Source organism: Quercus robur, chromosome 1 (assembly GCF_932294415.1).
Source record: "Quercus robur chromosome 1, dhQueRobu3.1, whole genome shotgun sequence".
Lineage (NCBI taxonomy): Eukaryota > Viridiplantae > Streptophyta > Magnoliopsida > Fagales > Fagaceae > Quercus > Quercus robur.
Genome location: NC_065534.1, coordinates 17,506,832 through 17,578,920, shown reverse-complemented (window position 1 = coordinate 17,578,920; position 72,089 = coordinate 17,506,832). Strand labels below are relative to the sequence as shown.

General features: G+C 32.3%; 3 protein-coding genes across 3 annotated transcripts; 2 read left to right on the top strand and 1 right to left on the bottom strand.

The window, feature by feature from the left end:
* Window positions 1-19,098: 19,098 nt before the first annotated feature.
* LOC126723779 (E3 ubiquitin-protein ligase KEG-like) lies at window positions 19,099-33,748 on the bottom strand. Its single transcript, XM_050427575.1, has 16 exons — window positions 32,941-33,748; window positions 31,094-31,462; window positions 30,791-31,018; window positions 30,113-30,238; window positions 29,670-30,006; window positions 29,421-29,578; window positions 27,146-27,303; window positions 26,349-26,470; window positions 24,919-25,053; window positions 23,659-23,783; window positions 23,321-23,425; window positions 22,967-23,200; window positions 21,695-22,031; window positions 21,383-21,571; window positions 20,983-21,288; window positions 19,099-20,864 (listed from the first exon to the last, which is right to left on the bottom strand). The coding sequence occupies exons 1-16, from the start codon at window positions 33,630-33,632 to the stop codon at window positions 19,626-19,628; spliced, it is 4,860 nt and encodes a 1,619-aa protein (XP_050283532.1). The 5' UTR covers window positions 33,633-33,748; the 3' UTR covers window positions 19,099-19,625.
* Window positions 33,749-39,023: 5,275 nt separating this feature from the next.
* LOC126723770 (rhodanese-like/PpiC domain-containing protein 12, chloroplastic) lies at window positions 39,024-46,207 on the top strand. The gene is made up of 8 exons (XM_050427566.1): window positions 39,024-39,341; window positions 40,321-40,437; window positions 40,754-40,845; window positions 41,644-41,744; window positions 41,846-41,956; window positions 42,519-42,627; window positions 45,654-45,704; window positions 45,971-46,207. Exons 1-8 carry the CDS (start codon window positions 39,113-39,115, stop codon window positions 46,049-46,051), a joined length of 891 nt encoding a protein of 296 aa, XP_050283523.1. The 5' UTR covers window positions 39,024-39,112; the 3' UTR covers window positions 46,052-46,207.
* Window positions 46,208-49,731: 3,524 nt separating this feature from the next.
* Window positions 49,732-53,818, top strand: LOC126723762 (calcium-dependent protein kinase 34-like). Its single transcript, XM_050427556.1, has 8 exons — window positions 49,732-50,777; window positions 51,533-51,676; window positions 51,786-51,938; window positions 52,051-52,166; window positions 52,411-52,578; window positions 52,752-52,879; window positions 53,139-53,238; window positions 53,341-53,818. Exons 1-8 carry the CDS (start codon window positions 50,078-50,080, stop codon window positions 53,434-53,436), a joined length of 1,605 nt encoding a protein of 534 aa, XP_050283513.1. The 5' UTR covers window positions 49,732-50,077; the 3' UTR covers window positions 53,437-53,818.
* The last annotated feature ends 18,271 nt before the right edge of the window (window positions 53,819-72,089 follow it).

Genomic DNA, 72,089 nt, shown 5'->3' with positions numbered 1-72,089 from the left:
GGTGTCTTGTGATGTTCTAGGGTAAGGAGAAGGGGTAGAGATGGAGACAAGGATGATAGGAGGAAGTTTCCTGGAAGGAATACTTCCCTCCTTCGCATTGAATGTCCTGTACCAACCTTATCAACTGCATTAATGAGGAAATGACCCTTGAACAATAACTTCACAACTAGCAGCCCCTTCCACCACCTTCAGCAAAGTTTTGATGGGACAAGTATCCTTAAGAAAGCCTAGAGGCATATAGGTGGAGGGTTAAGATGCAAGAAATGAGGATATAAAAGGAGGGGAATCTCCCAGAAAAAAAGGGGGGGGGGGCATTTTCTCTAAGAAATAGAAAAGTAAGAAAGTGAACAGTGCATTATTTGGTGTAGAACTTAAACAAAATATATATAAGAACCTAATCCTCGAACCTGCCCTAGGAGAGCCTTTTTTTTTAATTCTCTACTTGTGTTATACCTCTCTGTTACTCTGGGCTCTTTGGCCTTAGATTTGAACCTGGCTTAGAATTGCACTTGAAGTATTTTCCTACTCTTTAAAGAAATTCTATTCTTTGGGCTTGATTTGAAAGACAAGATACCATTGTTCTTAGTGGGCTTGGGCCTTTATTTTCTGAGTAACTACAGTTTGTATTTTAGAAGTATTAGGTTTTTAAGATTTGATTAAAAAGATAAACTAGAATTTATTTTTGAATTTGAAAGTAATCCAAAATGTTTGGAGCCAACAAAATCTGTATTTTAGAAGTATTAGGTTTTTTAAGATTTGATTAAAAAGAAAAGATAGAATTTGTTTTTGAATTTAAAAGTAATTCAAAATGTATGGAGCCAATAGTTTTTGTATTGTGGTAGTAGTGGGTTTTTCTTTTTTTTTTGAGAACCAGTAAGGGTATTTTGGTAACTGTCTTTTCCCTTTATTTTCTGTTTTCAAAAACAATTTTCTATTTTTGAAACTAAAAAACTTGTTTGGCAACCCAAAATGAATAGAAAACAAAAACTGTTCTCAAAACTCAATTTGTGAAGGAAACTAAAAACATGCAAAATGCTGTTTTCAGTTTCTCATTTTCAAAAATTAATGAAAACACGCATTTAATTTAAAGAATCTAACTCATTTAATGAGTTAGCATTAAAGTTCAAATCTTAATAACAACATATTTTAGTATTTTCTATTTTTTTCTTCAAAAAACTATCTTTTTAATTTCAATTAACCAAACATGTTTTTAATTTAAAAAATACAAGAAAATTGTTTTTTATTTATATTCTCAAAAACAAGTTTTTGAAAATAGAAAACAAAAACCGTTACCAAACATAACCTAAGTTTTTCAAATTTGATTGAGAGGATGTGTTACAAATTTGTATTTGACTTATCAAAGAATTCCAAAAATGCTAGGAGTCAGTTTTGGTAAAGAGCCTTTTTTTTGTACGTGTAATTGTAGATTTAGTATTCCTATATATATATATGAGGATTTTTTATTTGGGTTTCATCATTTTGCATACTAAAATTTATTCATACAAATTCTTAAACTCTCTAAAATACCCCTATCTTTCAGTTCGATAATTTTAAATTTAAAAACACAAACTAACAACCACACACTCTTGGTGCAATGGTTACACCAAGTATAAGTGTTTGTTGGGTGTAAGGGGTAAGGGTCGGGATTCAAGTTTTTAGGAGGAAGTTTTACATATATATACACTTAGATTAAGTTAGAGTATAATTTCTATCTTGTAAAAAAAAAATGGTTAAAAAAGTAATTTATTATTTTAAAAAAAGTTCCTAAGTTTTAGGCCTTCAAACTTTTATCAACTCTCACATAGAGAAAAATCCTAAAAATTATGACACTATCTCTATCTTACTTTTGAACATTATTTTACTTAACCAAAAAATAAAAAATAAAAAAAGCCTTATCATGCATTAAGTGACATTCAATTAAAAAGTTAAGTTTATACCTTTTATACCTTTTTATAAGGGAGACTAGACATTAAATGACATTCAATTAAAAAGTTAAGTTTTTGAAACAAAAATAGTTAAAAAAAAAAAAAAAAAGTCTAATCATGCATTAACTTAATAAAGAAAAAATGCTAATGGTGGAGATCCTTTTGATATATGGAAGTTTGAAAATAATAATAAAAGAATAACATATTTTAAAGGGAAAGTTTGAAAGCAAAGATCTGAACGTATTTAAATTTAAAAAAAAAAAAAAAAAAAAGAGACTCAGAGAGAAGAGACCCAATCACCTGACCTTATACCCAAATATTCAAGTGGGTCGGTTTCCTTCCTACCAAACTTGATTTTTATCGGGTTATAGTTCGGGTGGGCATAAACCTGACCCAAACCAACCCGATCTCAGCCCAAACACAAATGCATTAGTCTTCTGAAACTCAAATTAGTGAAAACTATTTCACGAGGCATGATCCTAACCGATTATTTTAGGCCTCAGTTTTTTCATACATATTTATAAAGATCTTGTTGAAGTTGTTGTTTCACAAGACCATACATTCATAATACCCCAAATATTATTATTTTAATCTTCTAAAACCCAGAAGGAGAACACTATTGTAGATCGATGAATCTTCTTTATTACAATACACCATGGAAAACATAGTTAATTGTATTTATAACACGTTGAACCACCTTCATAATAAAAACATAGACCAGAAGGTCTAAGAATATAAAGACAAGGATTGCATGTGTAAGAAGCAGGATCGAACATCGTGGTATAGTTGAGTCTTCCCCCTTTCCATTCGAAATCGCAGGCGATTTTTATATCAGTAAGGATGTCCAATTTGTCACCATAGGCAATTACACGTGTAGGCAAAAAACCCCAGTTGGTGTTACAATAGACAGCAACTTTCAAGTCCTCACGAGTCACGTAATTATAGATATTAACTGTTGCAGCTTCTGTATTCATAGAGAAAGTAGTAACAATTATAAACAGTGCAAGCAACAACAATGGAAATTTTTTTTTATTGAAAGGACTCATTTTGTTTTTCTGTAAAAACAGAGTTGTTAACATGTTCTTTATTTCTAGTGTGGCTGTAGTGTAGATATGTAGTTCTATTTTGATTTTAGAAAGAGGATAAAATGCAGTTAACACCCAAAGTTTGATTGGCATTAGCCTAGATTTCGAGGTTGGTTGGTGTTAGCCCAAATTTAGAGGGTGTTTACTATATTTGACTTAATTAAGAAAACATGGCAATGACATGTTCTTTATTTATAGTGTGGCTGTAGTGTAGATATGTAGCTCTATTTTGATTTTAGAAAAAGGATAAAATGCAGTTAACACCCAAAGTTTGATTGGCATTAACCTAGATTTCGAGGTTGGTTGGTGTTAGCCCAAATTTAGAGGGTGTTTACTGTATTTGACTTAATTAAGAAAACATGGCAACGATTTTAATGTTTATTAAGGAAAAACAATTTATAATATCTGTTTACAAGTTAGGTAATGTTACACCCAAAAACTATTTTACAACATTTTTACAAACTGTTGTCGTAACTAATTCTTACTGGTTCTCATTCGTGTCCACCACTAATATCACATTTTCACTTACTAATAACCACTAAGTCAATACTCATTTTTCACTAAAATTTCAATTAAGAATGGTACTTTTGGAAATGTGTACTTTTTTTTGGAATGGAACATTAAATGATATTCCCTCAAAAATTGGATTTTCTAAAATGCCTAACAAATTGGGACAAATTGAGTAGAATAAGTATAATTTTATACTCCCTCAATTCCACTTTTTTGTCCTCTATTCCATTTTGAGATGTCCTAAAATATTGTGCTGTTTCTAAAAATAAAAGTCATTAATTTATTAATATTCCTATTATACCCCTATTAATTTACTAATTCAATTTTTTGATAAATTTTTTTCAGGATAGTCTTAGAAACTTATACATTTTTAAAAGGTAGACAAGACAATAAATGATGTTCTCTTAAAAAGTTTGACTTTTCAAACATAACAAAAAAAGTGGAACGGAGGGAGTATACAAATAGTCCATAATAATTACCTATTAGTGATTATTATAATTATATATTTAATAATTCAGTAGAAAAGCATAATCATAATAAATACCTATTAATTATTACCATAATTATTATTTAAGAGTTCAATATTAAAAAAAAATCGTAATTAATACATATTAATGACTGTTGTAATTAAGAAATGCTACAACTACAAACTATTTTACAACATTTTTACAAATTGTTAATTTGGCCAACTTCTTACCGGTTGTCATCTAAGCCCATGACTAACATCATTTTTTTCATTTACCAATATTCATTTACTACATCAGCAGTTTGTAAAAAAAATTGTAAAAAAGTTCGAATTTCTTGCATTACTCATTGTAATTATCATAATTAATATTTCATACACGAACAAAATTATACTCCCTCCGTTTCACTTTTTTTTTTCTGTTTGAAAAGTCAAACTTTTTTAGAGAACATCATTTATTATTTTGTCTACTTTTTAAAAATGTATAAGTTTCCAAAACTACTCTTAAAAAAATTTATCAAAAAATTGAATTAGTAAATTAATAAGGGTATAATAGGAACAATAGTAAATTAATGACTTTTATTTTTAGAAATAGGACAATATTTTGGGACATCTCAAAATGGAATAGAGGACAAAAAAAGTGAGACAGAGGGAGTAATAAATGTACATTAATAATTATCATAATTATAAAAGAGAAAGTTTTTATTAAACTTTCTGATGCATTGCCTAAATTAAGGTCTCACAAATTCACCTGTCATTATTCTAATATATAAATATATATTAATTAGCGGGTTATAATTAGTTTAACCAGTAAATCTTATTGTTGAATAAAAGATCTCTATCAAGAAATATATTTTAATTAAGTTTAAATTCTATTCTATATTTAAACTCTCTATTAGATAATTGTTATGGTTTCAACTTATGGCGTCCGCTTCTGAAGATTGCACTCTTTATTACTAGACCAAAACCCCAATCGATTTTTTTTTTTTTTTTTTTAAACGGGAATTGAATCTCAGATTTTTTATTAAACCATCAGAGACTTTACCAGTTGAACTAATTGGAATCCATATAAGTAATTAAACTTAAATCAACTTGACTATGTTAGATCTAAAATTTCAAGTGTCATATTTTTAGTCATTTTAATTCAAGACTTTATTTAATTCTGTTTGGTTAAAGTTTTTGAACAATAATATTTATCAATTTAAATCTTAAGTATATAATAGGATTTTAATTTATAGCATTCACTTCATGACATTTTTTTTTATTTTTTTATTTTTTATAATAGGATAGAATTTCAAGAGTTTGAATCCTAAATCTCTTATTTGACCACAATAAACTTTACTAGTTGAATTCAATTAATTGGAACCCACAAGTAGAGGTTCATGATGTTTACTCTTTATCAAGACAGAAATTGATTTTTTATGTAAGCTTAATTCGAAACTGAGTCCCTTATTGAATATCAAATGATTTTATCATTTAAGCTAATTAGAACTAATTTATGTGAAAACTAAAACCTACTAATTTAAGTTTGTTTCGGCATTAATAATTTTTTAAAATGACAAATTGTTTACTACATAGCAAAAAAAGAAGAATGAAAAATATTTTTTTATAAAAGTATTATAAAAAAATGTTTTATAATTTATTTTATTTTATAATTATTTGAATAAAGGTCATGTGGCATTCTATGTGATATGCAATCAACATCAAAATCATTATTTTTATTTTATCATTAGCCACATTAGTTTTCCATCCACTACTTAACAACACAGACTATTTTAACACAATATTAAAAGATTAAGAACTAAACTAACACATTTAAAATGTTATGGACCATTCTGACATATTGGACAAAAATTAGGGACCAATATGGTAATTTACGCTATATTTCATTGCAACAACTAACAAGAATTTGATTTCTCATGATCCATAACGATATAAATTATCAATGTGTATAATGCAAGATATTCAAAGGCCCTTTTTTTTTTTTTTTTTTTTTTGACAATACTAAATATTTTTAACACACACACATGGGGAGAGGGGAGAAGGCCTTGTAACTTAATTGACACCTCCCCTACACTTTATTTATGTTAAGTTGTACATATTTTACTTGGAAACAATATAACTGCTCCTCACATTTATGATAAGAAATTTAAGTTGTGATTATCCTTTCTTTATCTGCATGCCAAAATTTGCACATGGCATGTTGCTATGTTATATACATAGATGTCAAAGCAATGACTCCTTAGCCATTTTGATTATAAATATACCATCTTTGACATTTCCTTTCACTAAATTTTTTTTAATTGATATAACCTTATGAGAGTCTCCAAGAGAGAGTTTCACGCACGTACACATAGATTAGGCTAAAATATAATTCTATCTCAAAGTTTAAAAAAAAAAAAAATGTTGTAGCGAAAATTTTTGCTGGACATTTGCACACATTCTATCCCAAATATTTTTCAATAAGGAACACTATCATGAGTGTTCTTTATTACACACCATGGAAAAGCAAGTGTGATCAGCTCTAAAGGATAGCAACCTTCTTAGCTCCAATGAGGGTATGTCGCAAACATGGACCACTATGTCGTTGAACCATCCAAACACGAAAAAATTTGTTAAATAGCACCTGACCAAACTTATTTAGTTATGTAGCACTTTTTTGAAACTCGAGTTTATCAAACTTGAGTTTCAAGTGAAACTCGAGTTTCACGCATCATGTTTGATCAAATTGCCATAATGCTTGGAACTTGAGTTTAACTTGGAACTCGAGTTCCAAAAAACATACTACATAACTAAATAAGTTTGACTCCGTGCTCTTTTCCTAAATATTTTTAAAAAATTATGCTATTTGGCCAAATATGCCATCCAAACACAATTTTGGCATTTGTCCCTCTCAAATTTGTAAATATCACTAGTTTGGGTTGCACGTGCAAGATATGTGCTGCCCTTTTAGTAAGAAAATTAAGATGTAATTTTCATGGGATGTACAAAGTCATGTACTTAAATTTAAAATAGCCATTTAACATATTAATATCTATTTACTATGACAATTTCTTAGAACCTAATTGCTAAATGTAATATCTACTCACTAAAAACTTCTACTAAGAATGATAGTGAACGTCATTATCTTTCAACAATAAACAACTAAATTTTGATAATACATTGTCACAATATAAAAAATTTTGCAATGAATGATAATATATGCTACAATTGAAGCTCTTAATCAAATGAAATACTTGCAATCATCTACAATGAAGATTTTGTTATCCATGCATACTTCTCTCTTTATTTTCTTATTTTATGAGTATAACTATGATATTTAACTTACTTAATTTTTAATATGATAAACCCTTTTAAGCAAGAAAATAAATTAAAAAAGAATAAGATAACAAAAGACATATGCCATCAAAGTTTCCATTAGATAAAATAACAAGTATAGAAGATTTAAACTTAATAAATTAGTGTTTTCTAGGTAACAAATAGAACATCATATATCATCATTCTCACTTTCTAGGCATGACTACCACATAAAATCCAAAATACATGAAGAAAATTTTTGAGACATTAAAATTTAGTGGGGGTGTAATTTAGACATTGCACGATAGAATATTCTAGAAATCATTAGATTTCGTTAGGGTTTATCTAAGAGTGTAACAGTTGGGGTATATACTACTTTACAAAACATAAAGGAGGAAAATTTTCAACTATAGTTTAGGGAAGGAATGAAACTACCCCAAACATATCGGGTGAAGTGCTTTAAGCCTCTTTTTTTTTTTTTTTTTTTAAATTTTCTTTTATTTCTTCATCATCATCATTATTATCATCATTATTGTAAGAACTAGAATTAGACCTTCAGCCCACCAATAATGGATGATGGCCCAACAAGCCCAAAACAATATATTTGTTAGAGAATAGACTTTACAGGGAAAACGTCTCAGTAAATTAAGTATGGGCCTTAACTGACTAGATTCATACCAAGAAGACAAGAAGACACAATGTAATAGAAATAACACTCCTTGGTCAGGTCCGAGGATGAAGTGTTCTTATATTTACTCAAGTTTATCTAAGTACAAGATGTTCTTTTTTCTTTTTTTCTTCCTTCTCAGGTTACATGCCCCTTTTTTTATCGGAGTCTTTTCCTTATATAGTCCTTCCATTCTTCATCCCCACCTTCCACTTGTTGACCTTTTAGATGATCTCTTGGATGTTTATCCCATTCAAAACCCCTTGGAAGCTTTATGAATAGTTGTGAACTGAGATATCACTGTTCAAGTGTAATTTTTACATAAATGCGGCCAATTGGTTAGGTGCAAAGCATTTAATATGGTGGTAGTAGGCTTCTTCCCAAATATTTCTTCCTTTGTTGTTGGTTACCTTCCTTGAAACTTATCCACAAAAGGAATGATTACCTTTTGTACAGCATTCCCAAGGTGGCTGGGTTCCAACCTTCCACAATGCTTTCCCAAGGAAGCTCAGCTCCTTGGGAATTATCACCAGTTTGTTGTTATACTTCCTTGTCCCCAGCTCGTTGATCCCAAAACTTGATAAACCTTACGACCATCCTCGGGTTTCTAGGTGTCCTCGGGCACGGCCCACGGCCCAACTCATTTACTCGGCCTACTTACCCTCACAATTATTATTATTATTATTATATGAGTGTGTATGTAAAACTCTGTGTGTGTGTGTGTGTTTTTTTTTTAACATTAAACAATGAGTTAAAAAAAAGTCAGCCCAGTAAAAATGTGCATAAAACAATGAATTTTGACTCAACAAATTGACTAATCCAAAAAAAAAAAGTTTAGTAACACAACAAAATTTCACTATATTTTTACAATACCTTTATTTTTAGCTATGATGGGTCCTAGTCTATTATTTTATTATTTTATTTTAGAGTAATACTATGTCCACAACATTTTCACAAAAAAATCTTAGATGGTAAATTGTTATTGGTTTAAACTGTGCATTTAAAATACAAACAAAAAGCCAATTGAAGAAAATTGTGCTTGAAACAATGAATTTTGGCTCCCCAAATTTTACTAAACCAAAAAAGAAGTCTAGAAACATAACAAAATATCACAACATTTTCACAATATCTTTTATTTCCGGTTGTGGTAGGTCTTGGTCTAATATTTTATTTTTTATGTCCACAATAATTTCATGACAAATCTTAAGTGGCAAATTGCTATTAAGTTAGAGTATAATTTCTATCTTGTAAAAAAAAAAAATGGTTAAAAGAGTAATTTATTATTTTTAAAAAAGTTCCTAAGTTTCAGGCCTTCAAACTTTTATCAACTCTCACATAGAGAAAAATCCTAAAAATTATGACACTATCTCTATCTTACTTTTGAACATTATTTTACTTAACCAAAAAATAAAAAATAAAAAAAGCCTCATCATGCATTAAGTGACATTCAATTAAAAAGTTAAGTTTATACCTTTTATACCTTTTTATAAGGAAGACCAGACATCAAATGACATTCAATTAAAAAGTTAAGTTTTTGAAACAAAAATAGTTTAAAAAAGAGAGTCTAATCATGCATTAACTTAATAAAGAAAAAATGCTAATGGTGGAGATCCTTCTGATATATGGAAGTTTGAAAATAATAATAAAAGAATAACAGATTTTAAAGGGCAAGTTTGAAAGCAAAGATCCGAACGTATTTAAATTTAAATTAAAAAAAAAAAGACTCAGAGAGAAGAGACCCAATCACCTGACCTTATACCCAAATATTTAGGTTGGGTCGGTTTCCTTCCTACCAAACTTGATTTTTATCGGGTTATAGTTCGGGTGGGCATAAACCTGACCTGAACCAACCCGATCTCAGCCCAGACACAAATGCATTATTCTTCTCAAACTCAAATTAGTGACAACTATTTCACGAGGCATGATCCTAACCAATTATTTTACGCCTCAGTTTTTTCATACATATTTATAAAGATCTTGTTGAAGTTGTTGTTTCACAGGACCATACATTCATAATACCCCAAATATTATTATTTTAATCTTCTAAAACCCAGAAGGAGAACACTATTGTAGATCGATGAATCTTCTTTATTACAATACACCATATTCATCGAAACTCAAACATACATATTTATAAAGATCTTGTTGAAGTTGTTGTTTCACAAGACCATACATTCATAATACCCCAAATATTATTATTTTAATCTTCTAAAACCCAGAAGGAGAACACTATTGTAGATCGATGGATCTTCTTTATTACAATACACCATGGAAAACATAGTTAATTGTATTTATAACACTTTGAACCACCTACATAATAAAAACATAGCTCAGAAGGTCTAAGCATATAAAGACAAGGATCGCATGTGTCAGAAGCAGGATCGAACAACGTGGTATAGTTGAGTCTTCCCCCATACCATTCGAAATCGCAGGCGATTTTTATATCAGTAATGATGTCCACGTTGTCACCATAGGCAATTGCATATGTAGGCAAAAAACCCCCATCGGTGTTACAATAGACAGCAACTTTCAAGTCCTCCTGAGTCACGTAATTATAGATATAAACATTTGCAGCTTCTGTGTTCATAGAGAAAGTAGTAACAATTATAAACAGTGCAAGCAACAACAATGGAAATTTTTTTTTATTGAAAGGACTCATTTTGTTTTTCTGTAAAAACAGAGTTGTTAACATGTTCTTTATTTATAGTGTGACTGTAGTGTAGATATGTAGTTCTATTTTGATTTTAGAAAGAGGATAAAATGCAGTTAACACCCAAAGTTTGATTGGCATTAGCCTAGATTTCGAGGTTGGTTGGTGTTAGCCCAAATTTAGAGGGTGTTTACTATATTTGACTTAATTAAGAAAACATGGCAATGACATGTTCTTTATTTATAGTGTGGCTGTAGTGTAGATATGTAGCTCTATTTTGATTTTAGAAAAAGGATAAAATGCAGTTAACACCCAAAGTTTGATTGGCATTAGCCTAGATTTCGAGGTTGGTTGGTGTTAGCCCAAATTTAGAGGGTGTTTACTGTATTTGACTTAATTAAGAAAACATGGCAATGACATGTTCTTTATTTATAGTGTGGCTGTAGTGTAGATATGTAGTTCTATTTTGATTTTAGAAAAAGGATAAAATGCAGTTAACACCCAAAGTTTGATTGGCATTAGCCTAGATTTCGAGGTTGGTTGGTGTTAGCCCAAATTTAGAGGGTGTTTACTGTATTTGACTTAATTAAGAAAACATGGCAATGACATGTTCTTTATTTATAGTGTGGTAGTAGTGTAGATATGTAGTTCTATTTTGATTTTAGAAAAAGGATAAAATGCAGTTAACACGCAAAGTTTGATTGGCATTAGCCTAGATTTCAAGGTTGGTTGGTGTTAGCCCAAATTTAGAGGGTGTTTACTGTATTTGACTTAATTAAGAAAACATGGCAACGATTTTAATGTTTATTAAGGAAAAACAATTTATAATATCTGTTTACAAGTTAGGTAATGTTACATCCAAAAACTATTTTACAACATTTTTACAAACTGTTGTTGTAACCAATTCTTATTGGTTCTCATTCGTGTCCACCACTAATATCACATTTTCACTTATTAATAACCACTAAGTCAATACTCATTTTTCACTAAAATTTCAATTAAGAATGGTACTTTTGGAAATGTGTACTTTTTTTTTTTTTTGGAATGGAACATTAAATGATATTCCCTCAAAATTTGGATTTTCTAAAATGCCTAACAAATTGGGACAAATTGAGTAGAATAAGTATAGTTTTATACTCCCTCAGTTCCACTTTTTTGTCCTCTATTCCATTTTGAGATGTTCTAAAATATTGTCCTGTTTCTAAAAATAAAAGTCATTAATTTATTAATATTTCTATTATACCCCTATTAATTTACTAATTCAATTTTTTGATAAATTTTTTTCAAGGTAGTTTTGGAAACTTATACATTTTTAAAAGGTAGACAAGACAATAAATGATGTTCCCTTAAAAAATTTGACTTTTCAAACAAGACAAAAAAAGTGGGACGGAGGGAGTATACAAATAGCCCATAATAATTAGCTATTAGTGATTATTATAATTATATATTTAATAATTCAATAGAAAAGCATAATCATAATAAATACCTATTAATTATTACCATAATTATTATTTAAGAGTTCAATATTAAAAAAAAAATCGTAATTAATACATATTAATGACTATTGTAATTAAGGAATGCTACAATTACAAACTATTTTACAACATTTTTACAAATTGTTGATTTGGCCAACTTCTTACCGGTTGTCATCTAAGCCCATGACTAACATCATTTTTTTCATTTACCAATATTCATTTATTACATCAGCAGTTTGTAAAAAAAATTGTAAAAAAGTTCGAATTTCTTGCATTACTCATTGTAATTATCATAATTAATATTTCATACACGAACAAAATTATACTCCCTCCATTTCACTTCTTTTTTTTTTTCCTGTTTGAAAAGTCTAACTTTTTTAGAGAACATCATTTATTGTTTTGTCTACTTTTTAAAAATGTATAAGTTTCCAAAACTACTCTTAAAAAAATTTATCAAAAAATTGAATTAGTAAATTAATAGGGGTATAATAGGAACATTAGTAAATTAATGACTTTTATTTTTAGAAACAGGACAATATTTTGGGACATCTCAAAATGGAATAGAGGACAAAAAAAGTGAGACGGAGGGAGTAATAAATGTACATTAATAATTATCATAATTATAAAAGAGAAAGTTTTTATTAAACTTTCTGATGCATTGCCTAAATTAAGGTCTCACAAATTCACCTGTCATTATTCTAATATATAAATATATATTAATTAGCGGGTTATAATTAGTTTAACCAGTAAATCTTATTGTTGAATAAAAGATCTCTATCAAGAAATATATTTTAATTAAGTTTAAATTCTATTCTATATTTAAACTCTCTATTAGATAATTGTTATGGTTTCAACTTATGGCGTCCGCTTCTGAAGATTGCGCTCTTTATTAGTAGACCAAAACCCCAATTGAATTTTTTTTTTTTTTTTTTTTTTTTTTTTTTTTGTAGACGGGAATTGAATCTCAGATTTTTATTAAACCATCAGAGATTTTATCAATTGAGCTAATTGGAATCCATATAAGTAATTAAACTTAAATCAACTTGACTATGTTAGATCTAAAATTTCAAGTCTCATATTTTTAGTCATTTTAATTCAAGACTTTATTTAATTCTGTTTGGTTAAAGTTTTTGAACAATAATATTTATCAATTTAAATCTTAAGTATATAATAGGATTTTAATTTATAGCATTCACTTCATGACATCTATTTTTTTTTTTTTTTTTTTTTTTTTTTTTGTAATAGGATAGAATTTCAAGAGTTTGAACCCTAAATCTCTTATTTGACCACAATAAACTTTACTAGTTGAATTCAATTAATTGGAACCCACAAGTAGAGGTTCATGATGTTTACTCTTTATCAAGACAGAAATTGATTTTTTATGTAAGCTTAATTCGAAACCGAGTCCCTTATTGAATGTCAAATGATTTTATCATTGAAGCTAATTAGAACTAATTTATGTGAAAACTAAATCCTACTAATTTAAGTTTGTTTCGGCATTAATCATTTTTTAAAATGACAAATTGTTTACTACATAGCAAAGAAAGAAGAATGAAAAATATTTTTTTATAAAAAGTATTATAAAAAATGTTTTATAATTTATTTTATTTTATAATTATTTTAATAAAGGTCATGTGGCATTCTATGTGATATGCAATCAACATCAAAATCATTATTTTTATTTTATCATTAGCCACATTAGTTTTCCATCCACTACTTAACAACACAGACTATTTTAACACAATATTAAAAGATTAAGAACTAAACTAACACATTTAAAATGTTATGGACCATTCTGACATATTGGACAAAAATTAGGGACCAATATGGTAATTTACGCTATATTTCATTGCAACAACTAACAAGAATTTGATTTCTCATGATCCATAACGATATAAATTATCAATGTGTATAATGCAAGATATTCAAAGGCCCTTTTTTTTTTTTTTTTTTTTTTTTTGACAATACTAAATATTTTTAACACACACACATGGGGAGAGGGGAGAAGGCCTTGTAACTTAATTGACACCTCCCCTACACTTTATTTATGTTAAGTTGTACATATTTTACTTGGAAACAATATAAATGCTCCTCACATTTATGATAAGAAATTTAAGTTGTGATTATCCTTTCTTTATCTGCATGCCAAAATTTGCACAAGGCATGTTGCTATGTTATATACATAGATGTCAAAGCAATGACTCCTTAGCCATTTTGATTATAAATATACCATCTTTGACATTTCCTTTCACTAAAATTTTTTTAATTGATATAACTTTATGAGAGTCTCCAAGAGAGAGTTTCACACATGTACACATAGATTAGGCTAAAATATAATTCTATCTCAAAGTTAAAAAAAAAATAAAAAGTTCCAGCGAAAATTTTTGCTGGACATTTGCACACATTCTATCCCAAATATTTTTTCAATAAGGAACACTATCATGAGTGTTCTTTATTACACACCATGGAAAAGCAAGTGTGATCAGCTCTAAAGGATAGCAACCTTCTTAGCTCCAATGAGGGTATGTTGCAAACATGGACCACTATGTCGTCGAACCATCCAAACACGAAAAAATTTGTTAAATAGCACCTGACCAAACTTATTTAGTTATGTAGCACTTTTTTGAAACTCGAGTTTATCAAACTTGAGTTTCAAGTGAAACTCGAGTTTCATGCATCATGTTTGATCAAATTGCCATAATGCTTGGAACTTGAGTTTAACTTGGAACTCGAGTTTGACAAACTCGAGTTCCAAAAAACATACTACATAACTAAATAAGTTTGACTCGGTGCTTTTTTCCTAAATATTTTTAAAAAATTATGCTATTTGGCAAAATATGCCATCCAAACACAATTTTGGCATTTGTCCCTCTCAAATTTGTAAATATCACTAGTTTGGGTTGTACATGCGAGGTATGTGCTGCCCTTTTAGTAAGAAAATTAAGATGTAATTTTCATGGGATGTACAAAGTCATGTACTTAAATTTAAAATAGCCTTTTAACATATTAATATCTATTTACTATGACAATTTCTTAGAACCTAATTGCTAAATGTAATATCTACTCACTAAAAAATTCTACTAAGAATGATAGTGAATGTCATTATCTTTCAACAATAAACAACTAAATTTTGATAATACATTGTCACAATATAAAATTTTTTCCAATGAATGATAATATATGCTACAATTGAAACTCTTAATCAAATGAAATACTTGCAATCATCTACAACGAAAATTTTGTTATCCATGCATACTTCTCTCTTTATTTTCTTATTTTATGAGTATAACTATGATATTTAACTTACTTAATTTTTAATATGATAAACCCTTTTAAGCAAGAAAATAAATTAAAAAAGAACAAGATAACAAAAGACATATGCCATCAAAGTTTCCATTAGATAAAATTACAAGTATAGAAGATTTAAACTTAATAAATTAGTGTTTTCTAGGTAACAAATAGAACATCATATATCATCATTCTCACTTTCTAGGCATGACTACCACATAAAATCCAAAATACATGAAGAAAATTTTTGAGACATTAAAATTTAGTGGGGGTGTAATTTAGACATTGCACGATAGAATATTCTAGAAATCATTAGATTTCGTTAGGGTTTATCTAAGAGTGTAACAGTTGGGGTATATACTACTTTGCAAAACATAAAGGAGGAAAATTTTCAACTATAGTTTAGGGAAGGAATGAAACTACCCCAAACATAACGGGTGAAGTGATTTTTGCCTCTCTTTTTTTTTTTTTTTTTTTTCATCATCATCATCATCATCATTATTGTAAGAACTAGAATTAGACCCTCAGCCCACCAATAATGGATGATGGCCCAACAAGCCCAAAACAATATATTTGTTATAGAATAGACTTTACAGGGAAAACGTCTTAGCAAATTAAGTATGGGCCTTAACTGACTAGATTCGTACCAAGAAGACAAGAAGACACAATGTAATAGAAATAACACTCCTTGGTCAGGTCCGAGGATGAAGTGTTCTTATATTTACTCAAGTTTATCTAAGTACAAGATGTTCTTTTTTCTTTTTTTTCTTCCTTCTCAGGTTACATGCCCCTTTTTTTATCGGAGTCTTTTCCTTATATAGTCCTTCCATCCTTCATCCCCACCTTCCACTTGTTGACCTTTTAGATGATCTCTTGGATGTTTATCCCATTCAAAACCCCTTGGAAGCTTTATGAATAGTTGTGAACTGAGATATCACTGTTCAGGTGTCATTTTCACATAAATGCGGCCAATTGGTTAGGTGCAAAGCATTTAATATGGTGGTAGTAGGCTTCTTCCCAAATATTTCTTCCTTTGTTGTTGGTTACCTTCCTTGAAGCTTATCCACAAAAGGAATGATTACCTTTGTACAGCATTCCCAAGGTGGTTGGATTCCAACCTTTCACAATGCTTTCCCGAGGAAGCTCAGCTCCTTGGGAATTATCACCAGTTTGTTGTTATACTTGTCCCCAGCTCGTTGATCCCAAAACTTGATAAACCTTACGACCATCCTCGGGTTTCTAGGTGTCCTCAGGCACAGCCCACGGCCCAACTCATTTACTCGGCCTACTTACCCTCACAATTATTATTATTATTATTATTATTATATGAGTGTGTATGTAAAACTCTGTGTGTGTGTTTTTTTTAACATTAAACAATGTGTTAAAAAAAAGTCAGCCCAGTAAAAATGTGCATAAAACAATGAATTTTAACTCAACAAATTGACTAATCCAAAAAAAAAAAAAAGTTTAGTAACACAACAAAATTTCACTATATTTTTACAATACCTTTATTTTTAGCTATGATGGGTCCTAGTCTATTATTTTATTATTTTATTTTAGAGTAATGCTATGTCCACAACATTTTCACAAAAAATCTTAGATGGTAAATTGTTATTGGTTTAAACTGTGCATTTAAAATACAAACAAAAAGCCAATTGAAGAAAATTGTGCTTGAAACAGTGAATTTTGGCTCCCCAAATTTTACTAAACCAAAAAAGAAGTCTAGAAACATAACAAAATATCACAATATCTTTTATTTCCAGTTGTGGTAGGTCTTGGTCTAATATTTTATTTTTTACGTACACAATAATTTCATGACAAATCTTAAGTGGCAAATTGCTATTGGTTTTAAACTAGAACCACCCACTTTAAATTGTGTATTAAAAACAAAAAACAAAAAACTAGCACAAGAAAACTGTGTGAAATAATGAATTTTGACACACCCAAATTGACTAAAATAAAAAAGAAGTCTAAGAACACAACAAGATGTAATAATATTTTCACAATACCATTATTTTCAGCTATGGTAGGTCTTGATCTGATATTTTATTATTTTATTTTAGAGAAATTTTACCTTCACAACATTTTCACAACAAATTTTCGATTACAAATTGTTATCGGTTTTAAACTGGGCCTATTATTGATATTACTTTTTTATCTATCAAAAAAACCTTGCCACTTAGAATTTGTTGTGAAATTATCGTGAAAATGTTGTGAACTTAGCATTTTTTTTAATATTTTATTTTGATCTATAAAGAACTGAGATCTCAGCAATTGTAAAAATATTGTGATAACAACAAGATATTATAATATTTTCACAATACATTTATTTTCAGTTGTAGTTGATTTCAATCTTATATTTTATTATCTTATTTTGAGCTATAAGAAATTAATACCTCAATAATTGTGAAAATATTATAAGAATATTTTGAGTTGCAATATTGTGTTAGCACATATAACTATTAAAAAAAAAAAATAAAAAAAAAGAGCATAAACCAAGCATACTATGAAAAAAAAAATAAAAATAAAAATAAAATAAAAAAGGCCGGCTCAAGCAAAAGGGTGAGTTTTGCCTCATCCAATTGAATAAATAAAAAATTACTGTAGATTGAGGCTATTGGCATTTTTATATAGTTGGTAGAAATGATTGGTAAGCACCATTGAAAAGTACATGAAAAAAAAAAATTGAATTTCCCGAAACATTTCGATCAAAGTCGAACCCATATTGGCCTAGTGCATTGGCAAATTACATGAGCACCAAGATCAACACTGTTGGATTTGCAATGGACAGTAACACCAAACCTTCACCCAATTCATTATACACGTCAATATGTTCGGCTTTTGCAATCATTATAAACAGCACAATCAAAAGCAATAAGAATACGTTTCTATGGAATCCACTCATATTGTTTGTTTGTAAGCTGTAACTGGTGGGTGAACATTAGGGTCATGTGGTGTGCTCTCCTTTTTATTTTTTTCGAAAATTGAGGCACCTAATGAGTTTGTCTTGCACTAACTAGTAATTACTAGCATGATTATAGGCATTTATATCTTTGATGATGTTCTTAAAGAAATTTCCAAATATAGTTTCAAAAAAAAAAAAAGAAAAAAAAAAAGAAATTTCCTAATATGAACCTTAAATTTTTTAGTATCCCTTAAAAATCCTAAATTGTCTTCTAAATCAAAAATTGGATGACCAAAAATTTCTCCATTCACTTATTTGATCTTTCCTCCTCATATAATTATATGTTCTATTAAGAATTCTTTATACATGATGAATTAAAAAAAAAAGTAAAGTAAGTTTAAAGGGGAAAAAAATAAAATAATTAATAAGAAATGAGAGGTAAAATTTGAATCACAAGTATGGAATATCACAAAAGATGTTATCACTTATTAGTTTTTATCATAGAAGATGTTCTTACTTATTACCACTGGTTATCACTCATATCCCTTTAAAAATTATAAATTAAACTGAAGGAGTATGTATCAATCCATGTAATTTGTTTTATAAAATCCATGTAACTTGTTGCTTTGATGACATTGGCTGAATAGGAATGCTCATATTCTCCTTGTTATTCTTAAAAATTTATCAGTCCCACCTCAAACCCAGTATATAAGCAGCACGAGATGCAATTTCTTCTCCATAACTATTCTAGGCTTCTAGTTTTAGCTATCTTCTGAATTTCAAACTGAGATTTACTAACCATGAAAATATATGAAGAGATATGAAGACAGCAATTTGCTTAACATGAACATATATACAGAGATACGAAGACAAATATTTTCCCCACCGGGGATAGATAGGTTCTCTCCGCAGGGAGACCGTGCCACTGAACTGCAAAAAGCTAAACACAACAAATGAGCACCCTAACATACTCATAATCTATATAGAATTTTCTGAAATGAGAGTTGTATATTTACATAACTAATTGACTACGTATTGTGCCTTTTTTTTTTCAAATACAAATAACAATGATCGCCTACAAGCATGGTAATCTACAGAACCTAATTTAAGACAATAATGTATTCAGCCCACCAAACAGGAACCACCCTGCTGTAGAAGCTCAAGGTCATCAATCATGTAATTAAATCATACTGCAAATGCACTGGCCTCTATTTTTGTATGTATCATTTAGGCAGGATGAGCTTCTCTGCTAATATGTTGTCATAATTTAAAATCCATCTTTGCACTGCTCTGTAAGCTTGATGAGGCCAAATCGTATCTTCCATCTAAAACATCCTTTAATTTAGTACAACCAAAGGGTTTACATTTCCATTGTATCCCTACTGGAGCTTTTGTCAAGAACAATATCAGCCGGGTCTCCAATCCAGGGCCGGCCTTCTCTCCATTTAAACTGAATTCTTAGCTTCCCATTAGCATCCACTCCAACTACCTTCCCCTTACTAGCATGTGTCTCCATTCCCCAACCCCATCTCGGGGTTACTAATCCTTCTCTAAATTTGACCGTGTCACCCACTTTAAATGCTCTCACCTTCTCCACCTCCCATTCCTTGCATATCCAAGGGCGCTCCATAAAGCAAAATGAGACCCACAGCTCTCCTTCCTCCAAGCGGAAAACCACCCCAACACTCTTGTGAGTCACTTCTCCCCAGTGGTAAACTGGTGTTGCCACAGATGATTTGACCCTTACCCAATCTCCAATTTTTAATACCTCTTCCTCCACCAGTTCCACTTCTGATGGGTCGAGCATCCATGCCTTTGAGCCAGCAGGAGTGTGTGTTCTTAGTTTTCCATCTGCATCAACTGCTATTATGGAAACGATGCTAGCATGTGTATGACCTGACCACCCAAATCGTGGATTTTTTACATTGGTCTTCACTCTCACCCGTTGCCCAGTTTTAAACCTATCCACTCTTTCTAGCTTGGCAGTCTGCCCTGCCCATAATTCTGATTCCCCACAGAACCCAACAAGGACAGTGCCATCCCATACATCTTTTTTATACCCTAGTCCTTGTACAACACCAATGCTTCCAGGTTGCAGAGATTTCCATTTACTAGAATCATTTTTAAGTTTTACCCATTCTCCAACCTCAAACATCTCCTCTACCTCAAAATCTGCAGGATCTCCTCTCCACAAACCTGACAAATTGAAGAATGAAACTCTTATTTCTCCATCAGCATTTACAGCGGTTACGACACCTCTTGAATTGGGGCAAGCTTCTCTCCACCCCCATCTTGGTTCTTTCAATCCAGTACGGAACCTAACGTGCTGCCCAATTTTAATGGGTGAAACCTTTTCAACTTCAGTGCAGTGAGCAATGAACCTACCCGTACGAAAACAAGAAACCAGCTCTAAATAAGAATAATCCTGTATGTTGTGCACTACTGCTACACTGTCTCTCCCAACACTATTCCATTCATAATTTGGTCGTGTTCCCATACATTGCTTCATCCGAACCCAGTCACCAACTGCCAATCCTGATAACCTTTCTGCATCACTTGGAGAAACTTTCCAAAAGCTCACTCTGCCAGCCACTCTTACCTAGAAAGATATTCCAAACCAATACCAAGAATTTAAGAGTCAAAAACTCAATACCAGCAAACCCTACACCAAAAATTAATAACAACAATAAAATTATAAGAACAATAAGCATACTCACATTAAGGGTCCCATCCATGTCAATCCTTGCAATTTTCCCTGAGGTAGATGGCGTTTCATTTGACCATCCAAGTAATGGCTCTGTGATAGATGGCATCACTCGAATCTCTTGCTCCACTTCAAAAGGTGACACCTTCTCCATGTCTGTCACAGAGCATGAGAAAATCTTGCTTCTGAAACAAAATGCAATTCCCATATCACCATCCTCCTCCAAGCTACGAATTATTCCTATACTTGTCCTGTTGACATCTTCCCACCCATATTTTGGAGAAGGTACTGAAGCTTTGACTCTAACCCAATCACCAACCTGCTCATTTTGGAACAGGGAAAAAAAATCACTCACCACAGACATTTCCGTGAGAGCTTGAGTGTACAAGTTGGGGCTCAGTAATGGATATTACCTTGAAATCCTCCACCTTTTCCATGTCTGATGGATCAGCTTTCCATGGTATGTGCCGATTTGGTGTTTCAATTATCAGGAGACCATTACTCTCTATGTCACTTATTTTTCCAACACTATGATGCGTCTCACCGTCCCAAGGAAATCTGGGTTCTGCAACAGATCTCTTTACACATACTTGGTCGCCAATCTGTATTAATACAAAACATATTAATTCTAAGAAAAGCAAGGTTTTTCCGTGTGCATGTAGCCAGGGTGGTGGAGGAGGTGTAAAAATCAACTTCTATATAAAGAAAAATAATAATTTCCTTACCCTAAATGGGCTGAACGACTCCACTTCCTCTGGTTCACAAAGCCATGGGCTTGCTAAGTAGCTAAATTCTATCAGAAGACTACTATCAGGTCTAATACCATACACTACCCCAATACTGCCTGGGGTCACAGCTCCAAAACCATGCTTTGCGAAGGGAAGATTGTGACGAACACGAACCCAGTCACCAACCTTGAACTCTTCAACCCTTTCAAAATCTGCTGGATCAGCTTGCCATCCCCTAGATGCACCAGTAAATCCAATACGTATAATTCCATCATCATCATCAACACACAGGACAGTTCCAATGCTGTCACATGATTGTCCACGCAACTCATACCTGACAACATGAAAGTATATTCTTTAAACTTTGTAATAGTTAAAAGTGCACATGATGTCAGACATTATTCTACTACAATAAGGTTTTAAAGCTAAAAACATAGCTGATCTTTATAAGAGGTAAATGCATATATGGAATTCTGCCTCTGCCAGCTTCATGACTACAATGCTATCTCTTAGTAAAATCATTACTTAAGCATCACAGCTAGGATTCCTTGGCATCACTCCTTGGAAAGGGCTGCATCACATAATATGTAATAGCAATAGTAGCCGAACTCTTCTTAAACATAATATCAATAGAACTCAAGACACCTGATCCTAGTAGAACTTGGACATTTTGAAAACCTAATAAAACTGGTACTCCTTGAGCTTATACCACTAAGCCCAAACTAAATAACTAAACTCAAACAAAACCTAAAATAAGACAGAATGGACCACAGAACAGCCCATGTCCGGAAACAAGGAAAAAGTCCCACAATACTTAAATAAATAAATAAAACTAAAGAAATCTGACCAGAAACTAATTGATGCTAAAAGAAAAGACATGACAAATAAACACATGATTTGCTAGAAATTCTATTCAAGCTCCCAAGAAGCCTTGGCATCATCTGACATGTGTCAAATTAATACTTGGATATTAGAATTAGCTTTAAGATGCTTTTTATAATGTAATTTTTAATGGTTAAAGCCATGGTCCTCCGTTGCTCAATTTTGTTTAAGAAAGATAAAAGATGTAAAAATAATCCACATTAAATTATTGGGCAAGATGGTGGATGATGCCTTACTGTATTTGTAGCCCATAATTCCTATTAATTACAGTTTTCTCATGACAAAAAATTATTTGCAAATTTCAACAATGACTGTACCAGGAAAAGAATGACCAACCATGAAGCATCAAGCTTAAAATTTTAAGCTAGTTAAAGTAATGTATCAAACCTTGGCTTTTCAATGTCAGCTTTGAGTCGCACAAGCTGTCCCCTTTCCAAAGAGAGAACTTTTATAACTTCATTTGCTAAGACATGAGCTAACCCAGTGCAAAATGATACATCAAGGCTGTCACTGTTTTGGACATACTGTACAAAGCCAACACTCCCATGCCTTGCACCTTGCCAACCATGTGCAGGGGTTTCCATGCTTCTTTTAAATTTCACCCATTCCCCCACTTGAAATCTAAAAATATAAACCAAAATACAAGATAAGTCCCTAAATTTAACATGCTCTAAGGAGCTTAGCAATGATACTAGTATATCAAGCATCATCCATCAATTTTCAAATTAATACTGTACTCACATTGTTGGAGACAGATGAAGTCCCTTATTCATAAGTGCTTCCATAAGATCTTCAGAAATCCATTCTCGTGGTAGGGCTTCCAATAGATCATGCAATGTCTTACCACTGTAACCAATCAGAAACATAATAATTTAACAGTTATTTAGCACAACTCAACATCACATTTGGTAACAATGCTTCAACTATATACGATTTACTTGAAATTAAATACATGCCAAGAATCTTGATAATCACTATTTGGTGTTTTTTTTTTTTTTTTTTTTTTTTAATGGCAAGAATCTTGAGCATTGCCTTGAGAAGAAAACTGAATCAAACACCTCTAATTAGTTAATACTTGCCTGTGGTTCCTTACTTCAATGGCAGCACCTGGATACTGCAACATAACTACAATGCACTCAAGACATTCACGTATCAACTTCGCTGCATCAGCAGCTATATGAAAAGCATTGTCACCATCGTCATCCTAATATCATCGTTGCCAAAAAAAAAAAAAAAAATCAGTTCATCCATTTTTTAAATAAAGAAAAGAATTCATTTATTTAAAATTTAAAAGTGCGACGAGGCATGGAATCTAGTACATGGGAAATGAATAAAGGATAATTCAAAAAGAAAAAACAAAGTGGAAGTTTATAAACAAGCCATATGAAATGCATACTATAGAAGAAAAGAAATTCAAGCTCTCATGCAAGGATAAAAGTATACATTTGACATATAAGATTTTGCTGAAACCACGCAAGGTCTTTTATTTAAGATTTCATCATTTTTTAAAAGGAAAAAAGGGAATCAAGTTTAGCTGAAACTACGAAATTTTGGAAATAAGAATCCCAAGATTTTATAAAAGCTATTGTTGTATAATTCAGCCTTCTGCCAGGTAATCACAACTGATCATAAGACAGTTAACATCTGACCAATAATTTGCAGTCACCTTTGTTTAACATCCTTAAATGATTCTACATTGTGAAATAATTCAACTGAAGTGAATCACTAACATAATTAAAGCAAGAATTTTATGTTACACACCAAATGGGACTCGCTAGATGGTGAGTCCCCTTTTTGTTTTTGCTTTTAATTTTTTTCTTAGGCTGAAATGTTCTACACTGCTGGTTGATTCTTCTTTTATGCTAAGTGAGTGATACTATATTTGCAAGGAACAAGCTTACTATAGCTGAGTACATTGACCTCAGCAGGACACTAGTAATATAAACGTAACAGCTATTTTGAAAAAGAAGGGTTTAAATTGCTATCTAGAGAGAGAGAGAGAGATTTCTGTTACATGCGACAAGCATAGTCATTCTTCACATTTATTACATAATTCTCATGAATTGTAAAGAGAATCAAGAATTAAATTTATTTTGTTAAAAATAAACATTTATTTTTTGCAGGGGATGTGAGCATTTTGGACACATTTAGATATTCATCCAATAATTTGGTTAAACTCTGACTACATACACAGGGAATGTGAGCATCTTTACCATCTTTTCTAGAAAAACATTACAAGCAACAAAGATTAAGTTTTTGCTAAATTGCATAAATAAAGGAAACATAGTTATCAAAAAATAATAATTGGAAACATAACATTTAGAAATATAAGGACCAACCTGCAAATTACAATTTGCACCAGCTGACAAGAGTAATTTGACACATGGTTTTGCACCTTTTGCCAGTGCCAAATGAAGGGGTATCGTATTGTGCACGTTCCTGATGTTCACATCAACTCCAGCGTCAAGAATAATCTACACAAAGGCAAAGCAACCACTTTGAGAAAAGTTTACAAATCGAGTACCACAAAACACATTATGCTGAAATTTTAAAAGCAATTTGAAGAAAGAAGCCATGAGCTGCTTTCATTTTAATTTAAGTGTTAGGGCTATTTCTATAATTTTCAGCTTTCTAGCATGGGCTAGCTCCATTGGGTTTTTGTGCGTGTGTTGAGGAGAAAAAGGGGGGTTTTTGTGTTGGGGGGGGGGGGGGGGGGGGGGGGGGGGGGGTTGTGGGGGGTGGTGTTTGTTAAGGTTCAACATTATTTATGTTATTCTAATAATTACCTAGTATGGACTGAGAAGTCAAAGCCCATAGAGTTCAAGACTACAAGACCAACATGCGTCAAGTGTGTTTATTTTTTCATTGGTTAGTTATACACTCACCCAGTGGGTATTAAACCCACACGACTGGTGTCACTTTAGATTTCTAGAATCAGATTTAGTTTTAATCCATTGGTCATATTATGGGTTTCTTAAATTAGAGTTAGGTATTAGGTGTTTATTTATATGGATGTAATGAATTTAATTCCATGGGCACATTTTGCTAAAATATCAGAAACTATGAAGCTTCAAATTCAGGGTTTTTTTTTTTTTTTTTTCTGCTGAGGTATAATGCCAAGGAAACCCTAGGTGTGATGCCTAGAATTATATTTTTTTTCTTGTCTCTCTAATTTCCAGCAATTCATCCAGCCTTCAAGTGATAAAGCCCAACCTTAATTTATCACCAACAGAATCCTGAAATCCTCAGAATAAAGTACTGACAACCCATCTATCATTCACCTCAATCCCTCAAAACAAGTCTATTGTTATTCCCAAGTCACAATTAATAGCTATGAACCAGATTTTTTATTTATTTTATTTATTTTTTCTGTTTTGGACTCCAAAAAACATATACATCTTATTATTCCATGATTAAACCTTAATCCAGCCTGTTCTACCTCAAAACCCTAACCCAAACAACCCTAATTTCCCTCAAATTCCTATGCCAGGGAAAAGTCCAGCAACCAAAAGTTATGTTACACTCTTTTCCTGCCAAACAGTTATTTGTCCAGTAAATTTAGCTTCCAACCAAACTTCAATAAGTGTTTGCATCATGTATCTTGTCAGCCTTATTTCAAGATTCATGAATGATCCAGGAAAGCTCCACTTAGCTAAAAGAAATCCTATGCTATCTTTAAGGCAGAAATGTCCTTAAGTACATTTATTAACTTACGCCACGACATATACTAAAACAAACATAGAGATGGTGAAGAAGCCCATCAAATCACCTTAACCAACTCAACATCATTGGCCATGGCAGCTGTATGCAACGCTGTTCGATACTGTTGCGTGTCTTGGGCAGTTGGGTTTGCTCCAGCTGCAAGCAGTATCCTTACCAGCTCTCTGCCCTCTACACAGAATATTAAATAGACATGTAAGTGATACAATATTAAATACAGAGTAAATGAAAAAAACCCTCATCTCATACACAGCACCTAGCAGTTGCTTAGTAGAAAGAAAATGGAAAAAAAACTTCATATAATATATTCATTCTGATGCTTAATTCAACTAAAGATAACAAGAAGCATGTAAAATTAACTTTTTTTTTTATTTCATATCAAAAGCTGCAAGCACCTATGGCTAAGCTCCAAGAAACCTCAGTTTCAGTGGAGTTGAGGATTCAAAACAGGGTAGCACTCATCCATTGGGTTTCATCTGTGGCTCCAGTCCTTTTATTACTTGGAGGCTGACAGGAAGCGGGGAAGACCATAAAAGAAATTTATCAGAAGTTTTCCCCCAACACTAAAAGGAAGGCAAGCCACAGCTTCCATTGCATATTAGATTAGCACACATAAAACACATTACTTGTTCCATCAAGATTTGTTACAATAAGCAAAACAATGTAGAAGAGAGCTTATTTGAAGACAGCAAAGAAACCTCTATAAATAAAAAATAAAAACATTTTAAGTAATTTGTAGAACTTAAGAGGAAAGAAGAAGGCTCCAAATAGAACTTGATAGAAGGCTCAACAACATAAGAATTTAAGAGTGTTCAAAAACAGCAAACCGTGTCAAATCACTTTTACCTGTCTCGCGATCTTTCTTTAGAGCAGCTGCCAGACATAGTGCAGTCCCAGCTGGACTTGGAATGTCGATCGCTTCAGAAATCTCTCTGGGTGATGTGATTTCTGCCCACCTCTTAACTACAGTCACATTTAGAGTTGCTATACACAAGTGTAGAGGACTGGGAAAAAAAAAAGGTAAATATCAAAATCTAATAGTAGGAAAGACCAACAAAATGAAAAAAAAAAAAAAAAAAAAAATTATAATCAAAAATATTTATTCTATTAAAATCCCTAGAGCTAGCATTGTTGTTGTTTTTTGATGGGTAATATAAACTTTTATTAAAATAAATTTTTTTTTAAAAAAAAAAGAAAGGAAAGAGGAATCTAAGAAGTATACAGGTATTTTACCCAAAGATTCCTTATGGAAATCATCTAAAAAGATAATCAATAAAATCATTTAACATAGGTGGTCTACTCGGATCCAGTGACAATCGATAGAATAATGATTCTATGAGTTGAGATTTAAACCCCTGTACAGATGCTCCTTGATCTTCAAATGACCTCCTATTCATCTCCCCCCAAATATGCCACATTAAGCAACCATGAAACACATTCCATACTTTATTTCTGAAAGTTTTTGGACTATGTTCCCAACCTTGAAGCAGATCTTTCACCATCTTAGGGATTACCCAATTCACTCCAAAGACTAGGAATATTAAGATTCATAATTCCATAGGACAATGAAGTGGTAAATCATCCACAGTTTCCTCACTGTTCTTACACATGACACACCAATTTGCCAGCACCATGCCCCTCATCACTAAGTTGTCTACAATAAGAACTTTCCCCAACTTGCAGACCACAACAAAATACCAGACCTTGTCAGGGATTTCAAAACCTCAAGATTTTCTATATCTAAAGTTGTGAGTATTGCCTTTTTCCATTAGATAAACATGAACAGAAAACCTCAACCCCCCCACCCCCCCCCCCCCCCTCTTTTTTTTTTAATAAGTAAGATTGAAGTTTTATTGGAAAAAGAGGGTTCTTCTACATAGTTTTTATTTTCTGTTTTCTTTTTGTTGTACATATTTTCTCTGCCTACTTCATTTTCCTAATGAAGTAGTTTTCTATTAATATAATTCTTCTTACCTATCAAAAGAATTGGGAAAAGAGGATTACTTCATGTTCACAATGATGAACACAAAGAATCTAATACAAATAATCAAACAAAAAACCTAAGAGCTCAAAAATGGAAGTATAATGTGCAAAACACCAAGCCCAAGCCCACTTGAATAGGCTAATTATGAATGAAGATTTCGGTTACTCTATGGATCACTCAGAGTCTTCAAATGTGAGAGAATTTCATTCCTTCCACGCTAACCACATCAAACATGACATCTTCATATTTCAAATGTCTGACGAATGTTTTCCAAGTCGATTCCTCCAACCAAATAGAAGGTATATTACTGTTAAAGGCATCACCCATTGAACCCCAAACATCTGAAAGACTTCACAAAGCATACACAACATCACAATGGAGAAGTGGTCCACTATTTCCCCACCGCTTGCTCAACCACTTTTTATCTATCAAGTTCAGTTTCAGCTCTGATTCTAACAAACCATTTAGATGAGAAAATTCTTGTGAATTCTGGTGTATAAAATAAAGGAAAATTGGTATCTTCCAACATGGTTGGGAAATGAGATGATATGACAATTGATAGTTTTAGAAATTTTATCAATATTCTGGATTTTCTTGAACACCATCAAGCACTGTATAAAGATGAAGTCCCCCCCCCACCCCCCGCCGCGCGTGCGTGCTCCAAAAATAATCTCAACTGGGTAGAATTACAAATCAATCTTTATAAAGAACTGAATGATAAATCACAAATACCAATAAAATCACTACTTATAAAGCTATTAGCAACATGATGAAAAAGTGTACCTGATTCTCTATTTATTAAAATTAAAATATATATATATATATATATGTAATAAAATAAAATAAAGTGCAAAAGGAGATTCAAACCATGAACATGGGGACATCTTACAATGATAGGGAAAGGGGATACTCTTTGTTTTTCTTATAAAATTGACAATCAAGAAGAAATAGATATTATGTTCTAGATTTGCAGGTATTTTCCTATTCTACTAGCATTATAATATAGAAATTTTATGCATGCATAATCATTTAGAATCTTGACAAAGTGTTCCCTACTTAAGATAGGATATCATACATCACCATTTTGTTATTATATCCGTAAAGGCATATAGCAAGTTTCACAGCTTTGATTCTTACGTTAATCCTTTTGAATTCAGAGCACCCATTGATTTGCAGCCCCCATTTTCTAGTATTACAATAGCACAGTCCGTAAATTTTTTGGAGACGGCAATATGCAGTACAGTTTCACCATCATCATCCACTGCATTGGGATCAGCTCCCGCCAATAGTAATTCCTGTGATTGTCATGGAACATTTGAGAAAATATAGAAATAACATAAAAGGAGTAAGTACTCTTAAACCATCGCTGGCTAAGTGAAAACTTACACGCATACAATCCGGTTGCCCATAATATGCACAAACATGAGCAACAGATCGACCAAAGCCTTCCATTGACCTAGATATGGCATTAGCTGATTTTCTGATGAGAGCGCGTACACATTCTGAGGACCCAACTGCTAAAGCAAACACTATTGGAGGATTCCCATTTTCATCAGGGACATCCACATCCACATTTCCATACTCTAAAATAGCATCAACAATCTGAGGGCAACCCCGTCTACAAGCCAAGTGCAGAGCAGTTTGACCATCAGAATTATGTGCTTCCAGCAGAGAAATGATTGAACTACTATTATTCCCTGATGCAGACTTAGCAAGCAGATCCCTGCATATGCAGAGAAGAAGACATCAGAGGTTCTGAACAATGACAATGATTCTTAAGTACATACATATAGACTACAGTAAAGGAGTGTGTATCAAAATTGACTAACCTAACACCATCCAGATTCCCTTCAGATACAAGTTGATGCAGATGGTTGCTTTTAACGCTGGAAATGTCCAAAACAGATGTAGGGGACAGTTCCAACATATCTATTCCAGGACTGTTAGCTGGTTCGCTGGATTCCACAAAAAGAAAAAACAATAAAAACAGGTTTCATATAGCCAGAGTACACATTCTTTAGACTCAAGGTAAAACATAAACGCACATGCTCACACCTAGAGTACATAATTCATAAAATCCAGGCAAACAAAAACACATGGATTTTCCATCTTTGCAGCATATCTTCAGAAAACTTAAAGTGAGATAGTTATGTCAAAATAGACAAATAACATAACTTTCACATGAAGCCCTTGCATTTTGATCCTCGACCATTGATGTATCTTTCACGGTCCTATCTAGATTTGATGTTTTATACTCATTATGATTCATATAGTGTATTTAATGGACTCAATCACCAATGGTAGCACAAGACTGTTGGTACTTTCATGACATGGTACTCAATGGGTTCGTCGTTGCCCTGGCTTATGCTTCAGCAACTTCAACTACTCATTAGAATTTACCATATTCTTTTCTTTCTTTCTTTCTTTTTTCTTTTTTCATACATAAAGAATTCCAATGGATAAACCTTGAAGCATCAATAACAATGCAGGATAGTGAAATCGCTTACTTATTCTGATTTGCAGGACAGTGAGGTATTCGTTGCAGATGCCGAAGAAATATAGCAAGCATTGCATGAAATGTTGGTCTTTTTGATGCCTTGAAGTGTAAGCACTCACCAATCATTTTCCACAAATCTCTAGGAATCCCTACACCTACAACACTTGAGTATTGTGGAGGTGGCCTGCCTTCCTTGACAACAGCACGATAAATTTCTTCAGCACTTAAACCATCCCACCTGCACACATCATGTTAGGTAAGTAAAGAGAATTCTTAGGTCTCATAAGTTACAGGAAATTATAAAAACACATACGGAATGGAACCAGTGCACATCTCAACCAGGGCACAACCAAAACTCCAGGCATCTGATTCTGCAGATATATGACTCACATCATCCCTGAATAAGTGCAATGACTTCTTTAAAGGCTCCCACACCTCTGGAGCTGTGTAATGTGGACTCAACAATGTACAATCAATACACCAATGCATTTTTGAAAACTCAACCTCTGGACCAGGTCGAGCTTTACGGCAAGAAGGTTTCTTCAAAATTATTGGAAGCCCGTAATCAGAAACCACTGCACGGCCACTTGCATCCAGAAGAAAATTGGATGGCTTTAGGTTCATGCAAACAACACCTGCTGCATGGAGTTCAGCCACACCACGTGCAATGTCTGCCCCATATCTGCATCCAAGAAATTCAAAGAAAAACAATGATAACAAATAGTAACCAGTAATTTAAAGTAATCTTGGATGAATGGAAACGATAAATAAATATCTGTAATTATGTTTAGCAAAAAAAAAAAAAAAATCTGTAATGATGAGAAATGAATTTTGTAAATTTGAAGCAGGAATTCAATAAAATATTTTCCAAACAATTATAAAATGGAAATGACAAAAAACAGTACAGTAATTTATAATTGTAAAAGATTCCAGAACAAAATAAAATAAAAGGCAATAATTCACCAGCCAGCCATTAGCAAAAACTAGAAATTCAATGTAATATTCACACAAGAGCATTATGTAAAATTTCTGTCATAACCGCACTGAACAAAACAAATCTCTCAAGAGCTTCATAAAACTTTTTCTGCTAAAACATATCCTCCTTCAATCTAATATATAAATTTTATACAAAGCAAAAGGCACCTTAAACAAATGGCGTCAATTTTTAAAGTAACTATATTCAAAGAAGTTCATGTTAATTCTTTATTCTTCTATCTTCTCATTGGTAAAACTCTTCAGCTCGCAAATTTACAAGATCAAGAACAGTCCGGAGTCAAACAGGTATTAGTGCAAATTAAATTGTTCATGATAAAACTGCCAAGTTTTGAGTGAAGTATATTTCTTTTTATACAGGTTTTTTATCATATATTACCAATGTTGTTAAAACCAGGGTCCCAGACTAGTACAAATTTCAAAAGCTAGAGCCATTTATAGGTCCTAAATTAAAAAAAAATTTAGAACCCCAACTATAGTAGTATTAACCTTGGAACTATCCATATCTCCCTACACTGGGGCAAATGGAATTTCCTTACTTCCTCAGTATGGAAGGTGGATGGTGCCCCAATAATTGGATCCAAGCATATCCCCACCCCTACTGTTTTGTTATTGATTAGTGCAAGGCATTCACACTCCCTAAAAATTGTTGTGTTCCTATTGAAAAAAGCGATTTGGGATGCCATCTATGGTAAAAAAAATTATAATAGATTTTACGTCAGTGCACTGTTAACCTAGGAAGCACGGACACTGATACAATTACGGGTGCAACACAGTGACACAAGCAATTTCTGAAAAATTATAACATGACAAGGGGTACGGTGACACGAGCAATTTCTGGAAAAATATCAAAGCTGAAATTTTTGTTCCAGACTGATAAATTATTAGTTGGCCCAAAAACTTAAGCCATTACGAAATGGTGATCCAACTGAAATTACATTTAGAACACAACTAAAACAATCCTCACTAACTTTTATCCAAGCAAGCATGTAAGTGAGAGCTTTGTAAATAACCTAATTTACAAGTAACTTGGAAGAATAGCTATGCATAGCAACATACCAAAATTCAAAAAAAAAAATTCAGATCAAATCCAAAGGCTTCAAACACATAAACTAAGATCAACAATACACAAAATAAGATCAAAACAACGAAACTGAGAGCAATTACTTGAGGATTTGCTGAAGAGTAAGGCGGCCACCACTCCGTCGCATCTCCGATTGAACCGAACCGTAACATCTCTCCATAACAAGGCAGAGATGATCTTTCTCTCTCACCACTCCATGAAAAGCGCACACGTTTCTGCACCACACCGAAGCCAATCGAAGCTTCTCGAGCTCACCTTCCACCCAATCACAGTCCGCCACGTCGCCGACCTCCACTCTCTTCACCACCACCTTATGCCTACAACGCTTGCTCACCTTCCTCAGCTCCCCTAACCACCTCTCCTCCCCAATCGCCTTCACCAACCTCATCTCGTGATCCGAACACAAACTCCTCACCACTCCCGTCCCTCCGCCGCCGCCTCGGCACCTCGACGGCGACACCGACACCGATTCCGAGTCCGATTCATCGCCGCTGTCGTCGTCGTCGTCGTCATCGGAAGATAGTATGGGGAGGAGGGAGTAGTTTTTAGGGAGAGAGAGGACGGAGTTACCGAGAGTGGAGGGGTGGCGGCACTTAGGGCAAGAGAGAGTCGGCCGCGGCGGCGCCGATGCGGTGAACATGTGGGAGAGGCAGTGCTTGCAGAAGCAATGGCCACATTGGAGCAAGAGAGGCGCGTGCGAGTCGTCGTTGTACTGAGTCTGGCATATCGTGCAGCTCGGGATTCTCATTTTCGTCTTCGATTTCTTAGCCATCATGAATATGGAATTTTTTGAAAGATAGATAAAAACCAGAAACTTGAAAATTGGAGTGAAATGAGGAAGAAGAAGAAGATGAAGATGGAAAGAAGAAGTGAAAAAAGGGCGATGGTAGAAGTGGACTTTTTCCGTTTATATACGGTTCGAAAAATCTACGCTTTCGGTAGGTGGGCTTCAACCGTGTGTTTGCCACGACAGCAAAATAAAGGAGGAAATGGGACCCACTTTCTATTTTTGGTTTTTTTTTAATGTCATTAACATTGTAGAAATTATGCGATATTATTATTTTCTAATTACAAAATTACTTTTTTCCTGTAAAAAAAAAATTACAAAATTGATTATAGTCTAAGATTATAATTTTATTCAATATTATTAATATTATTATATATTTTGAGAATTTAACTGTCGGATTGTACTTTATTTACGTTATTAATACACCTGTTAAATTTTGTGTCAATCGAATATTATTTATTATATGATTTAAGATTATATTTTATGTATAATTTTAAACTAAAAAACTTACAATTTAAATAATTTATTGATAACATAACTATTGATCTTTAAATTTTTAGAAATTTTACAAATATGAAGGATATAAGAAGAAAATATAATCAAATAATAAATTTGTCAAAATTCATCTCCAATAAAAAATTATTGTGTAAGATTGTAGCATAAAGTTACAACTAATTTTATAACTAAATTTTGTCCTTAAAAAAAAAAATAATAATAATAGAAGATCGGAATCTACTTATGAATCACATAGTTTACTTATGAATCACTGTAATGTAATATAAGCTTTGTAAGCTTGTATGTGTCTTCAAAATATAAAATCTAAATAATAAATAACAAAATTCTGGCTCAAATAATTTAAAATTTTTATTTTATATATTTAATATTTTTTGTACTAAAAACACGCAATATTATTTATTTATATTTGATGACTCGTTTTCAAAAGCGTGTAATAAGTCCACAATGTGATCGCCACAAATTTTGAGTTTCTTGCATCCTGGTGCCTGCAGGTCGTGGTCGAGGAGGAAGAACAAGAATTGGTTGGATTCATTCAACCTGGGAAGGCATATATTATTGTACCTTTCATGACAATACAGCAAGAGTATGTGTATGACTTAGTCCAAGGTCTCCGTTTGCCTGTAAAATCTTTTTAGAGATATAATTAAAATAGTTTTTTGTCCAAAAAACAAGAGAAAGAGAGAGATAGCAAATGGCCAAGTATAAAATCAATTCCTTTTTTTTACCCAAAAAAAAAAAATCAATCGAGGGTGACATACATTATACATATTAACCTCGTCGCACTCACGAAAGCGAGGGTTTTTTTTTTTTTTTTTTTTTTTTTTTTTTTTTTATAGTATCATAATTTTTCATTCATTATAATTTTAAGTTTCCATATTTTCTCATTAATATTACGCATTTAGAATTATTAATATAACTAGTATGTAGCAAAAAAAAAAACTTGTGTTTTTATTTTATATATATATAATTTTTATTTTGATAATTTAATTTATAAGTGGATAAAGCAATTATAAACTCAAAAGGAGAGTGGTCTTATTTTTTAGGCAATATTTTAGTGCGAGTTAGAGTTGTATTTTTACTGGATTGTCTTTTAGTTTTGTCTCTACTTAAACATAAGGGTATATGGAAAATTTTTAACCAAAAAAATGAGGATCCCAAATATGAGAAGTCTCTTAAATAGTAGTATAGATAAATTATGAGGTTTAGGAAGAAGTGTGCAAAGACAATCAAGTCCTCCAACCTGAGGATGAGTTATATTTTTATTTTCATACAACAACCTGAGTTTTCAGGGAGTGTGCTAATCAATTGGGGCTAATCCTAATGGATGCAAAAGGGGTGTTCTTTACATAGACAAATAAATAGGCAAGGGCAAGAGGCTGAATTTTAGATGGATGGGATGTTGGCTAATTTGTCATGCATAGAACAAATAAAAGATGCAATGAGGTGGGAGAAGCTGGAATTGGTAGTATAAGCTTAAAACCAACTGGTTCTCTTTGGGAAACTTGGGCCTAGCTAGTGGAGGGGGAGTCATTCGAAACCACAGTGGGCACTAGGTGAAAGGCTTTACTCGATTCATAGGTGGATGTGGAATTGTGGGCACTAAAAAGATGGCCTGAGGCTTTGTGTCAATCTAAATTTGGGGGCGGTTGAAGTTAAGTTGACGCTAGGCTTGTTTTTTATTTGATTACTGAAACCCATATTGACAACTTACATCATGCTTCTCTTATCATGGATTGCAAGAACCTTCTAAACTAGCTATACCAAAGGGTGAAGCATTACCAACTAAGTTGATGATGACTTGACTAAGAAAGGAGCCCAAAACCAAGAAGATTTTGTTGTTTATAGTAGTCCTCCTGTGGATGTTGGTGTATTTCTGTTTTATGATGCTTTGTGATGATGCCGTAATATCACCAGTGAGCAGCACGATCCACGCTCGCTCCAACTAACAACCTGCAAGAAGAAAGAAGTGATCTCGCCGTGGGCACTGGTGTGGTGTCGACTAAATACCCTCCGACGGTCAAGTTAGAATTGTTCTCAACTCTAGAGTGCTAGAGAGGGTAGATTATGCGTATCTTGATTCGTGAGAGTATTGTAGCTTTTATAGTAGAAGAAAGTCGACTTCTCTTCCTTAGACTAGAAGTTTTTTCCTTATGGGAATCCCCTTGAGTAATCCCAAACGTGATGGACAAGACATTTCCTTGTAGAGGGGATCAGCGCGCATATTTTTTGGAATGTTCCTTGCGCTAGGTTTCTAGTTTCCTTGGAGACCACATGTGCACGCCAAGAGTATGGAACTGCTCTAGACCACTGGGCTCTACCGTTGCCGGCCCATGGGCTCGGATCTGTCAGGCCCAATGTCGTGAAAGTCCATTGAGCTAAATTTTGCCCCTTCACTTTGGGCATGTACTATGACAGGCTCTGGCCAAACTCTGTTATTTCTATTTAGTTTTTAATGTTATCCAATTTACCAAAAATAAAGAACAAATAAAAGATGCGTGTATCGCTGCATTCCCAAATACTGTTTTATATCATGCTCCTATGATCTTGATTCTTGGACACGTTGAAATTATTGCCTTTTAGGAAGAAGAGGAGAGCCTAAAAGTTGAGGCAATGTGGATGTTGCATCATGATTGTGGTGGTGTAGTAAGGAAGACCTGAATACTCAACATAAAGTAGATAGAAACACCAAATTTTTTTATACGCTGGTGAATAAAACAATAGTGAATAACAAGGTTTCAAGACTCAAGCTAGGAGAAGGGACAATGTAATTCAATAATTGGGGAAGGGAGATTTGAACCCTGAATGTTGAAGACAATAGGAGGTGTCAATCAGTTGTGCTACTCCTATACAAGGCATTTTGAAGGTAATTATGGATAATTTCAATGGAATATATATATAGAGAGTAGCATACACTTTTTTTTTTTTTTTTTTTTTTTTACAATATAGAAATTCTATTATAACTTAATCTAAGTGTATATGTGTGTGAAACTCCTTCTTAGAGACTTGAACTCCGACTTTTACCCCCCACACTTCACAAGCACTCATACTTATAGAGTGACCACCGCATCAAGGGTGAGCGGTGGTACATTCTCTATTATGAAACTTATTTGGAGTCAACTTCAAGCCATTGATATGCCTTGTTTAACAACAACAACAATCTCAGTCCCAAAATTTTGGGTTTTGATATGGATCATCAACAGACTATTCATGACCAATCACACATATTCTTTTGCATCATTCTATTATATTTGAAGTTATACACTATATTACCTCTTTAATTGATATGTCATTTTTTACTCCTTTATACTAATGTTACGTAATGTCTTCAACTATCAATTATATTTATATAAATGTTTACTTTTCTTCACTTTTCACGAGACAACTTTCCCCATAGTATCAGTTATTTTATTTGTTCAAAACTTCAAATGACAATGCCGGTAAATTTTATTCAAAACCAGCTCATGGTCCTTAATGCATTTAATAAATACAATATTATATCATATGTACCTTTGTTTAATACACAAAATTTTGTCACTAGTGAAAATATTGTGTAAAAAATAGCAAAAAGAAAAAAAAAAGAAAAGAAAAAAAAAAGAGTGGTAGTTTGTTGACTTATTTGTATGACTGTTTTTTTTTTTTTAATATAAATTTTAGCTATTAATGTTATTTTTGTTACGATGCAATGAATTTATTTAATATTAGTTAGTAATCCATATTCCATGCAATATGATAAAGCTAATTTTCTCTCTCATATTATGTACATATAATTATGAAATTTGATAATTATAATAGTTATTAATGGATATTTATTTTGGTTGTGTTTGTTAATGGGGTGCGGCTTACTCCAGTATTTTTTTTTTTAACTGGAATTTTCTTTTATTTTAATGAGAGACTGCCACATCACCCACTAACTAAATAAAAGGTAAAGATTAAAACCCACTACTACTTGGTATTGTATATTTAAATCAAAAAACATGTCCAGTTTAAAAAGTAATGGAGGTAAGCCAAATCCTTGTTAATGAATGATTATATATGAAATTTGATAATTATGATAGTTATTAATAGGTCTAATTATGATAATTATTAATAAATATTTATTGTGATTATGTATGTATATAGAACTATTTATTATATAATTTAAAGAAAATATAATATGTCAAGGTTCTAATTATGATAATTAATAATAATTATTTGTTATGATTATATTTGTATATTGAACTATTTATTATATTATTTAAAGAAAATATGATCTAGCAAGGTTCTAATTGAGAGTTTAAATATATATGAAAGAATTTATACTCATTTAAAAAAAAAAAAATTAAAATATTGATGGGTAAAATTATGTTAACTCAAAAGGATATATAACAACTAAGACTTTTGTAACTCAACTAGTTGGCATTTCCTTATATTTCGAAGAGATTCACAGTTCACATTGACAAATTCTCCTTCTCCATTGTAATTATTAAATTATCCAAAAAAATAAAAATATTAAGAAATAAACTAAAAGTCATACATTTTCGGTTTTATAGAGGATAATAGAAGAGGAGGAGGTGAAGTTTAGATGAGACATCAACAAATGTTGCTACTAGTGTTACTGCTAGCCTATTACCTGAAACAGGTGACACTTTTAAAATTTTAAAATAATTTTAAGGGTTCGGAACCCGGATAATGTACACTTTTAAGAAATATATTAATCATTAATTTTAGAAAATCTTTTATAAAAAAATTAAAAAAACTTGTCAAACTTTTTAACAACTTTTTTTTTTTAATTTCTTAATTTTAAAAACAATTTTAACAATTTTTTTTTTAATATTATTTTTTTTTGGGTTTTTTGAAATATCACCATTTAACCCAACACCCCCACCCAGTTTCTTCACTGCTTGCTGAAGAACCAACTCCTACAAATTGCTCATACAACGCCTCTATTTATCTCGAAAAAATCAAAGGAAGCAATGTTAAGAGCTTGTCATCTCCCACCAATAGCAACTCCAGCTCTGTGTGCTCTTAGACTCTCTTTGATTCCTTCTCTCCATCTCTCTCCACCTTCAAACCTTCACAAGGCCTCAACATTAGCACCATTTCAAACTTCTGTCATTCAAACCTTCATACCCACTTCGCCTTATCTTTCTCCTTGGAGCTTGAAGCGGGTCTTTCCCATGCATCCATGCCCCAAGGGCGCAGGTCTGTCATTCTATCAAAACCCATAATTTACTTCATGGTTTTTCAGTCTTGGTTGCTTTCATTGTTCTTGTTATCTATCTTATGTTTGATGTTGTTGTTGCTTAAATTTCTCAGAATCTGATAAAGTTGTTTTTTTTTTTTTTTTAATTATTTTTTATTGGAAGAGGATTGTGCTTTCTATTATTAAATTTAGTATCTTTTTTTTATATAAAAAGTGCAAAGAGAAGAGTTGGGTCATTTTCCACGATTGATTGATATATTTTAGGGGTTATTTTACAATATGCTTAAAAAATCAATGGTGTTAGTTGTAGACATTGTAAAAGTGAGTTATCTTTGGTAATTCTATGTATTATTTCAATCCCATTTCATCATATAATCTCTCATTTGCTTCTTTCTTCTAATAAGTAAGGTGTAGGGATTGTTGGATTCTCCACCAAAGAAAGTTTTGCATTTAATAACTTTGTTTAATTTATCACTCTTTGATGAAAAAAATTAAAAACTTCCACAGTATGTAATTTTGTGAATTTTTTGAAGGACAAAGTTTGACTATAAACTTGGTTGTACTCACATGGCTACAACTACAACACCCACTTAAAAATTAATATGGCTACGTATTTTGAAAATCTAATTGTTGGATTACATGTTTTTTTATGTACTTAGCACACACGTCAAATTTCGTGCCAATTGGATGTTATTTGTTATTCGATCCATAAACTTATTTTTTATGCATAATTTTAGACTACGAAAACTTGAAATTTAAACATTTGATTGTTAACATAGCTGTTGATCTTTGAGCTTTTAGACATTTTGCAAGCATGAAGTATATAAAAAGAAAATGTAATCTAATGGGGGATTTGTCAAAATTCACATTCAACAACAAGATATTGAAGGAGTTGTAGTCATTGGCTACAACCAAGTTTGTAGCCAAACTTTTTTCTTTTTTTGAAACCAAGGAGTTATATATTCTATTCCCTTTCAGCTTCATTTAGTGCTGGGAGTAACTCTGAAGGCAGCAGGGAGATATTGGTGCAACACTTGCTTGTTAAAGAAGATGACCAAAAGCTTTTGTTGGATATTCAGCAGAGAGTTTCAGGAGGTTTGTTTCTGTGCAGTTGTTGTCCAATTAAATCAAAATTCAATCACTGTCTAATACATGAATGTTGGATATCACAATTGGCTCTGGAGATCTTAGCTCCTAATCAAAATTAAAGCAATTGATTATTTGATTACCAGACTGATATTTTTAAAGTTTAGAGTTGTTTAGGATATTGTATGTTGAGGATTTATAGTTGACCTCAAAGTTTGGGACTAAGGCTTAGAAGTTGTTGTTTTTGTACAGTTGTTTTGGATGTTGTTTTCTAGAATTATCTTTCTTATGCTACGCTGTTCCTATGGTCATTTTTTACATTCAGGTGAAGACCTTAGTGATCTTGCTGTGGAGCACTCAATTTGTCCATCTAAAGAAGAGGGAGGAATGCTTGGTTGGGTGAGAAAGGGGCAAATGGTATGCTGATGAAATATATAATTGTCTTGCAAATATTTCTAAATCATAAGGGATAAATCCTTGAGTAAATTGGGGAACTTTTCTTCTTGTACACTTGTGGTTATCTTAGGTACATTTGGATAATGCCATGGAGTTGCGTGATGTCACTGATGTGTAACTATTTTGGATTTGAGATTTTGCAATGTTTAAGTAGCTTAGGAGTTCACTTTTCTTTGAGAGTGCAAGATATATATATATATATATATTTGTCATTTTATTTATTTATTTTAAAAAGCCTTAGTGAAAATCAATGTCAAATTTTTGAATACAATTATAGCCACCTAAAGGCATATCCATGATAAATCATGTTTTCTAATAGTTATTTATGACTAGGTAGGATATCCTTTGTCTTGCATTTCATTTTCTCCCATATATTTGGAGTACAATATGTGCAGCACTGTACAAATAAAAGAAAATAACTGAAGAAAATTTTTGCAAAATTTATTATTAGAATGAACTTGGTTATTGTAACATCAGAATCTAGTCAATCTTCATTGCAAGTGGAATCAATTTTGTTTGCTGCTTAGATCAGAAGAGCACTGCCTTGATATTTTATAATTGTACTTTAGTAGTTGATGGCATGCATGCAAAATGACCATGATGATGATATATTGATATGTTACTATGTGACACCGAAAAGGATGATGCATAATGTAAAATTTCAATGTGTGGATTGGAATATAGAATTCATTTTGCATTAGATATTTTGTTGCCTTCACCAAAGTGATCTGCCAGATCTTTGATGATGGAATGTACTAGGTGCCGGAGTTTGAGGAGGCTGCATTTAATGCACCTTTAAACAAAGTTGTAAGGTGTAAAACAAAATTTGGATGGCACTTGTTGCAAGTTCTCTCTGAGAGGTATGTTCCAAAAACCCATCTCTATTTGCATATGGTTGCAAGTGTTGGTTCTCATTTGGCATGCCCTTATTTTCTTATGTATTTGCACCTTGTCCTGCTAGGGAAGGATCCTTACTCCAAGATATTCAAACCGAGGAGTTTCATGCAAAAATGCAAGATCCCAATTTCTTGGAAGAGGCACAATTGATTGATGTTCGAGAACCTGATGAAGTGTACGCTTACTAGCTAGAGAATCATTATTTATTTATTTTATTTCTTTTGAAGTTCTATAACTGACTAACTGCACTTCCAATCAGCATGCTGACACTGTAGTTTGGATTATTTACAAATAGTCACAGTATGGTGTAGTTTTCCGACTTTTGGAAGTTAGTAAGTGACAAGAAAAGTTGGTATTCATTAAAATACTTTGTGTTCATCATTGTGAACATGAAGTAATCTTCTCTGTTAATAAAAATTATTACATATCAAAAAAGGAAAAGAAAAGTTGGTATTCAATAGCTGATTCTTTAATGTATTTCAATTCTATGCAAACCTGGTGGCACTACCTTTTTTTAGCATAATTCATGAGTATTTATCACTTATCTAAAATAAGTCGAGAATGTTTATAGTCAAATCGACTCAGCAACACTATTCTTGTAGGGTTGAAATAATTTTCTTTCACAATAATAGAATAATCAAGGAGCTCTTGGCTTTGGTAGTGCATATTATGTCTCTATAAATATTTTGCTAGCCATGTGTTTGTGTTTTCACTCCTCTGACTCCTCTCTTTGACAGGGCCCGAGCTTCTTTGCCAGGTTTTCAGGTTTTTCCTCTCCAACAATTTGGAATCTGGGGACCTGAGATAACTACCAAGTTGGATCCTCAAAAGGATACTTATGTTATGGTATGTAGACATTTTCAGATGCAAAAAGTTATGGTATGTTGACACTGTAGTTTGGATTATTTACAGATAGTCATTGTAGTTCAGATGTGAGAAGTTATGTAGGACATAATAACATACAAAAAAGCTATACAGAATTTTCATAATTGAATGCAAAAGATTTCCTCCAATTTCTTCAATAAAAAGTGGAGGATGATGTCTACTCTTGTATGTAGAGTAGCGCTTTTTCTCTTGTCCTTGCAAGAAAGTGATGCTCTAGAGTAGCACTTTTTCTCTTGTCCTTGCTAGAAAGTGATGCTCTATGTTGTAGCACTTGATGCCTCACTACTGGTCCTGCAGGTGAGGTAGCCACTCCTCCTTTTATCCTGATTCCCTATGGTCTCATCAGTAAAGTGGTTTGGCATTTTGCTATGCTTTAGACCTTGTCAAAATATAAAATATGGTAAAAAAGATAATATGAGAAAGGAAGAATGAGAGGGTTTATTTCCTCTGCTCCAGTATTTCCCTCCTTCATGCCACTCAAAGAAAAGAATGAAAAAAAGAAAAGGAAAAATCAAGAAATGAATGGAAATAGGAAGAGCTGATTACTCCTGTTCTCAAGAACTTGCACCATTGCTTAGAAATACAAAATTTATGCAGTCTGATGCTTTAGCTAGGTTGTTTGCGTCTCTATTATTATTATATGGGTTTTTGATTCACATCTTGATTTTTCAGTCGTTGTATGTTGATCCAGTTGGAACCTCTCTATATTTATGTTTTAATTATTATGGAGGCAAAAGAGAGCATAAAGCCAGCATGTATATTTGGTCAGGGCAAGGGTAGGTACAGAAAAATATTAGGGGTACGCTTGGTAAACTGTAACAGTAATTACATAGAAATAAGAATAGATATTACAAGGAATGCAAAATGTTGTAATGTAATGCTTATTATTCTTCATTTGTTTGGTAATAACACAATAATAGTTACTGAAGACAATGGACTGAAAGCATTTTAAATCAAATTTCAGATATATTTTAGGAAATATCTTACTCATATAATTATATTTCCTAAAAAATATATATATTTTAATTTGAAAGAGTTATTAGTTTTTTTTTTATGATTTTTTATTTTCATAATTGTTATGTGCATATGGAAAGTTTGTTTATTTAGAAATATATTAATTGTAAAAATTTATATACCTACTAAGGAATAGCTATTACATCAATTTTAGAAATGAATAATTATTTCTTTTTTTTTTTTTTTTTTTGAGAGAGAGAGAGAGAGAGAGTTTCAACTTATGGCGTCCGCTCCTGATAATAGCTCTTTATTATCAGACTAAGACACCAATCAGTTTTTGATGTAGGCGATGATTGAACTCCAAATCTCTTATACAACCATCAGAAACTTTACTAGTTGAGCTAACTGGAACCCACCTCATTTTAAAGAATAGCTATTCATAAGAAATGATTATTCCTTGTAATAAAAATATAACCAAATTACTGAATAACCAAACTATAGAAATAACTATTATATTACATTGTCTATTACAGTCTACCAAACATACTCTAGAAGTTTAGGGAGATCAATTGATGTTAAATGCTCCTAAACAGCATAAAAAAGGCCTGTAAGAAATTTTAAAATAGATATGAAACAAACCCTTTGACCATTAAATTACCAATGCTATATCAGAGGGCCTTCAACGAACATGACTGAAACAGGCTTAGTGCATGGTGTGCAAACGTGGCTAGGTGCTGGTCTATGTTTTGTAGTGGTGTATATAGCATGGTAGTGGAGAGTACCAATGTGGAGATCTAAATGCTTCACTTCTAGGTTTCAGATTGCACTACTTGAATGTTAACACCTTTTACAATCATTGTTGGACAAGGCTAAAAATTACAGCTAATACAGAAAGGGAAGGGAATAAAGAGTTCATTCAAACTCATTATGAATCTAAAATTCATATCAACACACAATTTTAAATATGTTTTCTTACAAAGTTTATGATAATCAATGAACAATGTTGATTACTTCTACCTGTAAGGTAATGCTTGATATCTATAAGTTTGTAGCTCATTTTCAAGTTATTGTCTTTTTGATATGTTAATATACTAGTTGGTGGTGTTACATAACAAAATTTATCCCTCAATTTTTAGTGAAAGAGATAGATCATTAGTCAAAAGGCCCAGAAAACTAAAATCTTCCCCTTGAGTTTCTAGAAGAAATTTATCAATAAGTTAGAATGACTCAAAAAATAAAATGTTGAGAAGTGCTAGCCAAAAGAGTCCAGTATGGTCAAGATGGCCTAAGAGTGGCTTCGATTTTAAACGAGACAGTTTGTAGGGATCCTGTTTGCTTACTATTACTGGACATACTGGCTGTTTCTGCCAATACAAGATGGTATTTGCAACTATGCCTTCCAGTTCAAACCTGGGAAACGACCATCAGAGAGGGATAGTGAGAAACAACCTTTTGGTTGTTGATAATTCTGGTCTGAACCTGGGAAAACCTCCAGATCCCACGTTCAGACTGGAAGGTCCATATGGAATGCAAGGTTTTATCCCTCTATATATATAATACTGACAAATAGGAGTGTTAGTCAGATTGGGAATTTTCCTTGTTTTCAGCTTGTCATGTATTGTAGTTAGTAGAAGTTTATAATGAACATTTCTAGAAAAAGATTTCATGCATTGAGGGTAACAAAATATCCCTTTTCACGTTTACCTGTATTGTGGGAAGAGGCTCATCCTTTTGCACACTCAGTTCCAACTTCCAAGCCTGGAGGATTGAGTATTATTCCCTTTGGTTAACAGACAGCAAAGACTTCCATTTTCTTCATTTTACCTTTTTTAAAAAAAAAAAAAAATTAAAATTGCTTCATATTAGTTTCTCAACTTTCATCTTTTAAGGAATAACCCAGTGTGATCCATTCCAAGGATGAGTTTAAGTTTACATGTTCCTTTTGTTGTCCATGTTCATTGAATGTGAATCCTTGCTTGCTTCATAACAGCATCCGTTTATAGAGTACTAACAAATCAGGTCTTGGATTGCAGTGTCACCATGGCATGCGATCATTACAAGTTGCCAAGTGGTTGCAGACACAGGTACAACCTTTTCTTTTGTAGTCATATACCGTGAATGAAATTTTTTATTTCAGTTCTTTGGGCAGCTCATGAAAATGGAATCGTGGTTTCAATTTCATTGCTTTATAGCACCTAATTTCTACTTGCATATTCAGGACACATTAGGACATTACTTTAAGGTCATTAGCTAATTTTTTTATTATATGATTATGATATACTGCCTATAAAGTAGAATAAACTATTTAAATGTACTATGCCCCTTCATTTATTTAGTTCCAATTTTTCAGGGTTTTAAAAGAATATTTAATGTATCCGGGGGAATCCATGCATATGCTGTCAAGGCTGATCAGTCCATTCCTACTTATTGAGAATATACATTCGCCTTCCATCAAAGGAGTGGCCTTTTTCACCTTCATTGGTTCTCTCTCTCTCTCTCCCCCTCCCCCCATTCTAAATACATGTTCTGAAATTTTGTCAACATCCCTTATAAAGTAATAATTTATGCAGTCACTCATTTCTTTTAATTTTTATGCAGTTATGATTTCTTTGTTCTCTTTGGTTTTTCTTGGATCTGATGGATCTAACCTGCACTCTGACCACCAATTATCTTGTCTGGGATTTAATTTCTTAGTATTGGATTTGTTTGACGAGTTTCTTGCTTGGTATTAAAGAAGTAGGCGAGTGGATAGAATTTGTAAGTGTTAATCCCAAACAGTCCTTAAAACGAGTACTTAGCCTCAATTATAATGCCTATTTAGGAAGCCAAAAATGAGGGAGGACAGGATCATGGAACATCAAGTTTATTTATTTTTGGTAATTTTAATATTGGGAAATGTAGTGGGTGGATTGGTTGTTTGATATTTGCTGAAAATTGACAATAATAAGTAACAGGAAAAAAACTAATCTGAACGTACTACAAGTTTGGCGTTCACTCTTACCATGAGGCATTTAGATACCTCAATGATGTAACTTTCCCTCTTGGAAAAGTTTTTGAGTCACCAAGGCTCCAAAAGTTGCATTCCTTATGTGAACATGTGAGGGAAGATTTTAATATGGGATAATCTCAATATAGAAATTACCATGATATATTGGGGCTGCACGTGTAATAGAAGTGATGAGATTGTGGACCGTTTATCTTTTGCACTATGACATTGCATGTGAAATGTGTTCCTTTGTTTTTTGGTTTTACCTGAATTTGGGATTCATTTGGGTTATGCAAAGAGTGTAGCTGATCTATCATGGAGAAATTGGTTTGGTAAACATTTGTCTTCTGTTTGGAATTTAAGATAGGAATCATTGAACTTTTGACGATGTAGAGATCTTGGCTTGAAGCCTTTATGTCATAAAATCATTTTTTCAATGGTCCTGTTGTCCTAGCGAGGGAAATTATGTTGTAGAATTCATTGATTCTTTTTCATTTTGTTTGTAAAGGAAAATGCTAAAATTACTTTTTTTACATGAACGTTTACAAATTATTGATGTGGTACGTGATTATTGGTAACTTAAAAAGTGATGACAGTCTCATGACCTCGGATGTAAAATAGTTTGTGGTGGTAGCATTACTTGTTTGTAAATCTCTTTCTTTCTAATTTTTAGGAATACTTAATTTTAGGAATACTTCATGTATACTTGAGGGTATATGGAATTTTATTTATTTATTTATTTTTTATATCAATAAACCTTATTAATAATCCCAAAAAAAAAAAAAAAAATTACAATTCATCCCATGAGGTTTGGCTCAATCACAGTTTACTAATTTAGTTAACAAACTTTCAAATACTATACTTGAATTTCTTAAAATAGAAAGATTTCTTAAAATGGAATTGTTAGGATTTCGTTCAAATTTACATATTTGAGATTTTGTAGATAAATATATCCCTTAATTTCTTCTTCCTCTTATCTTTCTTTTTTGAACTTGTCCACCTTCCTCTAACTAATATTATCTAACTTATATTAGAATATATCGGAATTTTTATTCCATAGAAAAGCAATGTATATGGTTGGTTAGGTTCATTTATCTAACCCATTATAGTAAAATAAAATATTACATTTTTCAAAAAGTGTTGTATCCGCTTTCTATTTTCTTTATTCTATATTCAAATTCTAATTTGAATATAGAAAAAAGTACTTATTTTCACATGTGGTAGTGTTTGGTAAGTTGTTTTGAATACATCATTTGGGTATAAAATACATTATAGTTGGGTTTGGTCATTGTTTTCTATTAAAAAAAAAAAGTAACTTTTTTCACTCATATACATCACATCACTAAATAAAAGTAACTTTGTGTATTTAAAATATTTACGAATATACTACTATATTCGTATTTATAGAAAACGAAAACGGTGAAAAATTATATTCATTTTTTGTATTCAAATCCAACTTTTAGGATACTGAAAATGGAAACTAAATACAAATGTTAAAACTAAGCCAGTTTTTTAGTGGTGGGACCCACTAAAAACTAAAAATGAAAAAAAAAAAGCTTTTTTAACTAACCAAACATGCCCTAATTGATATGATTTCTGAAACGGATGATGCATTACTCATTAAAATTGCTTGCATATCCTATGCATGTAGGATTTATCTTTTGAATGAAATCTTAATACTTTTATTTTTGCCCAAACTTTAGATGTTAAATGTAACATTTGGAAATTTGTGGTTAAATTTTCATAGGGCCGAACTAAAAGGGGTAACAAAAAATACTATTACCCCTAAGTTAGTTTAAGCTTCTTCTCCAATAAAATTTCGTTTAAGCTACTCACCCAAAGTCTCGTTGCTTACAGGATTAGTTAAGAGCTTTCTAACTCAACTAACATCTCTTGTCTCGTGATATTTCTAATTGTAGGGTTAAAATCTTCATTTTCCATTTTTGTAGCTATCATATATAGTAACTATTAAATTATTATAATAAAAAAGTTCGGGATTAAGTTTAAGTCCATAAATGGTAAGCTAAGGAGGTGAGTAGATGGGATAATACATGACTTGTGAATTGAGGAAGAGGATCCATTTCGATTTTAGTTTTTGCTAATGAGAAATCATAAAAGTTTTAAATTATATCCTTTACCACCATTTCTAATATTTCAAAAATTCATGACTTAACATAATTAAAAGTCACTAAAGTTTATTTGCCAAAAAGAAAGAATGTCATCATATTTTTCCTTATCTCATAAGAAAAAGATTAAAACATGGTGCCGTAAAGTTTAAGAGGTAATATGAAAGTGAGATGCACAAACCTCAAAAATTATGCCCCCCAAACACACACACACACATATCAAGATTTGTTTTAATAGGGTTTGATTTTTGAAAAAGTCTATTAGTTCCCATACACGTGAGAATAAAACTTTAGATTAGTTCCAACATATCTCTTTTCATTTTTTTTTTTGCTTACCTCTAGTACTTTTTTAACTGAAATCTCATTTTATTTTAATGAGAAACTGCCACATCACCCACTAACTAAATAAAATGTGAAAATTAAAATTTATTACCAATTGTCATTGTATATTTAAAACAACAGAAAATGTCCAGATAAAAAAGGAAACCAAACTCCCTATTATCACTAAAGGTCTATTTGCATAGTCTATTACCAAAATCGATGTTTTTTAAATAAGCGGTGTGAAAACGTGAAAATCTATAAATCAGGCGTATTTGAAAAGGCACAAATAAGTTAATTTTTCTAAATTGCAAAAAATATACTGTTTTAAAAACGCAAATTTAACTAAAAACGCGTGTTAAGGCTTTTATGACAACCTATTCAAATGGGTTCTTCTAAGTAATCCATGATATTCTTTGTCTTTATCTTTTCTTTTTTGGTAGATTTTTTTCCATTCACTTTGATTTTGGTAAATAATTTCTAAAATATAATTTTTTTGGGTACATATTTAAGTTGGTTGAGACTTGGGACTTGCACATTATTTTATTTTATAGTTTATACATAAAATTCACAGGTGTGGATGACTTGTAATTCTATTCCCTCGACATCAAAAGATTATTCCAAGAATACATCTTTGTATCTGCAAACCACTTAACCCTTACACCTTGTTATAGCCAATCACCAACAGACAAACAAACCGTTTTCCCCTCCTACAAATCCTCTGAATCCTTGTGCCAAAAGAAAAACCAAAAACAAAAGAGAAACCCTAGCTGGTCTCCCACATCTAAGACAAGCCAAAGACTATTTCAAAACAAACCTACCCCTACAATTCCTCACAATCAATCCCTCTGTAATTCCTCTCAACAATCCCAGCTGTACCCCATATAATATTCCACCCATTTTTTTCTCTTTCATTTTTTCTTTTCCTCTCTTTCTAAACAAACATTCTTCATCTCCCTAAAACCCAATACTGCCTGCCCTGGCCACTCCACACCAACCTTCTTTTTTTCTCTCTTTTTTGAATGCAATGGGCAACTGTTGCTCTCAAGGCAAGAACAATGATGCCCCACCCAAGATCGAAAAGAGAGAATCCATCCCAAGTAACAATCAGAACAATGTAGGCATCAATGGCACAAACTCCACAACAAGCCATGCAAAGCCTGTTTCTTCTATTGCCCCGGGAACTCCTCCGGTGCCTCCTAAGGCAGCTGCCCCGATAGGCCCCGTGTTAGGCCGGCCTATGGAAGATGTCCGGTCCTTGTACACCATTGGAAAAGAACTCGGCCGAGGTCAATTTGGTGTCACACATTTGTGTACTAACAAGGCGACAGGCGAGCAACTAGCTTGTAAGACCATAGCCAAGAGGAAACTTGTGAATAAGGAAGATATTGAGGATGTTAGAAGAGAGGTTCAAATCATGCACCACTTGACGGGCCAGCCTAATATTGTGGAACTCAAAGGTGCTTATGAAGATAAGCATAATGTTCATTTGGTCATGGAGTTGTGTGCTGGAGGAGAACTTTTTGATCGTATTATTGCTAAGGGTCATTACACTGAACGTGCTGCAGCATCGTTGCTTAGAACAATTGTTCAAATCGTGCACACTTGTCATTGTATGGGAGTCATCCATAGGGATCTCAAACCTGAGAATTTCCTCTTGCTGAATAAGGATGAGAATTCACCACTCAAGGCTACGGATTTCGGTCTATCTGTTTTCTACAAACAAGGTTACATAAAATTTAATCATCTCTCACATATCCTGAATTTTTTGTTCTCATATTTTAAATTATATTTTTGGTTTTTTAATGAATGAAAATCACAATCCCCTTTTTCTGATGGTAGGAGAAATATCTTAGAGGCAACTAGTGAATGATAAATGAAAGAATTTTTTATTTATTTATGCTAATTGGTAATTGATGCTGAATTTAGTGATATGAAATCACCATTTATTTATTTATTTATATAATTGTTGGGGAGGAGGATTTGAATCCAAGAGGCCTTTAGGTTTTTTAGGAAAAAAAAAAGTCTCTAGTTAAGTTACAAAACTTTTAGCATATAGAATCATGACTATGTAAGTATTTTTAATGTGTATATACATTAGTATGAAATGTTTAAATTGACCAAATGCTTGGTTGATAGTAATCTAAATCGGAGGTCTTTTTTTTTTTTTTTTGGTATCTCAAAATATTATAGTCCGTAATGGTCCAGTGGGTGTATTAGAATAATTGTTAGATTATATTCACATTTTCTTAACAAGTTATTATAGTAAGGTGGTGCTGAGTTTGAATCATGCATGTCTCACTATACCTCCTATTTAACAAGTTAAAAAATCCCAAATGATCAATAGGATTGAAATAATATGAATTCTTATGTGAATACAATAAAAGAAATAGTAACCAGGGCAAATATTTGAAAAAGGATGACACTGCAGATGGTGCAACTTGCAACATTTAATAACAATGCTTTATCCAATTTTTTACAGGAGAAGTATTCAAAGACATTGTTGGTAGCGCATATTACATTGCACCTGAGGTCTTAAAGAGGAGATATGGACCAGAAGTGGATATATGGAGTGTTGGTGTCATGTTGTATATCCTTCTATGTGGTGTCCCTCCTTTTTGGGCTGGTAAGTCATTTTCTTCTTTATATGTTTTTCTTTCTTTGGCCACCATTACCCTAGACATGGAATTGTATTTAGATTGAAACTAATTAAGAGAAAATTGGTTTGATCACAGAAGCGGAACAGGGTATTTTCAATGCTATCTTGCGTGGCCACATTGATTTTACAAGCGACCCATGGCCCTCCATTTCACCTGCAGCTAAAGACCTTGTCAGGAAAATGCTGAATTCAGACCCCAAGCAAAGGTTGACAGCCTTCCAAGTTCTCAGTAAGTACACTTGAAATTCTAAAAAGTGATCATTAATGCACAAAATGTCATATATGTATCGCTAAGTTCTTACAAATGTAAATGATAAATTAGCATGTTTGGTGTTTTCTAGATCATCCATGGATCAAAGAGGATGGAGAAGCACCTGATACTCCTCTTGACAATGCAGTGCTGAATAGACTCAAGCAGTTCAGAGCTATGAATAAGTTCAAGAAAGTTGCTCTTCGGGTATTCTAGCTTTATTTATCTATTTGAAATAAGCTAGCATGTTAAAATAAGCTAGCATGTTAAAGCTTGGGATTTTGATTAATTCCATTACAGCAACAACCAAACCTTAATCCCAAAATCATAGTACCACTCATCATGTATGCGCGTGGACATGCTTCGACAGTTGGACCTAAACTAAGGTCACTTGCTATTTGAATTTATTTGCTGTTCATCATCATATTGCTTATTTTGTCAAATTTTGTAGGTCATTGCTGGTTGTTTATCAGAGGAAGAAATCATAGGATTGAAAGAAATGTTCAGGGGTATAGATACTGACAACAGTGGAACCATAACACTTGAAGAGCTAAAGCATGGACTTGCTAAGCAAGGGACAAAATTATCTGAATATGAGGTCAAACAATTAATGGAAGCTGTAAGTTCTCTTTTCTTTTTTTTTTATTCACCTTTTGCAACTTTCTACTTTATTTTAAACTCTCATTAATTAGCATTGCTGCAAAGGTAATTATGTATAATTTTTATAAAAATATTTCTTGTGGAATTAAAGGCACTTTAATTTTTTTTTATTTTTTATTTATTGAAAATCAGGCTGATGCTGATGGTGATGGGACTATAGATTATGATGAGTTCATCACAGCAACGATGCACATGAACAGGATGGATAGAGAAGAACATCTTTATACTGCCTTCCAATACTTTGACAAGGATAACAGCGGGTAGATATATCATTCATTAATTTAACAACCTATGTAAAATTCAAATTGTAATTTTTATGAGTGATATGCTATAACTATTATAGATTTTATTATATAAAATTTTCAAATGATGAATATTTTTTAAATACAGAATAAAGAAAATTATTTATTATGTTATTGAGACGATATTAATAACATTTTAATTGAAACTTTAGCGTTTTCTAATTTTTAAAACCATATATATGGAGGTCATTCATGTTATAACTGTGAAATATAACAGTTACATCACAATTGATGAGCTAGAGCAAGCTCTCCACGAATATGGCATGCATGATGGAAGAGACATAAAGGAAATCATTTCCGAAGTTGATGCCGATAATGTAAGTAGCAAAGGGAAAACCTTCTATTGCTAAAGTATTAAATTTCTTCTCTTGATTAATGTTCAAAATTTTTTATATATTTATTTATTCCAATGCTTGCAGGATGGCCATATCAACTACGATGAATTTGTGGCAATGATGAGAAAAGGAAACCCAGAAGCAAACCCGAAGAAGAGACGTGATAATCTAAATCTTTGAATTTGCAATGGTCCATGGTGAGGAAAAGAGAAAGATTGCCAATTGTGTCACCCAAGTTATTTTTTATTTTTATTTTTTGTTGGTATTTTTGGAGAAGCAAAGTGGGTGAAATTTCAATTTTGGTGGAAGGTCATGTACATTATCTTTGGATAGGTGAAGGAAATGTGAGGGGTTGAGGAGTGGCTCAAGGACAAATGTATTGGTGGCATTTTGAGGGTTATGAAGTTTGAAAAGGATTTAGGTTGGTCAATTCTCTCCCTATTGTGAAATTGTGACCTTCCAGAACAGTCAGGCTTGCTAATTCTATGGGCCTTTTCTAACGTATCTTTCTTATACGCCATTAGTGTAGGCATAATTACTGTTATTGTTGATGACTTGCTAATGAGAGATTTGATATTCTTTGTATGATATTTTTTTAAAGTTCAATGTTTGTGAGCTTCCAAGTATTTTATATGTCTAACGGATGTATATATGTTTCCTCAAATAAATACACGAGCCTATAGGAAGCCTTGTTTATCATGATTTGATATACAGTACATCAAACTCCACAATTGTTTTTGCTTGAAATTAAGTACCAATGCAGAAGTTTAAAAAATTCTAGTGTCTGTCATAAATTAACCTAGTATCACTAAGCATCACTTTATAAACAAATGAAACGATAACGGTGTTATTTTTTATATTAAAAAAGATCTGTAAGTTTTAATAGGCCAATACAAAATTACAAATACAATTCTAATAAAATTTATATTAGTTAAATTCTTTTAATAGATGTTTTAGCATTTTCCTATTGGACAAAACTTAGGTACAATACTTTAGGTGTTGTTTCTTAGGTTCCTCTCTTAAGATTCAGCCATATGTCTATTTAATTAAAAATACACTTCCATCTTATGAGAAAAAAATCCACATGACAAAATCTTAAAAGGGGAACTTAAGGAATAACATCTAAGTACTATATCTAAATCTTACTCTTTCCTATTACTGTTTTACACGACATATTGAACATGTTCATTGGTAATTCTTTCTGTGTGGTACCCCTTTTTTTGCTTGCATATAAGAGTCATGATAGTTGTCCCTTTATCCTTTCTTTGTCATCAAGCAATTTAACAATTTGGATTCTAATTTTTGATAGTTTACTAATATAATCTCTTGTGAAAGTATTAAGAGTCACATAATAAGAAAATTTTATGGTATTCCCGGAATACAGAGAAATGGTACTTCATTATCTCACATTTATAGTATACTCTACCATGAATTTAATGAGTAAACCCTATCACAAATGTGAGAGGATGAAACATCATTCTCTGTGCTCTAAGAATACTTAAGAATTACTCTATTGGGATAAACTTGAGTAATAGCTACCCCTAGAGCACGAAGAATGATGTTTCCTCTTCTTACATTTATGGCTGGGTCTATTTATTAAATTCATAGTGGGGATCACCATGAATGTGAGAGGAGACAACATTATTTCTTTGTACTCCGGGAGTACCTAAGAATTTTCCATCTCAATGATTCGAAAGGAGGGACAAAAAGATATTGATTTTTTTTAAATGACAGAAGGACATTTCTATGATTTTTTTTTTTAAAAAAAAGATGCAATTTTTGCATTTAAAAAAAAAAATCCTATTTATGGCGCATCCTTACTCTTAGTAGTTAGCCAGTTAGCACCATTGTGTTTTTCCTTTTCTAAATGACAACGAGAATATGATGAATGATCAATGTAAGAGAAAAAAGAATGTATGATTAGAAAAAGAAAAAACTTTATAGCATAGTTATAGAACCTTTCCCTTTATGAATCAAGCACTTAATAAAACACCGCAGTTTCATGATAATAAGGTCAATGAGTAAATCCCTATGGTATTAACTATTAAGACATTCCCTAATTAGTGAATTCAAAAAAAGGAAAAGAAAAAAAAAATACATTCTGTGAGTTGTGGGATTTATTATTTACAAATATTTCCATATAAAAGTCATGACACCTGTCCCATTAGACTTTCTTTGTCATCAAGCAATTTTAACTCTAATTTTCTGTAGTTTACTAATACGTCCGTAACTAACGAATGTATTACAGTGTCACAGAATTTAATCATATAAATGCTTCCAAAAATAAAATGATTTTCCCACTGTTCTGCCTTTGTGTGTATATATATGCCTTTCATGCTTTTTCAATCACAATTGCCAGCACCATCACTTTACACTAATATTCTCACAAATTTTCATATACATTCAGCCAGCAGTGACAAATTATACTATTTCTTCCAAGCCCAACTTCAACTCGTCAGCAAAATCAAACATGATCGCAATACGCGATGATAAATTCAAAGATTATTGCAACGACAGAGGCGAGCCATGGGAATAATGGCTTTTGGAACTCTCCATGACAAGCACAATCCTAAAAATGAATATGTCAAAACAACTCTTATCCCTCCTTCGGCTCCAACTTCCCCACAACATCAAGTATGATCATTATACCTGATGATGATGACGTTGAGCAAGAGAGAATACCGCTACAAAAGCAAAAGCAAGCACTGGAAATATTGGGTTGTAGAAATTTATATGCCAATTATAACACAAATATTGTGGCAGGTACTACTTCTCACATGCCTTTCAATAGATCAACCCTGGGGGTTCATCCCAAGTCTAAGATTCATAAACCCATCAAGCATATATAATTCCTGGTACGGCCATGGTGCACATCAAATTCCATCTATGATGAATCTAAAGCCTAGTCCGGTTTTCATGACCATGCAACCTACTTATGTTATGGTGAACTCACAACCTGCCACAGAGAGAAATGCAGTAAATGGAAATCTTCAGTGTAGCAATGGAAATATGAGTTTCAATGATTTTCATGCCAATACTGCTAACAATGGAGAGGTTGGTCACAAATGTCATGAAGGAGAACTGCAAGAACTGGATTTGTCCCTCAAGCTGTGATTAATGAATTCTACTAATGCTATAATCATCTATCTCAATCTTATTAATTTTATGTGTAGCATTTTGTTTTATTGTTTTACTTATAGATATGAAGCTTTGGCATTAAAAAAACAAAAAAGAAAGAAGGAGACATGAAGCTTTTAGGTTAATTTGTTGGACACAGAATAAACTTAAGGATTCATCACATTTTATATTGTAATTTTAAAGTTTCTATTTTGATAAATTTTTGTGGCTTCTAATGCAAATTATTTATACAATTTTCAACCTTTGGCTCGAATATTATGTGAAATTTACTTAAAATTTCTTTTAAATAAAAATGTTTCTCTTAGAAAATTATCTTCTCCTTTTCAAAACAAATTGAATGAGTCCATTTGAAGGTTAATATTAACATTTTAAGAATCTACATGTAGTGATATGACAAATAAATTAATTAAAATTTTTTTATTTAGTAAAATAAATTTTTAAATAAATGAATGTTTAAAATCCATATTATGCACTATCTAGTATCTAACCATGAAAAAAAAGTAGTAGAATTAGAAAAAGGTTTGACTTATTTTCAGTTTTTTTTAAGTGGAATCTCCTTTCGTTTTAATGAGAAATTGCCACATCATCCATTAACTAAATAAAAGGTGGAGATTAAAATTCACTACTACTTGTTATTGTGTATTTAAAATAAAATAACACTTCCAATTAAAAAAGTACTTGAGATAAGTCAAACCTTTAGAAAAATATTGAACCAAATGATTTTTTTTTGAACCATTTAATTTTTAAATAAAAATAATTAAATTTGCACTTTTATGTCTGAACCTTTAAATCTTTTTGCTTTTAGAATATAAATAATTTTGAAGTGGTTAAAAGATCAACTCTTTTTTGATAATTTAATAACTGGGGAAATATCAGAAGATGTCAATCTATTGAGTTACAAGACTCTTGGCAACTAAAGATCAATTCAAGTGTTCTATTTGAAATCATTTTTATATATAATAAATCATTAAACTCTTTATTTGAATAAAAAATAAAAAATAAAAACAAATATTTTATTAATTTGAAATTTTAATATACTTATCTATATTTATGTTTAAGTTGAACACTTTTTTTTTTGTTACAGTTTATCATCAACTTCATTTATTCCATAAAAAAAAAAAAAAAAAAATCTTCAGCTGCCTGTATTTTTACTTTGCTTATATATATCTAAAATATATTAATCCTTAATCTAATAGTGGAACCAATAACATCATCATAGCACTTCATATTATTCTCATAATTATAGGAAAAAATTACCATTTCATCATGAAATTGATTTCCTCCCCATTTTGTATTGAAATGGAAAAAAACTACTCTTTTCATCACGTAATAGATTCTCTCAATTTACATTGAAATAAAAACCATCTTCATTCATTTGAGTATTTATAGTTCACAATTATTGATTTCCTCATGAAATTACCACCATTATTGATAATTATAGGAAAAAATTACCATTTCATCATGAAATTGATTTCCTCCCCATTTTGTATTGAAATGGAAAAAACTACTCTTTTCATCACGTAATAGATTCTCTCAATTTACATTGAAATAAAGACCATCTTCATTCATTTGAGTATATATAGTTCACAATTATTGCAACTTGATTCGGACGATCAATATACAGCTAGCTAAATTATAATATTACAGCTACGAGCACCTTATTTACGAAATTTTATATTCGCAAAATTGATGAGTCCGTGTAAATAAAATAAAATAAATACACAACTAAATATTTATCCCAAGAAAAGAAGAAGAAGAATAGATGACGCCATGACGGCTAAAGAAAAAACAAATAAATAAAATTGATTCCCAAAAATTGACCAATTATATATTGGTAAGTCTTTTTTTTTTTTTTTTTGAGAGAGAGTTCCAACCTATAGCGTCCGCTCTTAATAATAGATATTTATCATCAGACTAAGACACTAATCAGTTTTATGTATAGGCAGGGGTTGAATCCCAGATCTCTTATATATTCAACCATCAGAGACTTTACCAGTTGAGTTAACAAGAACCCACTTATATATTGGTAAGTTGTTGTGATAATGGAAGTAAATACAATCAATTTTCTCTAAGCTTGTTAGGAAAAAAGATTCACACAACTTATCTCGTGGCAATTTGAAAGAAAATCTACTTGTATTATTTAATGAAACATTTAATTTAGTACAAGTGTATGATTTTGTAAATCTCCGCATAATGAATTGTAAGAAATTCCTCCCAATGTGAAGGAAAATTAGTCCAAAAAAAAAAAGAATAGTAAAACTTTTTTTTTTGGGGTAATTAATAGTGACCGAGGCAAGAACTAAAGGACACACAAAAACTGAATTAAGACATTTATTTTAGTAAGGCAGAAATTTTGATAGGACAAGGTCACGCTTTTTTTAATGTATGATGGTGAAGTTTTGCTAAAATTTTAGACCATTTAGTTGGTTAGGCATAATGCCTAAAAAAAAAAAAAAAAACCCTCATATCTAGAAAATTGAGGGAATGCTTTTTGTCTAATTTTGCCATGTAAGTAAAAATTATAATGGTAAAGTTATGGAAGGATGATACATTTACAGTTTCAAGTCAAGAGTTTTATAATGTTTTCAATGGTTTAAATTCTCTCTCCCATATTGTAACTATTGAATTATCAAGAAAAAAAAAAAAAAGAACTGAATTTCAAAAATTAAAATAAAATCCAACCCAAATTTTAGGGACTTAATTTTTTCGGTTTTCAAAAACACTTTTTGAGGTTTTAATTAATGTAATCTTTTTTTTTTTTTTTTTTTGGGTTGAGAAAGTTAATTAATGTACTCTAGTTGTAAAGTGTAAACAAGATTCTGATCTAATTGCCAAAGACCTTATAGCTGAATTGACACATTCTCATGCACAATGTGCTTGGAGGTCTAGGAGGAAAAGGGTTCAAACTGCGAGGTTAGTAGCATGTTGTAATTATTTAAAAAAAATAAAAGGATTCTGATCTAATTTTATTTCAATTTTTTATGTTATTTAATTAATTCAATCTATATCTAAACGGTAATTTAATTTAACAATTGTAATATTTATGTAACCTATTTCATTGTTTTTAAGGTTAATTAATTAATTTATACCTACGGTAATTTAATAGGAAGACGTTGACACTTGACACAGTAATATCATATATATATATATATATATATATATTAATAGTCCAAACATAGAAAAAATTCAATTAGATTTTAATTGCACTTTCAATTTAGCGTCATGTGCCCCATATAATTTTTAATTTTGTACAAAGTGAATTATTATTATTATTTTTTTGAGAAGGAAGTCTTTTACTTAAATAAATTAAAGAGCGGCCAAATCAACCTGAACAAAAGGTAAAGTGCAAGAGGAAACATCCTCCATCCACACTGTATACGTTGGTGATGTCAAAGTTAACCTAGTTAAACTATGAGTAACTTTATTATCATCTCTCTTTACATGAGAGTATGACAATTGTGAATATAAACTGGAAAATAATGCCACGTCATTTATCAAATGGGCGTAAGGAGCCAATATGAATTCCTTGCATGTTAAGGCCTTTACAACCACTTCCGAGTCACCCTCAATTATGGCTCTATGAAGACCCAACTCACTGCCAAACTCCACAGCCTTACGAGCTGCCATTGCCTCAACTTCCACGGGCTGGTAAGCTTGGTCCAGCTGCTGTATAAGTGAAGCGATTACCTCTCCATGACAGTCCCGTACTACAATGCCAATCCCAGATTTGTTGTCTGCAACTGAAAGTGCTCCATCATAATTGATCTTGTAGCTGTTAGGTGCAGGAGCACTCCACAAAGTCTGATGCGATGAACTTGAGCTGAAACGGGTAAGCCTGAGGTTGCTTCTACGGATCTCATTCTAGCTCTCCTCTACCATCTTTTGCAGCTCTTTGGTGAGGCAGCAAGATTGATTCAGCCTGAGTTTGTTGCGTTGGTTCCATATGCTCCACACCTGAATGGCAGACAGGTCCATAGGCTTCCCGTTTTCCAGAATCCAGCTGCACAACTCTTTGAAATCGGCAAACTGAATCCTTGAACGGAAATTCCATCTGTCACCTTCCCACACCTCATTCAGACCCGGGCAACTCCACAATGCATGCAAGGTATCTTCTGCTTCTAAGGAACAACGGTCACAGTTGGGATTTTGTAGGATTGTTCGCCGTACCAGGTTTTGCTTAGTTGGGATTGAGTTCCTACACGCACGCCATAGCAGATTATTGAGTGTACAAATTCAATTATATCCAAAATTAGATTTCTTTTCTGCCACATGTCCATCTAAGTTTTTAATTTTTGTGACAATTGAATTATTGAGTTCAAAAATCGAAGAGTCTAAAACGAATTAAATTCTAATATATATATATATATATAAAAGAAGCCATTTTATATTTTAGAAATGTATAGTTTAAAAAAGTATAAAAGCTAATATCATGTATAATTTGAACATCTTCTAAAAAAATTGTATAATTATGATTCTTTTTAATTGTACCCATGCAAATGAGGCTACACACTAGTTTATATAATTTTCAAACAACGGATGAATTCAATAGTTTTATAATTTAACTGATTGACACTTTTTGATATTTCCAACGAAGATATATAGGGTTTAAATCCTTCTCCCTTATTGTAACTATCGAATTTAGGGGGGAAAAAAACAAACAAACAAACAATTATTTGACAAAATTACCAAGAGCCATGTATAGTCTTGTACTTGTACCTCAATATTTCTAATGGAAATGTCTAGAAGATAAGTCTTCCTCCTATTGTAACTAATTTATCAAAGGAAAAAAATTAATAAATAAATAAATGGACTGAAATTAATTCAGTCTACCCTTGCCCAACCCACAATTTCTTCAACAAAGGAGCACATGCGTTAACCGTTGAAAATGAATTTTGTCACCAAATGATGGAAAATTATTGAGTACTCAATAACTAGCCCAAATGATGACAATGACAAGGACCGAAATTTGTTGAAAAATTCACTAAAACCAGATTTTAAGGGAAGTGAAAAAGTCCAGATTGGATGCTCAGGTTTGACAACTGACAAATTAAGAACTCCCTCCAAATTAACCATACACATGTAAATAACAACTCCAAAAATAATTGATGTGAAATTGTCACAACAAACCTACAGATGAAAATTACTCTGCTGAAGTAGTGTGATTTGATATAAAATTGTCACAACAAAACTCCATATTACAATTACTTTCCTCAAGAAGTGAGTTTGTACTTTGTAGTTTGTACTGTTGACTCGAGAGACTAAAGTTTGGATTTGGACCATCCGAACTTTGAACTAAAAAAAATAGGATATACACATGCGTATCGTAGGAATAGCAACTTGTTTTAGTCTAATAAAATCTTGACTTGAATCCAATCGGGTACCGGGCCTACTCGTCGTGCTTTTAATAACTTTTTTTTTAGAGAGTTTTAATTTATGACGTCCGCTTCTGATGATAGCTCTTTATCATCAAACCAAAACACTAATTGGTTTTTGATGTAAGCGGGAATTGAATCCTAAATTTTTTACTCAATCATCAGAAATTTTATCAGTTAAGATAACTGAAATTCACGTGCTTTTAATAACTTTAAGTTATAATAAATTGTAAATTACCGTACACTTTATATTTTGGGATAGTTTAAATTATGCCACATAAAAAGTTTGTCAACTTAATTAGTATGAAAAATGATTTAAGAAAAATATATAATTGTTATGAAAAATATTTTAACTGAGCACCAACTACCCTCTTTTCACCGCACCCTACCATTCTAAAGGTCAAGACACATATGCAGTTTTGTAGGCTACCACTCTACTGTTCTTACAGCATCTGCACAGTGGCCTAAATCCGAATATCGTATTATTATTTTATAGTAAAATATTTTTGTTTCCAAATTCTAAGGCGTTGCCTCACCGTTTCCACAGTTGGATCATTCTCATCAGCTCATACGAAGTTTGTTATCTATTTAAGTATAAAAACGTATTTTTTTATTATACATGCTCACTTTTCAAAATATTTCATGTCAAATTATCTATTTTACACTATATTTTATTAAAATATCAATTTTTTAATTATTTCTCTTTTTGCACCCATAACAACCACCTTTCACTATTTTCATTCATCCTCAATATACGTAAAAAATAAAATAAAATAAAAACTAAATACAAAAATAAATAGTGCCAGTATAATTTTAAATGTTTATTGTAATAATAATATATTTTTACATATCCTATAAATATATATATATATATATATTTACATAATTTTGCATGACCTAACGTGGGTGAATTTTGAGTTTGATTGGCTAAAATAATGTTATTGTTTTTCCTATTATACAAGCATTAATGCAAAGGCTCTAAATGCTTCTCTATTGCTGTTTTTTTTTTTTTTTGGCTAAACCTCTTTCATTTAAAATCATAACCGCATACCTTCTCATATGTGGAGCTGTTCTTGAAGGTGATTCCGAGTTGATCATTGAGTTCTTGAAGGCAGGTGGCAATGCCATCACTTTAGTGGAGCCACTAATTCAGGATGCCATTGCATTTTCCAGTTTTTATTCAAAATTGCTATACTCTCATTATAGAAGAGAAGGCAATAAATTAGCATATAGTTTAGCTAGATATTCCATAAATGTCTCCGACTATGTAGTTTGGATAGAGGAAGTTCCCAATGCATTGCTCTCTATTGTTTAGCATGATTTAGCCAATTTGGCCAACCAAGTTCAATAATTTTTCAAGTTCATTCTCACCAAAAAAAAAAAAAAAAAAAAAAAAAAAAAAAAAAACCACCTGCATATAATTTTGTATTATTTTATTTTATTGAATATGTCATATTTTATTTATACAATATATTTGCATGCGTCTTGTAATGTGTTAAATTGTTGAGAAATTTCTATATGATTGTAATTTGTTAGATTATTGTATTTATCTCTAAAAATACATATAACAAACATTTTCTTATTTTTATGCGAAATTTTAAAATATAATTGCATTATACACATACTATATATTTACTTTTTTCATTTATGTATTTTTCTATCTAATTTTTAAAATGATGCCAAATTATATCCATCGATATAGTTTATTGAAATTTTAAAATATACTTTTTTCATTTATCGAATGTTTGATTTTTTGTTGTTGTTGTGATTGATGACACAAATTATTATAATATTCTTAACATTACTTTACAATTTTGGAAATTTTTATAAAAACATGGGCCTTTTTATAAATGAAAAAATTATTAAAAATTGGGGGCCTTAGACTTAGGCCTTTAAGCCGCCACTGATTCTATTATTTATTTAAAGGGATAAAACCTTTTTTCGTCTCTATAATTTCATGCGATCCCCACTTTGGTCTTTAACTTTTTTTTTCACCGCTTTTAGTCTCTATCTTGAAAAACGTGTCTCGTTTTTGTCCCTGCTGTTACATCAGAGACGAAAATTGCACAGGTGGCAAACGGCATAAGTTAAGATCATTAAAATAATAATAAATTTTTTTATTTTAACATTAAAAAATGCCACGTCAGTATTTAAATAAAAAAAATTAATTTATTAATTTTAACTAAATAAAAAAAATTAAAAACAGAAATAAAAACAAAAAATTACATTAATTGAGATCTGAGGGTGGCTTGGACAAAAACAATAAGAACATAAACCCAAATTTAAGAACACAAAATTAAAATCCAAAAATCACAAACCCAGAAACACAAACACAATAACAACAGATCTTCCTTGTCAACCAAACACAAAAGCAACAAACACAAAACACAAACCCAGCAACTGATTTTTTGTTGATGTTTGCTGCCATCGGCACACAGCTCCATCACCAAATTCACCGAGTGCCGATCCTCATACGCGCCTTTAAGCTCCATAATGTTACGGTGCCCAGTGAGATGGTGCATGATCTGAACCTCGCGCTTCACGTCTTCGATGTCGTCTTGGTTGATTAGCTTCCGAGTCGCGATTGACTTGCACGCGAATTTCTCGCTGGTGTCCTTGTGGGTGACCAAGTAGGTCACGCCGAATTGGCCTCGGCCGAGCTCGTGGCTGAATGTGTATGAAGATCGTACATCCTCCATGGGCCGGCCCAAGACCCGACCTAGTATTGGGGGAGTTTGGGAGGTGGTGGTGGTGGGTGGGATGATGTTGATGTTGATGTTGCTGTTGGCGGCGTTGTTTTGGGCCCGGTGGTGGTGGTGGTGTCCGTGGGGAGTTGGGATTGGGCGGAGGGGTAGCCACTGCAGTTACCCATATTTTGTGTGTGTGTGTGTGTTTTGGTCAATGGGAGGGAGACTAGTGAGTTGAAGTGAAAGAGCTTTTTCAGGAATAAAAATCCCATCAACTAAACATACACCCGCTTAGTTGATGTTTGCTGGGTTTGTGTTTTGTGTTTGTTGCTTTGTGTTTGGTTGACAAGGAAGATCTGTTGTTTTTTTTTTTGTGTTTGTGTTTCTGGGTTTGTGATTTATGGATTTTAATTTTGTGTTCTTAGATCTGGGTTTATGTTCTTATTGTTCTTGTCCAAGCCACTGTCAAATCTCAATTAATGTAATTTTTTGCTTTTAATTTTTTTATTTAGTTAAAATTAATAAATTAATTTTTTTATTTAAATACTGACATGACATTTTTTAATGTTAAAATAAAAAAATTTATTATTATTTTAATGATCTTAACTTATGCTGTTTGTCACCTGTGCAATTTCCGTCTATGATGTAATGGTAGGGACAAAAACGAGACGCATTTTTCAGGATAGGGTCTAAAAGCGGTGAAAAAAAAAGTTAGGGACCAAAGTGGGAATCGCATGAAAATGTAGGGACAAAAAAGGGTTTTATCCCTTATTTAAAATATCCTGACAAAATTAAGAAAAGACAACCGATCTGTTTTTTTCCCTTCTCCGAGTTCTCCCTCCAAATTCCCATGCTAATTAAAGCAATTACCTAGAAGTGTACATGCAAAAATATGAATTTACAGACCTTTCTTGTATGGCAAATTCTTTTGTCAATTGTTTTTCTTGGAAGGAGATATAGAGTCAACCAACTACTTGGATGCTTTCTTGTACATAGCCATTGGTGTAATCATAACAGTGGCAATGTAAGCCATATAGATATATATATCTTCAATTAAGATTATTGTCTCATGCTGATGCTCGTCTATCAGCTATATTGATTCATTTTCTGTTTCTTTAAGGATTGTAAACTATGTAGCACAGATACAGACACGATACGTAATACGGTAACACGTCATTTCTTAAAAAACTAGGATACAATACTGTAAACACAAAATATCAAGTTTGAAAATCATACAATTGAATATATTTCACAAGTGTAAAATTTGTATTGATGATTTTGTAGGTACAATTCTCTATATTTAGATTCTAATACAATAGAATAATTCTCTGATTTGATCTCCTTGGAAAAGTCTTTAATTCAAGTATTATGTCGATGTAGTCTTGACCTGAGCACAAGATGTCCTCCACTTGGATTGGAAATTAGATTGAAAGTTCTTTGGAACAAAATTGCAATGAATCTCTAGTTGTATGCTTGTTAGAGATTTCTTGTTCTTTGTGGGTTCTTTGAATGTTCTTAATCTTTGAAGATTTGTGGTGAAAGTTCTTTGGGAATTTAGAGCTTGAATCCGATGAAGTTTCAATGGATCAAAGTCTTGAAGTTTCTGGAGGCTTTGAAGCTTGATTCCAGTAGAACTTTGAGACTTGTATGAATAATTTGGATGAATGTTCTTTGTCTTCAAAGATTTGTAGTGAAAGTTCTTCGGGGCTTTAGAGGCTTGGATTCGTAGAGCTCCACTAATTTGTAGTCTCTTGGTGTTTATAGAGATTCTTGAGCTTGATTCCAATGAACTTGGAGATCTAGAAGGATGACTTGAATTATTTTGCTTCAAATGTTCTTGAGATTCGAAGGTTGAAGTTATTGGAGGTTTTGGAGCTTGATTTCGGCAGAGCTTCAAGTCTTTTGAATGTTTCTGAATCCCTTCCATAAGATTGAGGCGGATCTCTATTAATAGGAGTCTTAGGGAGATGTAATGACTCGTGATTGATTATTATTAATGACATGTGTTATAATTTAAATAGAGGGATTTTGTGTTTTGTTCTCTAAGGAACACATGACATAATTTAATTAGCCATAATGCTTTAATTTAAAATAACAAATGACAGCTTTTAATTAAACTGTTTATGTCATTTAAAATAACATGTGTTAACATTTGATTGGTTATCATGTATTCTTTGTAATTTTTATTTTTCGACACTTGGAATATTGTCAATAGCCTCTGAATAATAACAGTGGAACTCACTAAGTAGCACATAGAACTTTGAAATTGACTGTTTTAAACGTACTACGTGGACTTGATGGACGATGTAGCGCTTTGTGATTGGTCGGAATTTTTCACTCTCTATAGATATGTCGAGGATACAACAATTAATTAATATTTATTTTTAGGTATATATATTTTATATTTGGAATAAGTTATGTTTATTTTGAATTTAAAAAGTATGTAACAACAACGAAATGTTTGGAAATATATCTAAAATTAATTTAAAGACAATAAAATATTGTTTAAAGTACGAACAATGAGTTCAAAGAAACTAGATGCCCATAAAAAGAGTTCAAATAAACAATAATTAAAAACAACAGAATTAAAAAATGACTTTTTTTCTACCAGAGTGCGTACTTGACATGTTTGTGTCCATGTTGGGGTTGTGTCCGTATCGGATACATGTCCGATGCTAGTACATTGGCAATTTTGCCATGTCCATGCTTCCCAGATTGTAAAGTTTGAGAGATATAGATTTAAGAAAAAGAAAAAGAAAAAGAAAAAGAAAAAAGAAAGATCTTGAGATGGTAATATAAAGTGGGCAAATTCTCAAGTTTATTTTCTGTTTCATTCATGGTTCATGGGATTGTAATCTAATAATATGCAACACATCTTAGGTCCTACTGGAACAAGATATGGGTGAGGCATGCCAAGAGACTATGGTATAAAGAGTTTCAGACTGGTTAGCATCGTCAATGACAATGGTTCTACATCTTCATCTGTTGAAGCGGGTCAAAACCAAAACTTGATGCAACATGCAAATTGGAGACAGCACCAAGTGGGATAGAAACCGTAGGAGTAAGTACCAAGTAAGAGAGAACAAATATAGGAGTCAGCACCTAATTTTGGCTTGAGCTAGATACTTGGAACATTCCAAGAGAAATTTTATTAATCAATATTGTTTTCCATCTCTATAGAAGTGCAATATTGTGCTTATATAGGGTACTAGCTAGGACTAAAAACTAAGTCAAATTCTCATTGATTTGGGGAGCCTTATTCTGAATGACTTGGGAAAACCCAATTATTAAATTATAAAAATAACCTAGACTTTAGGAAATCATATAAAATACTAATAATCTAATTAACTACTAAGACCTAAAATAAAATACAATTAACCAATAAAAAAATAATTGACTCCAAAAATTAAGTATAAATAAATTAGAATAAATTTTCCTTCACAGTTCCCACATCATCTATACCACTGTATCAGATGTTTGAAACATTTTCTCAGTAATTTTTGCTGAACTCCTTCCAAAGCAAATGTGCTGGTTGTGTCTTCTTAATAATTCCATTGCCCTTATTATAGTAAATCCTTTATTGGTGAATGTTGACTAAGAAGAAATCATAAGAAGAATACTTGACCAGATAAACTAAATTAGATTCCAATTTGTAAAATTAATGGACTACCACGGTACCACCTTCTATTTGTATGGCCATCCGAGGTGGTGTAGGTCTTCCTTCAAGTGTACTATATATGGTAATCTTTAGAATCTTTACAAAGTAAACTAGTAAACCCCAAACCAAAATCCATTATTTGCTCATAATAATTGTTATTACAAATGTCTTACAATTTTACTTTTTGATTGCTTGACTCTGGAAATTCATTGAAGGAAGCTGGTATATCTTGGAGTCTTTATCATATCATTGCTTTTTATCTTTTCAAGATCTCTTCTGCTGTATAGTCTCTTGCCTTGCTTCCACATTTTCAGTTATGTCATTTGTTTTGTCAATGCAAATCTTGTACAAGGTCAGTAAGCCCGATAGTAATTGCTCTAGAGGGTGCATTATCTGAGACCACTAATGTAGCATGGTGTACGTGCAAGTTAGATTTGAGCTTATATAGAGGAATAAAATAATCTTATAGTACATTTACATGAAAAAGCTTTTAAGTGACAACGATTCTAGCTTTGACATGACACACGCTAGAGAAGAAGAAAATGATAGTAAGAAAAAGGGACACAAGATGCATGTGGAAAACCCTAAGAAAGGGATGAAAAACCACGGTTTGAGCAAGAATGGAATGTTTTTGCTCTGCTCAGATTTGTATTATGTGAGGAAAAGAGGTCACTCTTGTACAATAAGGGTGTTATTCCTTAAAGAGAGACTTTGTTTTCTACCTTCTCATCTTATCACCTTTCTACTCTTTTCTCTTTATATCTACTTGCGTTCTTACCCTAACATACAGTTGCATGTTCCTTTTATAATCTGAGGAATATGACTAAGTACAAGGACAGGTGTCAAGTCATCATTTCTTTATTTTAGACATTTTCACAGCTATGATATTATCTGTTGATTAGAGGATAAAGATTGCACCAACGTAGCACGGGGGCCCGTGGGTAAGTGACTTTGCTACTGCTTGGGAAACAGCCCCTGGACATTGAGAGGGACATCAGGAGTACTGTGAATGATACACGTGTCTCTGAAGTGGTCCAACATGCATTCAACCAATAGGGGGTGTCTTCACCTTAGAAAGTCACCATCTCCCCTTTTGTGAGTGCTTGAGTACCATGTTAGGTGCCTATCTTACTTCCTTCCTAAGGCAGTCAAGCATGGACCAAGAATAGGATCTTTTAGCCAACGATTCCTCTTCCTTTGCTCACAGCCATTCCACGTGTAGGGTCTAGATTCAACCACATATGCACTCTCCCATACCTTAGTGGTGTAATGTACATTATCCCCCTGACTGTCAATGGCTTTTAATGGCAAAGGCCTTTGACAGTCACATTGGTTTAGGCATTAACACACTGGTAATCATACCTTGTGACGTTTGAGCATGGACACGTGACTTGCAGGGGTGCTTTTTAGCTGTTTTGGAGTCTCTTCGTTTCTTGTGTTTTGGTGGACAAACATTACTTCTCATAGATGCCATGTCTCTTCACTTAATTGCAGTTTGAGATTTAAGTAAGGAATGTTTCTTCTTCATTCTTCATTCTTCATTTCCTTTGTATCTTCAGACTTTCTCAAAAAATCTTAACCCCCATGAACATGTCAAACTTTTCTTCCGCTGGTTCTAACTCCCCAAAACATACCTCCAGCTCTTTTGAGAGCACTCCAAGCTCTCTAGACAACAACATTCCCTCCCTACCACCAAGTCCTACGCATCCCCCTCTCCCTTTTCCCATATTCTCTCTGCCTCCTTAAGTCTTCATCCATGAAGAGGTTGCTCCCTTTAACTAGAGCGACGAAGAAGAAGAAGACTCGGAGGAACTTCGGCTGAGGGTCGAAGAAGACACTGAAGATGCAGTGTTTGCTGCCTTCATGAGAGCCCCCTCTAGGCGCAGGAGAAGACGTAGGCCCTCTCAATCAAGTTCGCAGTCTAGCGCTTTGGACCTTTCTGACTCAAAAGAGTCAGACTCCTCTGATGGCTTTGACTCGGGGGAGGATAAAGGCGAAGAAGAGGAGGAAGAAGATGATGATGAAGATGAGGAAGAGATGGAGTATCTAGCTCCAGACTATCCCCAAGAGGACTTTGGGGATGAATCGGATGCTTATGCGCCGCGTTCTCCTTAACCCGCTCACCATCAAAACTGCCTTTTTTTTTTTTTTTTTTTTTTTTTTTTTTTTTTTTTTTTTTTTTTTTTTTTTTTTCTTTTTAAGTGTTTTCTATTGTTTAGCCATCTATTGGCTTAGGTTGTAAAACTTTAATTTCTTTTGTTTTTATTATTTTTTGCGTTTTTATATAGGAAAGGGGGTGATAGGGCGCCTAGGGCCAAATTATGTAAATCCCTTTTTCCAATTTTTGTAAAACTTAAACACAAAAGAATATATATGAAAAAGGAAATTTTAACTTATAACATGTTTACTATTCATTTACATTTATGTTTATTTTACCACACATGAAATTCCTACACAAAGACATAAAAATGTAAATATGTCAGTTAACAAAATGAAATGAGACAAGATAAAATGAACCTGTTGGTGAAGGGTCACACCTTTACACTTTGTCTGTGAAGGCGGTTTCCTTGTTTTCAGCACCATCAACTGCTTCTTTATCAGAAACTTAGTTCTTTTCTTCTGTTGACACGTGTCAATTTTGAAAAGATATTCTATTTTTTGAACAAGCTTCTTTTTGGAGGGAAAAGGGGTAACTCCTCAAAGTATAAAAGAAAAAGAAATATTTCCCTTCCTTATTTCTCTCATTTTTCCATTATCTCCTTCTTCAACCTGAAATCCATAATTCTTCTCAGATACCAAATCATGGGTGTAAAACATGGCTTAAGATCCAGTTTTGCAAAATTTTCAGAACCTTCCCCTTCAAAGAGCAGCAAGCCTCTTCTAGGAGGAAATGAAAATCCTTCCATAGAGGAACAGTGGATTATTCCTTTCTTTTTTGAAGTCTATCTGTTTGATAAAAGTCTTGATTGGGACTTAACCACTTGTTCTGAAGACCCTCTCCACGAATATGGCATGCATGATGGAAGGGACATAAAGGAAATAATTTATGAAGGAAAACCTTCCATTCCTAAAATATTAAATTTCTTCTCTTAATTAATGTTCCAAAAATTTTATTTATTTATTTATTCAAATGCTTGCAGGCTGATGAAAGTTTTAGGTGTCACATAATATATCATACATGCTTCCAAAAATTAAAGATGTACTTGAGCTTATCTCAAACATTTGAAAGGAGGGACAAAAGGAATTTGATTTTTTTTTTTTTTTAAGGACAGAAGGACATTTCTATGACTCAAAAAAAACATGATGCAGTTTTTACCTTGTAAAACAAATCCTATTTATGGCGCATCCATACTCTTAGCAGTTAGCCAGTTAGCACCATTGTGTTTTTCCTTTTCTAAATGACAACGAGAATATGATGAAGGATCAATGTAAGAGAAAAAAGAATGTATAATTAGAAAAGAAAAAACTTTATAGCATAGTTATAGAACCATTCCCTTTATGAATCAAGCAGTTAATAAAACACCGCAGTTTCATGATAATAAGGTCAATGAGTAAATCCCTATGGTATCAACTATTAAGACATTCCCTAACTAGTGAATTTCAAAAAAGGAAAAAGAAAAAAAAAATACCTTCTCTTAGTTGTGGGATTTGTTATTTACAATGTTTTCCATATAAAAGTCATGACAGTTGTCCCATTAAACTTTCTTTGTCATCAAGCAATTTTAACTCTAATTTTCGGTAGTTTACTAATACGTCCAAAATCTAATGAATGTATTACAGTGTCATAGAATTTAATCATATAAATGCTTCCAAAAATAAAAAGATTTTCCCACTTTTGCCTTTGTGTGTGTGTATATATATATATATATATATATAAAGCCTTTCATGCTTTTTCAATCACAATTGCCAGCACCAGCACCATCACTCTAAACATTATATTCTCACACAATTTCATATACATATACCCAGAGCAATGAC

Excerpts from the sequence above, each read along its gene's own strand:
- LOC126723762 (XM_050427556.1), top strand. The coding sequence starts at position 50,078 with ATGGGCAACTGTTGCTCTCAAGGCAAGAACAATGATGCCCCACCCAAG. Across the intron at positions 52,880-53,138 it reads TTTGACAAGGATAACAGCGG|TTACATCACAATTGATGAGC; the intron begins GTAGATATATCA and ends GAAATATAACAG. Across the intron at positions 53,239-53,340 it reads CCGAAGTTGATGCCGATAAT|GATGGCCATATCAACTACGA; the intron begins GTAAGTAGCAAA and ends CAATGCTTGCAG.
- LOC126723770 (XM_050427566.1), top strand. The coding sequence starts at position 39,113 with ATGTTAAGAGCTTGTCATCTCCCACCAATAGCAACTCCAGCTCTGTGT. Across the intron at positions 40,438-40,753 it reads TCAGCAGAGAGTTTCAGGAG|GTGAAGACCTTAGTGATCTT; the intron begins GTTTGTTTCTGT and ends TTTTACATTCAG. Across the intron at positions 41,957-42,518 it reads GTTCGAGAACCTGATGAAGT|GGCCCGAGCTTCTTTGCCAG; the intron begins GTACGCTTACTA and ends TCTCTTTGACAG.
- LOC126723779 (XM_050427575.1), bottom strand. The coding sequence starts at position 33,632 with ATGATGGCTAAGAAATCGAAGACGAAAATGAGAATCCCGAGCTGCACG. Across the intron at positions 31,463-32,940 it reads ACTCTTCAGCAAATCCTCAA|ATATGGGGCAGACATTGCAC; the intron begins GTAATTGCTCTC and ends TCTTGGATGCAG. Across the intron at positions 23,426-23,658 it reads ATTGAAGTAAGGAACCACAG|TGGTAAGACATTGCATGATC; the intron begins GCAAGTATTAAC and ends GATTGGTTACAG.